This window comes from Ochotona curzoniae, unplaced genomic scaffold, assembly GCF_017591425.1.
Source record: "Ochotona curzoniae isolate NIBS_2020 unplaced genomic scaffold, NIBS_Ocur_1.0 scaffold_1852, whole genome shotgun sequence".
Classification (NCBI taxonomy): Eukaryota; Metazoa; Chordata; class Mammalia; order Lagomorpha; family Ochotonidae; genus Ochotona; species Ochotona curzoniae.
The window spans coordinates 38,408,385-38,480,473 of record NW_024467087.1 but is presented as its reverse complement, the minus strand read 5'-3'; the positions used below and the strand labels follow the sequence as shown (position 1 = coordinate 38,480,473).

General features: G+C 36.3%; 1 pseudogene; it reads left to right on the top strand.

Moving 5' to 3' along the window:
* Window positions 1-43,079: 43,079 nt before the first annotated feature.
* On the top strand, window positions 43,080-43,194 carry LOC121169620 (annotated as a pseudogene).
* The last annotated feature ends 28,895 nt before the right edge of the window (window positions 43,195-72,089 follow it).

The following is a 72,089-nucleotide window of genomic DNA, read 5'->3' as shown; positions in this document are numbered from 1 at the left end:
CCAAACATTACAAAGGTGCCATAGCACCAGCGCTGCACCTTCATCATTTTTGACTAAGATTTAAAAATTAAGATAAACATATAAGACTTTTAGGAAAAAAAATGAGACAGAAAAAAATTGTGATCTGGGCTTAGGTAAATAATTTTAAATATTGCAAAGAAAGCATTTCCATAAATGTAAAACTGCATATCATCAATATGAAAAATTTAATAATTTTGTCCTGTCAAAGACATTGTTAATAGACACAAAGTTAACTATTAGGAGGAATATTTTGGCAATCATTTATGTAATAAAGTACTTGTGTTCCAAAAATTACAAAGAATTTGTGAAAATTAACTGTAAAGAAAGAGTGCATTTTTCAAGTGGGAAAAAGATACTGAATGAAACTTCACCAAAGATGAGATATACCATATGGATTGCTAATAGGTATATAAAAGAGATAGTCAGAATTACTGACTGCTGGGGCCAGCGTTCTGGTGTATGTAGCACAACTCTCCTGAAAATGCAGAATGAACACTAGTAATTAAGCATTTAGCTAATATAGAAACATTTCAAATGATGACACTTTTTCAAAAAGCATACTGAGGAACAGGGTTATATAGTTCACCAAAACAGAGATTCTGAGATGTTTACTGAGATAGAAACAAAACCAATAAATGTGTAGAAGGCATTAATGCATGACTTTTGGCATTTTCTTAACTATTGGACAGACCTTTCTAAACTGACAAGTAGCTGCACACAATGTCTGCTCTAGTAAAAGTAGTAAATTGCAAAGGGAAAGACAGACATATTATCTAGAATACCCAAATACACCTTGAATTGTTTGTTAATCAATTTGATAGAATATGCTGCCTTTACCTTTGCTACTTTATTTCCACATTTTGGATTTTTTTTCTAATAATGCTTTACAACTGTAAAGAAAATAATGATAATTATCAGGCAATTACAAATGTGGTGTTTTATAAATTTTCATCAATTAGCTCTTGAGTAAAATAGAAATAAATGACTTTGATATGTTTGAGGAAATATTAGAGCCATGTGGTGGCAATGTAACTAGCTTCTTGTTTTCTCTTGCTTTAAAAAAAACAAAACAAAACAAAATAAAAAAAACTTCAACCCCAAAATTGGGACTTGGCAGAAAATAATGAATGTTAGATGCAAGCATAAACTGTAAGATACCTTACAAATTTCTTTTTCCTTCTCTTTCATTCTCATGAACAAAATGAAAAGTGAATATTGTTGAAAAACAGATATCTAAATCCAGACTACTCTAAATACTTGAGTAAATTTCAAATACTTTTCTCTTGCAAAGTATATATTTTATTGCTTGTCAAGTTGGACCAAACCTTTTTAACACTTTTAACAACATTTGATCTATTGAGGATTTATTCAATTCCATTGTTCCTTGAACTACTTGTAAATTTTTCCATTTTAAAAAAATATGATAGTTACATAGGCTATGGAATTTCCACGATCCCCTTCCCAAATTCCCTTCCCCACCCACTGATTTCCCCTATATTATTGAAATAGTATACTTCTTCATAAACAGTATTAAGTCCATCATTACAGGGATAGACAATGGAAGAGAGTCCAGCATCCTACTGTAAAAATCAATTTTATAGCTTGATTAGTAGTCCATCTTTGATCTGGAAGTAGAAATGCATGCTGCCTTGTATTCTCATATCTGGATATGATAGTCTCCATTACACTGTTACTATACATGCCTCTAAATGAAAGAGCACAAAACAGAATCAACAACTGGAAAAAAATGAAAATTTACAATGACATGAAGTTAAATAACATGCTACTGAATGACTACTGTGTTGCTGAAGAAATGAAAAAGAAAATCAAGAACCTTTTGAAGAAAAGGATGCCACTGTATGACCTACAAATCACTGAAGAATATAGAAAAAAACCTGTTTTTGAAGAAATGAAAATAAAAACAAAGACATCAAAATCCATGAGATATACCTTCTGCGGATCTTTGCTGGTGAGATATGTCTCCTGTTGGCAACAGATAGAGGCATTGTATCTTTTCATCCAATCTACTAATCTACGATGTTTGATTGATGGGCTGAGCCATTTACACTCAGGGGTAATATGGATAGGTGGTAATTTATTCATGCACTGTCTGTTTTGGAATCTGCTGGTTTCTCTTTGCTCCTGGTGAAATCAAACAACTCAATAGAACAAGCAGTTCTTTGCCTGGGTTGCCCTCCTGAACTCCTGGTGAACTCCCCTTTCCACCTGGCTGCTGCTAACACTCTGGCCACTGGTGGAAGTCGATTTGCCATTTGCTGACTGCTGCGGGGCTATCTGGTCTCAGCAACATCACACCGCTGCCTCTGTTGTTTTCTCATGTCCATCAATCTCCAGGTGCTCCTCTTCTGTTGCCATGTCCTCTCCTATTTCTTGGAATGTGCCTTCTCTGCTTCACCCTGGCTAATGATTCTCCATCTCTTTAAACATGTCCTTACTCTATGCCTCCATCTTGATTCTGTTTAACTGTTTTTTTTTTTTTTTTGTAGTATGAAGAATGTATCTATATATAGGACTTTAACTTTGATATTTATAAAATTTGACAAATGTATTTGCCTTTGGGACAAAATAAGCTATAAATAAGTTGTATTCATTTGTTCAAGTTTATGACCTTTTCATTCAGATTTTTCTATCCTCTTTTTTTTTTTTTTTACTTTTTTTCTTTCCTTTTAAAATGTTTTACAAGTGTTCACTCTCTATCAGTGCTATTAACATTTTCAACTACTGAATTGACCTTTGGTTTTATAAACATCAGTAAATCAACCATTAAAAATGCTATGGAAATTTGTAGCTGCAATCCATCACAAAACTTACAGAGACAATCTGCCAAGTAACACATTATTAATCACAATCAAAAACATAGTTGTTCAATGGCTCTGGCTACTAATGGGAGAAAAAGACTTAAAACAAAACTTTTGTAGCATAAAGGTGAAATATTTCAAAGTTCTAGACTTATGACGGTAGGAACAATTGTGGTTATCTTGAGACTGAGGTAAACGTAAAGCAATTTCATATTTGGAAAATGATAAAAATCATTATCATATCAAATGGGTTTTTTGGAGGTTTTTGTTCTTGTTTTTAGTAACTACATGTTCACTTATCTGGGAGATCCAGATGGAGATTCTGGCTCTTACATTCTGCCTAGCCCCCACCAGGCTGCTTGTGCATGGGGAGTGAAGCATGGGATAGAGGTTCTTTATTTGTCTTTTGTAATTCCCCCAATCCTCCTCCATTCAAATTAACTAATAAATAAAAAAAAATACCAAGAAAAAAGAAAAATGAACTGAATATTTATTTGTCAGCATGCATCTCCTATTATGTCATGTTTTTTGGTGACTATAAATTAACATAAAATACACAAGGACTGGAACAGCTATTCCCAGAAATCCTATTAATATGATTCACTTTGAAACAGCTGTTTTTTGTTCAGGTTTTGTTTTTGACATTTCAGACCTCTTCAATCAATGATATAAGTATAATTTATGTGTGTGTGTGTGTTTGATTGAACTTTACTAGTACATTTAAAGAAGTGAGAGGGTGTGACTTGCAATAAGAAAATTCAAATAAGGAAACTGATCCAGAACTAACCCAAGATAAGCACATTTAAGCAGTTTTTATTACTAACAAAAGGATATTCAAAAATTGTGGAAAATAGGGCCTTTGAAAATTGTTCATGTCCTTTTCCCATTTATCAACTGGTGACTTAATTTGTTGCCATTGAGTTTTTAACATCTTTTTTCAAAATTATTTTTATCATTATCATTTCTTGATACAGCCCCATAGGCCCTGGGATATCTGTTATCCCGTTCATGATTCCCTCCCCCTTCACTGAGTTCCCCTATATCATTACCGTAGCATAATTCCCCATAAACAGTCGTATGTCCATTATTGTGGGCCTGGACAATGGCCAAGAGACCAGCATCCTATTGTCAAGATATAGTAAACAGTTTCATTGGGAGTCTATCTTTGCCTGGAAGTGGAGATGCACACTACATTGTATCCTCACATCTGGATAGGATAGTCTCCATTACGCAGTTACTTTACATCCCATTAAATGAAAAGCCTCAGCAGAAAGTCAATAACAGGAAGAAAAGTAGAAATTTACAATGCCATGAAGTTAAATGACATTCTGCTACATATGATAGTCTCTATTACACAGTTACCATACATCTCCTTAAATGAAAAGCTACAAAACAAAATCAACAACAGGAAGAAAAAAAAAGAAATTAATAACACTGTAAAGTTAAATAACTTTAACTTTACTTTTACTGAATGACTAATGTGTCACTGAAGAGATGAAAAAGAAAATCAAGAACCATCTTGAAAATGATGTTACTGTTTGATCTAAATCATTGAAGAATTTAATAAGAAAATGTTTTGAAGAGATTAAATTAAAAAAATCAAACTCCATGAGATTCTGCTGATCTTTGTTGGTGAAATATGTCTTATGTAGGCAACAAACAGATAGGTTTTACTTTTTTAATCCAGTCTGCTAATGTATGACATTGGATTGATGAGTTTAAGCCAGTTAGATTCAGGGTTAATGTGAATGGGTGGTTATTTCGTTTTGTCACTTTAGTAATGGGTTATTAATTTATTCTCATGTTACTATTTTACTGGGATGTTCTTCGCATTTGCCTTTGGTTTTGGTGGACACTATTCCTTTTCTCTATAAAGAGAACATCTTTAAGTATCATTGTAGGGCAAGTTTGGAAGATGTATAGTCTTTTAACTTTTCTTTACTGCAGAATAATTTTATTTCATTTTCAAAGACAAATGAAAGTTTTGCTGGGTATGTTATGCTGGGCTGGAAAATTTTTGCTTTTAGAATCTGGAATATGTTGCTCCATTCTCTTTTGGCCTATAGAGTTTCCTGTGAGCGGTCTCTGATGAGCTTAACTGGTATTCCTTTTGTGTCAGTTGATTTTTTTTTTAATGTGCGCATTTGAGGATCTTTTCCTTATGTTCGATTGATGAGAACTTGATTATCATGTGTTGTGGTGAAGATCACTTTTGGTCAAGCCTGTTGGGAATTCTGTGACCTTTCTGGATGTTGTTTTCCAATTCTTTCTGTAGATTAACAGCTTCTCTTTCTGCACTTTCTGGAACTCCAATAACTCTTATATTTAGCTGTTTAGTAATGTCTTTCAATATTTGAATGCTTTTTTTTTTTGGCATGATCCTGCTTTTTGCTTGTTTGCCCCTGGTGACAGGAAATATCTTACAGTTCTGAGATTCTTTCTTCTGCCTTCTTCATTCTATTTTGGAAACTCTACACTGTACTTCTAATTTGCTTCACTGTATTCTTCATTTCTGATATATCAGTTTTCATTTGATTCATTTCCAGTGTGACATTCCTTAAATTCCTTCAGCTCCTGTATTATGTGCTTCTTGTTGATAAAAAGCCTTATAATAAGTGTTTTGAATTCTGTATCCTTGATTTTCTCAGTGTCTTCCTCAGTGAGCTCTGAGGTTGGTAAAGGGTTTTGCTTCTTTCAGGGGAGTCTTCAGTAATATTCATTGTGCCCCTGTCTCTTCATTTGCTTTTGGTCATTGCGCTTCTGGTTATCAGATTTCCTTTCTTGGGGCAGGTTTCTAAGCTGTGTCACCCTCAGGTCTACAGTTCATTTTTATTCATTACAGTTGTTGCTGGGTCTCCCCCACAGATTCTTTTAGTACCCCATTGCTGGAGGGGATGAGCCTGCTGCCCGCTAGCCTCCAGGCCTGCGAGAGACAAACAGATGGATAGTGGTTGGTTCTGTCTACGCAGTTCCGATTTATTGGGGAAATTTAATTCCTTATTGAAGGGTAAGGAATAATCTCAGGCCAGGAATTTCAGGAATTCCAGGAGGGGAGAAACCAGGAGCCAATTACTACGAGAATGACTATGGAAGCCATCTCCCATAGGCCAGGGGTAGGTGAGAGAGATGGCCCAGGTCAATCAGTATTTCCCTGGAACTAAGTGACTCCTGCCCTGGTTCACACCCAGGGCTCTGTCCTTGGCCAGCATCTTGCCCACCAGTGATCTGGACTATTAGTCGCCATCTTATTGACTTAGTGGCCTCTTTGTCCCTTAGCCCTACAAGTTGTTACACGGCTCTTTGTTTACAGTCACTTGTGCTGCTCCCTCCAGCGAGTTCCAGGTCTGGGTTCTTATGTCACATTTCTACCGTGCTCTATGCAGCCCCAGCTCCTGGCTCACCACTCTCCACCTCCTGTGAGACCATGCTGAGGTTGCACCGTTGTCTCTACAACCTTTCTCTCAATTCTGGTTGGAGCAGGTCCCAGGATTAGGGAGACAACAGGTGTCCTATATAGCTAGGTTGTTGTTGGTGGTGATCTTGCAGGAACCTGTTGGCTGTTAGGTCTGAGGGTCACATGGACCTATTTTGGCCCGTTAGATGCCATAGTCAGTATTACTTTCCTGTGGGACCAGTGCAATGCATTGAGCTCATGGAGTTCTCCCTGAGCTCAGTGCATGTGCAGCTCACTGTTGTCCCTGCAGTGTTAAATTCTTTGCCACATTGTATATAATGGCACCTGATGTGACACTAATAGTGTTCTTAGTCTGCTGACTGTCAGGTCTGAGGGCTACCCAGACCTGTCTTGGATGGAACCTGTGGGATGCCATATTGTTGCAGTTCGCTGAGGCAGAAATGAGCTCACTCCCAGCTCCGTGGATGCACAGTACGATCCATAACCCTTGCCTCCTTAAACAAAATGATGCCTGTGGCTCTAGGAGGTGGACTGGTCTGTTAAATCCACCCTGTTTCTTCACTACCTGTCTGGGACCTGCTGCTCTGTCTCTGCTCCTGGTCAAATCGAACAGACCAGCAGGACAAGAAGTTCTTTGTCTGGGTTCACCTCCTGAGGTCTCTGTAAACGTTCCTTCCCCACTGGATACAGGTGTAGTTCCAGCTGCTAGTGGAGTTCAGCTCACCTTTCACGGAATGCTGCTGGGGTATCAGTCACTGCAACACCACACCATTGTATCTGCTGCTTTCCTGTGTCTTCAGTCTCCAGGTACCCTTCTGTTGTTGTTCTGTTCTCTCCTGTGTCCTGGAATGTGCCCTATTTGCTTCACACTGGTTAGTATTTCTCAGTCTGTTTAAAAGTGTCCTTACCTTCTTCCGCAATCTTGATTCTCTTGAGTTTTTTAACTCCTTTACAGATCCTAGACATTTTTTTTATCAGTTACATAATTCTCAAATAATTTTCCCATTGTTTAGTTGCTTCTTAATGGCTCTTTGCAGTTCAGAAGCTTCTTAGCTTGATGTAATTGCTTCCACTTGTTTATTTTTGTTTTAATTACCTGTGCTTCCAGGTTCTTATTCAAGAAATCTTTGCCTACACTTATGTCTTGCACTTTCTCTAATAGTGATGCTATCAGGTTGTAGATTTAGATCTTTTATTAATTTGAGTTGACTTCTGTATAGGTATAAGGTAGAAGCCTACTTCTACATAGAAATAGTAACACCCTAGCCCCTGTCCCCTGCCCCAACCATTCACCTCTGCCATCTTTTGGCCTATGCAATTATATACGAAGGGAACATGTTTATTAATTTACACTTATGAATTTGGAATATTTTCCACTATGACCAACTGCGTTAAGATCGTATATAGTTACCATTTCTAGTATCTAGATAAAATACATGAGTATAAATAGTAAAGAAAATTTTGACTAAAATGCATAATTTTATAAGTGTTAGTAAACTAGGCATTAAATGAAATGTCAGGCTTGATATCAGTTGCTGATGCTGTCTTGACTCCTGGTGTCAATTATCTTTCTGATTTTTGCACATTAAAGCAAACCAAATCTTTATTGCTTAATGTCTCTATATATCTTCTTTTCCATGCTTTCTGTTTCTACCCATCCCTTCCTACTTCACAGATCAGCTAAAAGCTATAAGTAGTATGTAGATGCTTTAATAATAAATACCATGTCCATCATATGTCAGCTGTTGAACTAGATTTTTCATTCATCATCTCATTTCACATGCACAACACATTTTAAGATATCACTATTCTAATATTATAGACAATGTGTTTCGGCACAGAGCTGCTCAGTATGTAGAATTTCAAATTTGGAATGTCAGTATAAAGAATCAGTGCATATTCTAACATACTGTGCTTCTTTCTTTTTTAGTACTTAGCTTTCAAAATTCCATAGGGAGATTTCATCAGAAATGAGAAAATGTGAAATGTTTTTCTTTATATAGCACAATATCCTTTTGTTCAATGAGTTATTGTAACTACTATGTCCATCGCTGAACTGGACATACTAGTTCAAAATGAGTATAGATAAACACTGAGAAGGCCAAGACAAAATAAGGTGAGGTAAATGGTGAGAAATTGCTGCTCTGAAGTGTAGTCTCATTTGTATTTTACATAAAGGTAACAGAGAAAATTGTTTTTAGAAATGTCCATTAGCAAATATGAATGAAAGAAAAACATTGAGTTTACTTTGAAAAAATTCGAGTGTTCAAAGCAGGCCCACAGGGGAAAAAATATTGAACGTCCTAATAGATGATACTTTGTTATTTATGTATGCTTCATTATGGATTTTAATGTACAAGAAAGAGAGATCTTCCACCTACCACCTGCTGTTTACTTCCTAAATGGCTGTAGCAGCCAGGACAGGAGCTGGGAATTCCACCTGATTCTGATTCTCCCAGGTTGGTGCAGGGACCTAAGCAGCTAGACTATCTTCTGGTGCCTTGTCATGTCTTGGAAGGAAAATAGATCAGAAGCCTGTTGGCTGAGTCTCCAATTGATGCACAGCAAGCAAAGGCAAGGCTTATTAGCTATGCCGGAAGGGCAACCCATTAACTTTTTTGAGGAATTTATTAAAAGATTATTAGGGTCACAAAATGCATTCTAATTACAACACAATTCTCATACATTCTAATGTTAATGTGATATTAACACTTAAGCAAAAGAGAAGAGCAGTTTACAGATGCCATTCTTAAGATATAAAGATACAACCCTTTCTTCTTCCCACCTTCCCTCCTCACCACTTTCTCTTTCCTTCTTTCTTTTTCCCTTTCTTTCCCCTTTCTTTATCTTTCATTTGAATTTTTAAGATAGTATAATTTTAGTTTATATTTAAATATAGGTTTAATGTTCTACTAAATAAACACCCCAAGATAAAATTAAAATTAATATAGCTCAGTGGAGATACATGTAAGACTTATAAAAAATAATCAAACAAAAAAAACCTTTCAGTTACATGCACTAAATATTAAACACAGATCATTAAACAATAGCAGTATAGCACTTATTATTTGAAGCTTATTTAAAAGGCTACATCACAAATACACATGGGGCATGTTCAGAGGAAGGTGGGAGAGAGGAAAGTGTTGTTTCTTTCATTCTGTGTCAATGTGAAGAAATATCCCTCTGCATTGACAGTCTTCTTATGATGTTGGGAAGGGGAGTGGTTTTAGGATAACGCCTCAGATCTCTGTTAAGGGGAGGCGTCTCTTGGGGATAGATCATTTTACTGATAAATAAGTGGGTGGGACTTGCCAAGAACAGAGAGTGTGACTTTCCACTCTTGAACCTAAGCCGTCTATTGGCTGTTTTTATCCTAGCAGTGTAATTCATTCCTAGGTATAAGGTAACCTAGGCAGCTATCTACTAGAGCTGTATATGTGCATTATTCTAAGCCATTGGTTTGTTAAAGGCAAAAAAGAAAGTTTGATAAAACTATATTTGCATCAGTACTAAAGCACAAAGGCATTTATTTCTATGTTTTGATTTGTTTTATTTCTGTTTTTAAATTTTATTTCATTTTAAAATTTAGCTCCCATATATAAGTAAGAGCCTGCAATCTTTGTCTTTCTGGGTCTGGCTTATTTCATTAAATACGTTGTCCTCCAATTTCATCTATTTTGATTCAAATGGTGGAATTTCATTATTTTTCATAGCTGCTGAATAATATTCCTTTGTTATATTTAACATATTTCCTTGTCTACTCATCTAACCATAGAAAGCTGCTCACATGTTTTGGCTATTGTGAACAGTGCTGCATTAGACACGGTGTTGCTGGTATCTCTTTGATACCACATGTCTATGTCTTTTGGGCATATACCCGATTGTGAGATTGCTGGATCTTATGAAATGTCAAACTTGCAGATTTTAAAGAAATCTTTGTAATGTTTACCAAAGTGACCACACTGATTTAAATTCCCAGCATCAGTTTACAAGTATTCCCTCTTTTCCACATCCTTCCCAACATTTATTACCCTCTGTCTTTTTGAAAAATAGGCATCCTTACCAGGAAGGGGTGGGATCTCAAGTGGTTTTGTCTGATTAGTAGTATTGAGCATTTTTTCATACATTTGTTGGCCTGTTCTGTCCCTTATTTTGATTACTGTCTATTGAGGTTCTCAACTGTATAGATTGTTTTCTGGTTAGTGCATTTTTTGTGTGTTTCAGATGTATTTGCGGTATTAATTCTTTGTAAGATAGTTTAAATAATTTTCCTGTTTGTTAGACATTTCTTCACACTGCTTAATGTCTCCTTTGCTGTGCAGAAGTTTCTGCATTTGGCATAATGCCATTTGTCCATGTTTGCTTTTGTTAGCTGTGCTTTGGGGGTCTTAACCAGGAATGCATCACCTACCGCAATGTCCTTATTCTTATTCCCTGCAACTTCATAGTCACAGGTTTTAAATTGAGGTATTTTGTCAATTTTGAGTTGACTCTTATGTATGGTAAAACATATGGATCTAATTTCATTTTTCATATATTTACATTCAGCATTTACAGCAGAATTTATTAAAGAGATTGTTTTTACTCCAGTGTATGGTTTTGAAACTTTTGCAATCATGAAACAAAAACAAATCGCTTGGCTGCATGTATATGGATTAATTTCTGGCTATCTATTCCATTGGATCCTTTTGTTGAGTTTTATGTAGGTACTATGAGAAGATTTGTCTTTTTCTTAATTTTGAAGAGAATTTAGAGAAAATATCATGCACACCTCTTATCTGTCTGATGAACTGAAAAGGAAGAGAAAATTGCTTGTGTAAGCAATTAATTTTTTAGTCCAGTGTTGTAATATGATATAATATGATATAATATAATATAATATAATATAATATAATATAATATAATATAATATAATACTACTTACTGTCTTTAATGCCAGTATCCCAAATGGGGATTGGTTGGTGTCCCAATTTCTCTGCTTCTGATCCAGTTCCTTGTCAATGAACTTGGAAAAACACTAGAAGTCCCAACTTGGGACTTTGTTATCCTTGTGGGAGACCTGCAGACCTGGCAACTGGTATCAGCCTGACTTATGGCCATCTGTGAATTAAGCCAGAGGAGGGATAATCTCTGTTTCTCTCCCCTGCAACTAGGACTTTTAAAATGAATATGTATTTTAAAAAATAATTGATACTCTTAAAAAAGCACATCAAAGGCATTTAATAGTGTTTCATTACTTAGAAATAAAATACAGATTATTAATTCTATAATTTCCAAACTTTTTCCCGATTTGAAGAAAGCAAATGTACCTTTGCGATGATCTTTATCACTAATGCCCTAGGTTGTAACTACATGAATGCATACAGAATTTTCTTAAATCTCTTAGCTTGTGTATTTACTATTTTATAACTATCACTGATTATAAAACTGTTACTTGCACATTCAAATTTTATATTGAATCCCACTTTCTTCATTCAATTTGGAAAGATATTTTCTTTATTCTATTAATATTCATGATAATTTTTAGTCTTTTAGAAAATGGATCCCAATGTAACTTGAATTTGCATTCTGCCATTTTTAATTGTAACCTTCTTCATCACAGATTCTGATCCTTGAATACCCATGCATTCTTTAGAACACTGATACAGAACATTACATTTAATAGCTGAAAATAGTGTGTGCTGAATGAATTAATACATAAATGAAATAACCATTAGAATTGTTTTTCTTGTGCTAAAGTATGTGCTAAAGCATCCACATACTTTGTGCATCTGGTTGATTGACATTAATTAATAAATCATATTCATGATTAACAAAATTTCCTTACATTTCATCTGGATGCTCTAGCATCGGTAAAATCACTGAAGTCTTTCAAAACCAAACTATGATTTTGGTATAGGTTAAAGTATCTTTGTTGTAATTAAAGAATGAGTCTAAATCAAGCAAATGGAATAGACCCTATTTTAAGGCACATCTATTCAATAAAAATAGCATGTGTTAGTTTTTTTGCAGATTATTAGTCAAGTCTAAGTAGCAAATATATTCATCTGTGTGTGCATGTGTGAATATACTCTTCCTATCTATTGAAACTTTTGGCACTCATTGCTGTGAAGCCCTATGCACATTTTGTGATGTTTTCTTTTTATTGCAATGCTCAGATGGATTATGCATCAGCCATCAACAATCTGTTTATGAAAGAGGGAACACTGTGGGAATTGTCAGTAAGATCGTCTTCATATCAGTGCATACTAATGAACATTTGCTGTTCAATAAAACTGCTAGGGTCTGCAAAAGCAGATACTTGATAATATATTTATTTTTGCTTTTAAAAAGGATTTGTATTTACTGGAAATGGTGAAGTGAGTAGATACTCATATTTTATATACTCTAAGTAAATATTTGGAGAGAAGAAAGCACATAAAAGAAAAAGAAAGAATGCACACCAAAACATACCCTAATAAAACATAAAATGTTACAGCACATTTGAAAAGTAAAATGTTAACAACTTTTTATGTTACGGATCATAAAGTTCTTCAGTAACTATTCAAAACTGTATTTTTCTTTATGACTACTTAAAGCTCACACGTAGATACATTTAAAACTACATGCTTCTGCTCTTAGAATTTGTCCGTAAGAAAATTCACAAGCTGTGATTGCATTGCTGAACCTACAGCACATGTTTATCATAGATTCCTACTTAGGCCTACATTGGTAAGGGACATTTCAAAGCTACAGTGCTTAAAATCTGTACTATAAGGAAAAAAAACAGGAGGTTTTCAATTTACGCATCTGAGCTACTTTGGGTAAAATTCACTCATTCCCTCTCAAATCTGTTTCCTGAGTGTTGACTTTTTGTCCATGTCAGAGTTAATCTGCAGCAAGATCTGTGGGAGAATGTAATTTGTATTTGTTTTGAGTGGCTGAATGGCAATTAAATACTGACAGACTATATACCAAGTAGGATGAAACAGTGACTAAAGTCCTTATCTCTGGTCACTTTGAAGATAAAAGGCTACAGGTGTCACTCAGATTTCCTACCATAATTATTATGTAGTATAAAACAAATAAAATCAACTCAAAATGGATCAAATACCCCAATTTAGGGCCAGAGACAATGAATTTGCTGGAAGAAAATTAAACAGAGAACTCAATCTTCTTGTTGTGTTCCTCTGTGAAATGTCCTTATCAATAACTGAACCAAGATTAATAGAATTCCATTTGGGCTCAAATACAATTTAATACACATTTTAAAATTTCAGTTGCAAGCTTAAAAGAATGACTATTTCTTGGTGAGTACTTAACATAATGGTAAAAACATCTACATTCAGGGCCTGGTACGGTGGCCTAGCAGCTAAAGTCCTCGCCTTGTATGCGCCAGGATCCCAAGTGGGCACCAGTTCTAATCATGGCAGCCCTACTTCCCACCCATCTTCCTGCTTGTGGTCTGGGAGAGCAGTTGAGGATAGCCTAAAGCCTTGGGACCCTGCATCCACATGGGAGATACGGAAGAGATTCCAGTAGTCCAGTACTCCCATGTGGATGTAGGATCCCAAGGCTTTGGGCCATCCTTGACTGTTTTCTCAGGTCACAAACAGGAAGTTGGATGGAAAGTGGGGCCGTTGGGCCACTGGATTAGAACCAGCTCCCATATGGGATCCTGGTGCATGCAAGGTTAGGACTCATCCACTAGGCTGTCACAGAGGGCCCAACACTTCACTATTTTAAAATAATTGTTTAGAGTTTATTTTTTTTTCTGTGTCTATGTAATATTCTTCTAGTTACATCCAAGAGGAAGGCTAATTCAGGAAACATGAGACATGAATTTGGATGTTCTTTTTCATTCTTGTCTCTGGGAAAAGTGGGGAGAGAAGGGGAAAGGGCCACTCACAGTATCCCAACTGCATCAGTACTCCAGAATGAGGGACAGCCACCCAATGTCTTTCCAGGGTCCCTGATGTGGAGCATGTTCCAAGGGTACTCTCAAATGATTCAATAGTTCTGAAACGCTGTTGATTTTGTTGTTCAAAAGTTGAGGAAGTCCTTCCAAGTTCCGTTTTCCGACATAGTCTACCTCACAGTCTCAATTCACCCAGATACTCACTGTAAAAGCTTGACTGGGGAGAGTTGTGTAGTTTCTTCTGCCCTCCATGGTACTACATGTCTTCTGCAGGCCTCAATGAACTGGTTGTCATATCCCTCATGTGCATCTGGGAACGCCGGACACTGCCGCGTCTTCAGCAACCAAGGAGGTCCATTTTGACATATGCACTCCATTGTCAGATGATATATTCTGTGATTTTTAGCATATTGGAGCTCTGAGTTCAGTGATCCAATATTGGGAGTCACCAAAGAAACCTTACCAGAGATGACCCCAAATCTGACTCCTATAAGTCCCAGCTAGTGAGGAATCTGGCTTTGTGTGTCACCACATGAGCTTATACGTATAGGTGGTTGCATTTTCTGAGTCAGATCACAAGCACCATTTCTTATGCAAACCAATGGATGCTGTGTCCCAGTGTGACCCTGCCCACCATACACTTAGCCCTCATGCAGACCATCAGGGACTGTGACCTAGTCAGAGACCCCTAAAATCCTCCATTAGGCCCACACCCAGCCCTGGTTTGTATGCATGCCAGTGTGCATAGCAGACAGGTCCAGGTCATTCTGCATTCTATTCAGCTCTTGTACACATCAATGTGTGTTGGAGGCTAGCTCAGCCAAACTGATGCAGCTATCCAGCCCACATCCATGCCGGAGGGTACTACCACCCGTCAGTCAGTTTAACAGAGGAATACCTACAGTTTCCCAGTAAGCCCACTCCCAGCCTTGGGTCTTGCATTTTCCAGGTGGTTCTATGGTCTAGCCTAACAGGTCTTGCCCAATTCCAAGCACCTGCTGGCTGATACTGTGGCAAAGTAAGACCAGCTTACACTTATTCTAGCTCATGCATGTAGCAGTGGATATGGTCACATAGCCCAGCCTCACTCTCCTCCAAATCTGCCAGCCTGATCTGCCCCCAGTTGCATCTTTCACACTCACCAGCAGGAGCAGTGGCCCAGAAGGGAAGCTTCTGTAGCTCCCCCTACTGGGCTTGCCTTCCCCCAAATCCCCCGCCCAAACAAGCCAGAGTCTTACCTGTGCTGATGTATGCTGTGGCCCAGACTGACATGGTTTGCCTTACCTTGGCATTCACTGGAGAGTGCTGGAACCTGACCCAGCATGGTCTGCCCTAGTTCCAGCTTATGCTGGCAGGTGCTGCAGCCTAGCCCAGTCTAGCCAGCACCCAGTCCTAGTCCTAATGTGAAATGCCTGGTTTCCTATCATTCAACTTGACCTGTCACAACCCTATCCTGGTTTTTAAACACAGCAGAGTGTTATTATGAACTGGGCCAGCTTTTCCCATCCCCAGAACTGATCCTTATGTATGCCAGCAGGTACCGTAACCTGGCTTGGTCTGGATTGCTTCCAGCCTTGGTGCTTGTGCTCATTTGAAGGGACTGTGTGCTGACAGAGGAGATTGTCCAGCTCCTCTATCAAGTCACCTTTCAATGACAGATCTCACACACACACCTGTGGGTGCTTGGCAAAACCTAACTCGATCTACCTCCTGTCCTGGCTTGTAAAATAGCCTTACGTCAACAGCCCACCCTCATCCTGGCTCTTCATGCTAGGTCATACAGCCAAGCAATGCCTGGTGGACTCCTAGAACCAACTTTCACATGGTTCGGCAGGTGTTGGGACCTAGCACAGCCAATCCTATCCCCACTCTGGCTATTTTGAGCACCGGGAAGTGGTGGAAATGAATCCAGTCTGGCACTCCACAGACCCAGTCCACAGCCATGCTGAAGGACACTGCAGCTATGTCTAGCTTAGTTTGCTGCACCCATTATGGCTTTTGTGCTCACCAGTGTGAGCTACAACCCAGTTGGGGTGCCCTCCTAGCTCCCCAACAAGGCCTGCTCCCAACCACAGATCTTGCTTATGCCAGTGATTGCTCCAACCCAGCCACACTGTCAAGGAGTGCTCTCATCAGAGCCCGCACAATGCTGTGAATTCAGACTTTCAGGTCAAAATGAACTCCAGTATTTCATTACAGTGACAAAAGTTGACCAATACAGACAATTGACAACGAAAGCAGGATCATTATTATAACTGTACTTAAAAATGAGGAGGCAGATTTAGAACTGGTTACATGCCAGGAATTGGACAAGCTTGGAGGAGCAGTCTGGGAAAAGCCTAGAATGCTGTAAATGGAGTGTTATGAGGCATTCAGATAAGGGCTCGGAAAAATGATGAAACTAGGAAAGAGGTGAAATGTCTCAGAGATTGGTTAAGTGGTCATGACCAGAATGCTGATAGAAATGTAGACGGTAAAAGCCATGCTGGCAAGGTGTCACTAAGTGTTACTCTTGTTAACACTGAAGCAAAGAACTCATCCATATCGTGCCTATGCCTTAAGATGCTGTGGCAGGCTGAACTTAAAAGCCATACATTAGGGACTGATGTTGTGGCATAGCAGGTAAAATTGCTGTCTGCAGGGCAGACATTTCATATAGATGCTAGTTGTGTTCAGGCTGCTACACTTCTGATCCAGCTCTCTGTTAATGCCCTGGGAAAGTAGGGGAAGATGGCCGAAATGCTCAAGCCCCTGTACCTATACGGGAGACCCAGAAGAAGTTCCTTGCTCCTGGCTTCAGGTAGCCCCACTCCTAGATGTTGTAGCCATCTTGGGAGTAAGCCAGCAGATAGAAACTCTCCTTCTTTCTCTCCCTTTCTCATTGTAACTCCACCTCTCAGATAAATATACAAACCTTTATTAAAAATTGATTCATTAATTTACCTGATGAAGAAATCATCTCAACAACAAATTATTTAGGCTGCCCTTTTGGTTACTTTTAACTGCGTACAGATGCATTCAGGAACAATAACGTTACATGAAATATATAACTAAGAGAATCAGAAAGGAAAAGAAAAAGGAAATCTGTAGCTTAGCTAGGAAAATAGAAACAGGAGGAGGAGAGAAACTGCTTTCTAAGGATTAGCGCAGATAAGAGATACACGTGGTAATTGGAAAGAAAATGGGGAAAGCATCTTCAGATCATCTCAGATTTTTGAGGCCACCCCTTGCAGCAGAAAGACAAAATAGTTTCCTGGAATCCTGACCCACAATGAACTGACTTGCTTCCCAGGCCTTGGGCCACATTACAACTTTGGTTTTTTAGCAAAGTGCTGTGTAGTTGCTGAAGCCTTGATTCAAGCAAGTTCAGGCACAACTCAGGCTTGTTCATATGAAGCTGATTTTTCTAGACAATCAGAGTCATGGAGTCTTAGTAATGTCTGCTGAGATTTCCCAGGAAAACCTGGGAGGTCAGGCAGCAGTTTGGCAATGAGTCACTGTACACAGAGGCCAATGGGGCAAAGCCTGCTGGAACTATGGGTGTGAAACTGAATGGAAACCTGAAAGGATAGTTTGACCAATAATATACCGCATGCAGCTGAGAAAGCTGCTTATGTCAACTTTCCTCCCCAGAGATTTGTCATTTGGTTTGAGGTAGTTCAATCCAGGGTCTTCTGGGGGTATGACTTATTGTAGTGCCCCCCAAATGCCAGACAGGAAGCGTTAGGATTTACTGTCTGCCATGATGGGCTTTATTTTCATTTTGGGCTAATTTCTACCTTTCTCTTCCTCCTTTTTGCAAAGCAAATATGTATCCTATACATGTTCCATCATTTCGTCTGGAAGTTTATGAATTGTTTTGAATTCACAGGTTCACAGAGTTTGCTTAGAGTCTCAGGTAAGACTTTGGAATTTGAAATAATCTTTGGCTGAGTTAGGGTTCAGAGCATTGAAAACGATATCTATCTGAGAACCATATGAACTTTAGCGAACAAGTCACAGCATGCTCTGGTTTGAATATGGTTCAGCTCCTGAATCATGTGGCAGTTTGTTTTCCAAAGTCATGAGCTGATGGTTTTGGAAGGCTGGAGACTAAATCTGACTGTGGTATTTAGAAGTAGGATCTTTGGAAAATAACTAGATTTAGATAAGCTCAGTGGAATAGAGCTGCCATGATTGAATAGCGGTGATTTTGTAAGAAGAGAACCAGAACCCAGCACCACAGCAATATACAAACATACTTCCTGCCATTTATTCTATGATGTCTTCTGCTACCTTAGACATTATTAGCAAGAAAACCATCTATCAGAAACTGTCACAGCCAAAGGGAGTTGTCATCAGACCATTCATACGAGCTTCTAGCCTCCAATATTACAGGTTAAATACAATCCATTTTCTTTATTAAGCAACTGTGTTATTTACAGTGGTGAAAAGTCGATTAACACAGATATATTTCATCTTTAGGTGTGCAGTTTGTAAATACTTCCTTCCACTACATAGCTTGTATTTTCAAAGAATCTTTATTTAATGATTTATTCATTCTTATTGGAAAATCAAATTTACAAAGAGGAGAATGATAGTGGAAGTTTTTCTATCTGCTGATTCACTTGCCAAGTATTGAAAATGGCCAGAGCTAAGCCAATCCAAAACCAGGAGCCAGAAGCTTCTTTTGGGCCTCCTATGTGGGTGCAAGGCCCCAAGGCTGTCCTCTACTGCCTTATTAGGCCACAAGCAGGGAGCTGGAAGGGAGGTGGAATGGCAGAGATATGGTGCCCATATGGGATCCCAGTGCATACAAGGTGAGCACTTCAGGCACTAGGCTATCAAGTGCTGGGCCTCATAGCATTTCTTTCTTTCTTTCTCCTCTTTTCTTTCTCTCTATTTTTTTAACAAAATGTTTAATTTGTATGTTTAAAGGACACACACGCACATCTATCTGCTGATCTACTCCCCAAATGGCCACAATGGCCAGGCTGAGGCTAGGATAAAACCAAGAGCTCAGAATTCCATCCAAATCTCCTTCATGGCTGGTAGGGGCCCAAATACTTGGACTATTTTCCACTTTACAGGTGCAGTAGCAACAGGATGGATCAAGAGTGGAGAAAGTGAGATTTCAGCAGGCACTCTGGTGTGGGATGCTGATAATGTTGAGTGGCAGCTTAACTTTCTGTACCAAGATTCCAGCTCCATATATGTTGTCTTACTGAGCTGATTGTTTTCCTTGTTGTGCAAAAATGTTTTACTCTTATGCAATCTATTTTCGCTTTTATTACCTGAACTTTTGCGGATGATCTCTGAGAAATATTTGTCAAGATCAATGTCATAATGGTTTCCTCTTGTTTTCTTTAAGGAAATTTGTAGTTAAAGATTTGAGTGTTTAGTCAGTTTGTAGATGATTTGTGTTATATAACAAATGGGTTCAATTTATTTTTAACAAGAATGTATCCAGGTTTCCCAGAGTCATTTATTGAAGAGGCAATCCTTCCTGCATCGTGTAATCTTTATACTCTCATGAGTCATTTTATTGTGTGGGTATAGCTTTATTTGCCTAATTTTTAAAGATTTATTTGATTTTATTGGAAATGCAAATTTACAAAGAGGAGAAAGACAAAAATATTTTATTTATTGGTTCAGTTCCCAAATAGCCACACCAACCAGAGATGAGCTGATCTGAATCCAGGAGCAAGGAAATTCTTTACAGTCTCCACATCGGAGCAGAGTTCCGAGTCTTTCAACCATTCTTTACTGCTTTTCCAGGCTACAAGCAGGCAGCTAGATGTGAAGTCGAGTAGTTGGGACATGAGCTGGTGCCAATATGGGATACTGGCACTGATATGGGGAGGATTAGGCAACTGTCAAGTTGCCTAATATATTTTTGGTGCTTTGATGTTTGGCGCATTACTCAAATACTGATAACTGTCATTGTTTCATGACCAATTGATCCTTATTTTTTTTTTTAAAGATTTATTTTATTTTTTTATTGGAAAAGGGATATATAGAGAGAGGAGGAGAGACAGAGAGGAAGATCTTTTGTTCATTGATTCTTCTCCAAGTCGCAGCAAAGGCCAGAGCTGAGGTGGTCCGAAGCCAGGGGCCAAGAACTTCTTCCGGGTCTCCTGCTTGAGTGCAGGGTCGCCAGTCTTTGAGCCATCCTCTACTACTTTCCCAGGTCACAAGCAGGGGATTGAATGGTTTGTGGAGCAGCCGGGATATGAACTAGCACTCACATAGTATCCTGGTGCATGCAAGGCGAGGACGTCAGCCTCGAGGCTACCGCGCTGTGCTCAACTTTACCTCAATTGTACCTCAATATGATGTGCTTCTTTACCTTTTGTAATAGTTTTTGATTTAGTCATTTTTTTGAATAGGTATGATCCCTTCCGATCTCTTTTGATTATTATATCAGGGGGTATCTTTTTCTATACTGTCCTTTCCAGTCTGCGTGGATGACTTTTAGACAGCATACAGTGAATCTTGCTTTATCTTCTACTCAATCCCTCTACAATTTTGGTTGCTGTTGTGTAATTTAATTCAGTTGCTTTTAAGCTAATTACTGTTTTTTTTTTTTAATTTTGATTGTCATTTTGTTAATTCTTTTCTGTCTTGGAGCTTTTTAGTCCCTCTATTATTTCATGCTGTCTTCTTTTATATTGAAATTTTTGTTAGTGGTATGCAATGATTCCTTTTTTATGTTTGTGTACCTTGCGTTCTTATTCCCTGTGGCTACTATAGGGCTTCTTTTTAAGAACATACACATTTATGAATCTATTTAAAGCTTATGAAATTTTAACTTCAATCTCACAAAATACAATTGCCTTCTCTTTTCTTATATTATTGATGCCATGATCTACATCCTGAATTTATTTTTTTGCATATGTCTTTTATTCTTTATGCTAGAATTTAAACTGTTTTACCAACAAACATTACAGTATTCTTTATGTACTTATTTTTATCAGTGAGCTTCATGTTTTAATTGGCTTTTGTGTGGCTACTTAGCATATTTTTCTTTCAACTTGAAGGAATGCCTTTTTCATTTCTTGTAATGCAGGTTTCCACTGATAAGTAACTCCCTCAGCATTAGTTTATGTAAGAGCCCCTTTTTCTCTCCATTTTTTAATGAAGAATTTTTCCAAATATAATATGCTTGGTCAGATTTCTCGTTGTTTACTTTGTATGTGAAAATCCACTAATGGGGGCCCGGCATGATAGCATAGTGGCTAAATTCCTCGCCTTGCATGCCAGGATCCCATATGAGTGCCGGTTCTAATCCCAGCATTCCTGCTTCCCATCCAGCTCCCTGCTTTTGGCCTAGGAAAGCAGTCGAGGACAGCCTAAAGCCTTGGGACACTGCATCCATGTTGGAGACCTGGAACAGGCTCCTGGATCCTGGCTTCAAATTAGTGCGGTACCGGCCATTGTGCATGCTTGGGGGGGGGTGTGAATCATCGGACAGAAGATCTTCCTCTCTGTATATCTGCCTTTCCAAAAAAAAAAAAAAGAAAAGAAATAAATCTTTTTTAAAAATCCACTAATGGTGTCTTGGGGAATTCCTTACATATGACAGTAATTTCCCTCCCACCCCTTTCAAAACTACTTCTTTGTCTTTGATGTTTGACGATTTGGTTATTTTGTGGTGTAGACTTCTTTTTATTTAGGCTTTTTAGAGTCCTTTGGATTTCTTGAATTCACATGTTAAGTTTTTGATAAGTACTATGCAAAACTATATCTGACCATTTCCCCTTCTTTTTTCATTCTTAGATTATGTAATAGATGTATTGTTGTGCAAATGATGTCTCATAAGTTTTCTTTTTGCATTTTTTTGTTCTTTTTGTTTTTCTAATGGATAATTTCAAGTCATTGTTTGCATGTCCACTGATTTGACTTAAGTCTATTGTTGAATTCTGATGGTGGATTTTTCTGCGTTTTTCAAGACACTTTTTCCCTGTAGTTTCTGTTTTGGCTATTGTTTTCATTTTACATATGTATTATTACAGTGAATTTGTTGAATGTGTTTGTTTGCTACTTTGAAGTTCTGTAATTCATGTAATTTGTTTCATTAAGATTTTTTTTTTTTTTGTTTCTGGATTCCTTGAGCTTTTGATTGAGTCATGTTTCCCCATTTCATTTGTACTATGATGTACGTTTAAACAATCACCTCTCTAACTTTACAGATGGTTTTATACTTGGATGTGTTTCTGCCATCATTGGTTAGCTTGGTTAATATTTGCATAGCTTTTTTTTTCTATGAATACTTTTTCTTTAGACTGGTGTATATAAATTCCTATTTGGAAGTGTTTGCTGATCTCTTATTTTAAGGAAGCTATAATCTCCTGCTCTCTCTGCTGTCTATCTTCAGTACTTCAGATTCTCTGAATCTATCACAAGCTGTCCATTTCTCTTGTCACTTATGCCCAGACTTACAGAATAATTTAGATTTTCAAATGGTACAGGTAAGGGAACACAGAATCCAGGGTCTTTGAAAGTCCTATGAACATCTGGATTGCAGATCCCATGTTCCAAGATCCCTTCCATACTTCCAATCACGTTGATCTCTGTCTCCTATACCACAATTTATCTAAGCAGTAGTAAGCTGCCCATCTCTCTTTTGATTTGTGCAAACACAAGGTATGTAGGTCATGCTAGATTATGTTATCATTCTGAGACAGATGAGAGACATACTGGTCTCACATGCAGTCCCCAAAAGCTGAAATATTGAACTCACACTCAAATTCTTTCCTTCCTCATGGAGAATCACATAGTTTTCTCTCACTCATTTCATAAAAGAGAGGTGACTATGAAAAATTAACATGTTTTTATGAACTACTGGCCTTATTCTCAGTGGCTTCCAATCTCAGCTCTCTTGCATGCGCACGGGTGCTCTCACTCTTACTTTCTTTTTTGTCAGTGCTTACACAGAGACAACAGAGAAATGGTTATCTTGGATATCTGGATAGCTCCCCACAGAATCTGCAGGTAGAATACAAGTCTCAATCTTCTCCCTCTACATGGAGAACTTAAGGGCTGATATTTTCTCTCAGTTACATTGTGCTGGAGCAATAATGGTAAGCAATTGCCACAGATTTTCCTAACAAATTAAATGCGTGTAGATATGTACATATTTTGGGTGGGGGAGCATTTTAACTAGCTCTTAGAGTCCTCATTAGGAAAATTCCCACTTATAGTTGGATCTGTTTGTCCATGATGGAAAAAATGGTTCGGAACTTCCTACGTTGTCATATCAGTGACATGACTCCAGTCAAATGCTTTTAAGACTCAAGCATAGTACCATATATTTCAGTAAGTTATACATATATATATATATATTTTTTTTTTACTGTTTAATACTGTTCTATCATATGGATGTATCACATGTGATTGTTCCACTTGTTCTATTTGAATTTAAATTCTGCATTTAAATAGTATATATTTTAGATTATTTGATCAAAATATAGGATCACCTGATAGAATTAGAAATTCTTTATGTGGTTCATGACTTGGAGGTAAGAATCAGGTTCTGGAATTTGAAGGGAAAGCATCATTTTATTTTCTGCTACAACACGCCAAAGAAATATTTGGAGTCTCCAGGTAGCTCATTAAAATAGTATGAGTTATACTATCTTCATTCCAGTCTCTGGATAAATCTCGGTATTAGAGTAATTCAAACTATTACTTTCAAGAGCAAGCACTGGAATGCTTCTCTATTGATTGTTATGATTTTTGGACATGTAATATATTTAATCTCAAGTGTGGATCTGTACAAATTAATATAAAAGTTAAGAATATACTGAAAGTTTGTAGTGAAAACCAAACAACAAATAAAGTACTCGAACAGGCACAAAAACAATTTATCGTAAAATTCTTCCTTATATCCCTTGTCTCATATGCACACAATGCCCAAGCATTGGCATCTGGCAAGTCTTGTGGCCCTTATTTTATTATAATTGTTTTCACACTCAGTTTAATAAGGCGAAAGACAAAATTTGCTGGATTTTTGTAAAGATAATACAAGTAGCATTTAGTTTTTTCTAAATGAAAATAACCTCAAGAATATTTTGTTCTGTTGTTTTCAGACAAAAACATATTATCTCAAGGGTGTAAAAAATTTTCAAATCTAAAAATAAAAAATCAGTACTTGCATAGGGAAAAGAAAAAATGCATGAGTAAAAACGTTTTCCTTCTTGAAAAGTGTTTTAAATACAGAATACACTTATTTTGTTTGCTGGAAAACACATTGAAATGCAAAAGCCTATGCTAAATTTTAACTGCAAGGCAAATGTTAAGATGATTTTGTCACTACGTCTTTCACAATTACCAACCAAACAAGTGAATTGTGCTAGGGGCAATGCATCTATTATATTTTATTCATAATATCTCATATCTATCTATATATATATTACCAAAAATGATCATTGAGAACTGTCAATTCATTTGATTTAATTAGGTCATTTAAGTGCAAAATGAGCATCCATTATCAATATCCGGTTCAACCCAGTAATACTTAGTTTATGAATCTCTGTGTTATGCAAACAAAATCAATCAGCTGAGTTTAAGTTTGCAACAAGATTATAATGCTAGAAAACAAAACTTTACTTTTAGCAGCTTCGGTTGACAGGAAGACGAACTCGAAGTCACAAGGTTACAGTGGCAGTTTCCAAAAAAAAAAAAAAAAATCTTCAGGCAGAAAGATGACAGAAAATGTCAACACTAAGCACCGCTTCTGTGGTTGCAGACATGCAAGCGGGGCTGAGAAACGGGGAAGAGTTGAGTGAACATTCAATTTCATGGAAGGCGATGTGACATTAGCAAAAGACAAACAAAACTCATTCCACATAAAGGAGACTTTCCAAGAGATGGTGTTCTCTCTTTCCAGTTTATATATTGTTTCAAAGCCAGACATATACGCAATCATTTCTTAAAATAGCATAATACCCACAAGTGTTAGCTCCTTTATTTCATCTGTCAAACTTCAGGAAGAGTACAGTGTATTTTCTTGCTAGTAAGAGGTGAATAGAGAAAGAAAATAAAACCGTGTAAAATGAAATAAACTTTATGGGACTATGTTCTCATTTTAATTATAATAATATTCAGTTATTTGGTGAACATGCCAAAAACCAAACAACAAACAAACAGAAAACCTTCTGTGCCAACTAGATTTCTCGAAGGCGAAGCTTTCAATATTCTACCTATAGAAAAGTACAAAATGTCCCTTGACTTACTGTGGGATTAAGTCCCAATGAATTTATCATATATTAAAATATCTCAAGTCAAAAAGGAATTTAATATATGTCTTCTATTGGCCATCATGACTTAGTACCACAGTATACTAGTACTAGTATACCAGTTGCCTATCCTTAGAATAGCGTTGTTGAAAGAGTCAAGGCTCATTGTTATTTTCATGAGAGAGTATCCTATGGCATATGATTGGTTTTAAAAAACAAGAAAACCTCAAATTTCAAAATTCAGTTTTAACTTTGCTTTCACCCCATTATAAAGTCAGGGGACAGGATTATGGTGTAGTAGGCTAAGCTTCTACAGGTAGTGCAGGCATGCCACATGTGTATCATTTTGTGTGCCAGTTGCTTCACTTCTGCTGCAGCTTCCTCCTTATGCTCTGGAAAAGCAGCAGAAGATGGCTATGGTTCTTAGAATATTGGATACACGCACGAGACCCAGAAGAAACCCCTGGCCTCCAGGCTTTGGATCAGCTCAGCTCCAGCCACAGTGGCCACTTGGGGAATGGACCACTGCATGGAAAATCTCATTGACTCTCCCTCTCCCTGTGTGAAACTGTTTTTCACATTAAAAAAAAAATTAAAAACAAATTGTAGGGCCTGGAAAAGAGTGACTTAGCGACTAAAGTCCCCACTTTGAATGCGCCAGGATCCCATATAGGGACCGGTTTTCATCCTGGCAGCTCCACATCCCATCCAACTCCCTGATTGTGGCTTGGGAAAGCAGTCAAGGACAGCTCAAAGCCTTGGGAGCCTGCACCCACGTGAGAGACCAGGAAGAGCTCCTGGTTCCTGGCTTTGGCTTGGCGCAGCTATGGCCATTGTGGTCACTTGGGGAGTGAATCATTGGATGGAAGATCTTCCTTTCTGTCTTTCCTCCTCTCTGCATATCTGACTTTGCAATAAAAATAAACAAATCTTTACAAAAAAATCATAAATCAAAGTGTAGTAAGTTAGGGACCATTTGCTTTTTTGCTCTATGCAAGTTATATATACTTTTATATCAAATACATAGTATATTTTATAAGTAGTTTCATAGTAGCATTATCAAATTCTTGGTGGGGGGGGTGAAATCTGACAACAAATTTTTACCAGGTTATGGAATGATTTTTTTTAGTTGTTTATTACCATTTGGTTAACTCTCATACTACCCATGGGAAAATTAACATTCACAGAATTAAGACATGACTAATTTACTGTGTAAGTTTCTACTTTAAAACATGTTTTGGCAACAATTTCTTCCTCCTCCTCCTACTCTTCTTCTTCCTCTTTTCTTCTTCTTTTTCTTCTTTTTCAAAGATGTATTTATTTTTATTGGAATTTCAGATAGACTGAGAGGAAGATCTTCTGTCAGATGATTCATTCCCCAAGTGAGCTAAAACGGCCGATGCTATGCCAATCCGAAGCCAGGATCCAGGAACTTCTTCAGGGCATCCCACATGGATGCAGAGTCCCAAGGCTTTAGGCTGTCCTTGACTGCTTTCCCTGGCCACAAGCAGGGAGCTGGATGGGAAGTGGAGCTGCCAGGATTAGAACCAGCACCCATATGGGATCCTGGCACATTCAAAGTGAGGACATAAGCTGCTAGACCACGCCGCCGGGCCCCCAAGTTATATTTGAATAAACAGTGAATATTTGTTAGTGTATGTATCTTATGATGGATAAATATGGCCTTACCTGGAAAAATGATCAACTATATGTATTAATAATATAAGCAAGAAGAAGGAGAAATGTCTGAGGAACTGCCTCTCAATTGTACAGGAAATAAAATCAGCTAATTTCCGACGCTTTCAAGGCAAGGATTTTAGCCGCTAGGCCACCAAGCAGGGCCCAGTTTTGGCAACTTCTCGTGAAATCCTAAAAAGGACACTGTGTTAGGACAAAGGTAGATAAGCCTTGGTTTTGATTGCTATCCTAGATATGATTTAAGGTTTCCATATTAATCGATTTATAATTTCCATTTTACTTTTGAAACACTTTCAAACTTCTCTGGTTTTCAGAATTGTCCTTTTACAAACTTTTTGAAAGGTTTTGCTCTTTGCCCCAAGTTACTTTGAAGAAATTTATTCTAAAAAATCTGTGTTGAAAAATGAATCTGCAATTCATTAAGCATAGCTATTGAATGATGATACTATGTGTTAGTGTGATTAATTATTTAAAGACATAGTTACAAGTAGCTATATTTTATTTTTGTAGACACAGACTGATTTATAACCATGTTGGCTCTGAGCAAATAAATTATTTCAGTAAATACCTTTTTTTTGGTGCAGGGTGAAGGTGTTTACTATAGCAGTTATGATGCTGTGTTAAATGCTCAAGTTCCACATCCCAATGCCTACATTGTATTCCATGTGTCAGTTCCTGATTCCAGTTTTCTACTAGTGCAAACCTGGGGAGGCAGTAGTGACGGCTCAGGTAATTGCAGCTGAAATGAGTTCTTGGATCTTGATATCAACTTGGCCAAATTTTGAAAATGAACTAAGAAATATGAGCTTGCTTTCTTTCTTTCTTTCTTTCTTTCTTTCTTTCTTTCTTTCTCTGTCCTTGTCTGTCTCTAACTTTCTTTAAAAAATTCCATTAAGAGATGAAATATTCCAAAACATATAGTTTTAAGTTAAAATGAAAGAAAAAAACCAATGATAGCAAATATTTCCTAAATACCTAATAAAAGACACATGCATTTTAGCTTTTACTTGCAAGCTGCAGGAAAGGAAAGAAAAAAAAGCTCTTCTCACTGATTTGCTTATGTGGTAGGTAAAGGTGCACATAAGTTGTTCAAGTAATAATACAGGATGGAATGTAACAAATATTTTAATAGGTATATATTTCCTAGTAAAGTAATCACATATAGAATAGTGAGAGGTCAAGAAAAGCTGTAAGTGGAGATTTCACTTTAAGTTGGACTTAAAGTATAGGTAGAGGACATTGCTTAACTATCTTAATTCTTTCAGGAATATCTTTTAATTATAAGAAATGTACAAAAGCTTTGGAATAAAGTTAATTCATTTGTTTTTATTACTACAAGGTGTATGAATACTGTTAGTGCAAGTCATTGTGGAACAACGGGGAATTAAATGACAATTCATTTAATTCAGTTGTCTCAGTGTATTGTGTCTGATTTTCTTCATATTTGAATCTCCCCGCACCCCTACCCCTGCCCCCCCGGGAAGTGGGTTCTGAGGTTTACATCGTAACAGTTTTCCACCTCCTGTGGAAAGGAAGGATGAAACTCTAAATAATCCCAGGATAAACAGCAGGATTAGATCATGTGTCCGTATTAGACCAAATCACTGTGGCCACAGGGATGTAATGCTCTGATTACCCACATCTGAGTCACCAGCTAGAGCCTGGGGATAAAGACAGAAGTAGAAACATCATCAATCAAACCACATAGAGAATCAGTTACCAGAAGAAGGAGAAATTGGATACTTAGTTGGCAAATAAAAGGCCCTGTGGTGAGCAAGTTGCCTAACATAATTGCACTTCAATTTTCTCTTCTAAACAAAGGAAATAACATAACTAATTTCATAAGCTTATTGTTCACATGCAATTTGATGTGTAGGAAGTTTGGTATTTATGACATTGTGGTAATACTAGTTGCTTTCTCCTTCTGTAGTCCCTTGGCATTGGAGGATTGTGCTTTGGCACTGCAGTCTTGTGGGCAAAAATGCACACAGAAACAACCACACACATCTAAACATAATCATACACACACACGCACACACATACACACACGCACACACACAATTTTCCCAGATTCACCAAGATGGAATGATACTCTGTAGAAATAGTTCTACAATAATATATGGCTCAGAACTTTTATCTGAAGCAATTTTTTTTCAGCCATTACCTTTATATTTAATCAAATTGAGGTGAAATTGATAGTCTGACTCTGAGAAATCCTGGTTTTAGAAAATGCTATTGGTTTAATACCAAAAACCTTACAAAACCTATAGTGATTCTCATGTTACTCTTAAAAATGAAATTGATTCCATAAAAATAGTTTCATCTGGTATTATTAAGGACTATACTGTTTTAACCTATAATATGGAGCCTAAGGCAAGGCATATTAAATCTGAGAATCTCTGTATACGGGTTGCTAAGAGGAGTAGAATGGGTACTGAATCATCATTTGCGATGTTATAATAAGAACTGAATAGATACTGTATAGAGAAGAACTATCTATTCCAGTTTCTCACTGGTATCTTTTGAGATTATACCAATGCATTTCTACATTTAATGTATTGGAGCATGTAGTTAAGAGACTTACAAAGGAAAGTGACCTTACAAATTGCATTGAGACAATGGAAACTCATTTATATACTATTAGGATTTGAGTAGAAATCCTCTGCAAAACTATATATATATATATCTCAGGCAAAGATGCTTTCCAAGTATGGTCATGAGCAATACTAAAACCAATGATCTTTGGTGACCTACTTCTTATATTCTATAGCTTTTGATTGTCCATATGCATAGCACTTGTCTCATTCGTGAATCCCCAGCAATGCCAACTAAACAGGCAACCAAGTACAAGGGAAAATTATTGTAATGTAAAATTTGTTCTGTCAAACATAAGAAAGAAATAGGGAAAACATAAGACAAAGTATATAAAGAAGCAATAAGAATCAAAATATGGTAAGAATAAATCGTAGATATGGGTATGCATCACTCATCATGATAAATACAAATGAATTAGTGCTATAAGTTAAAATACAGGTACTTCTTGATTGCTAATAAGCAGCAACATAATGATTATAAGTACAAGATTTAAAATCACATGGATGATGATAACAAAATATTTAAAAGCCAGGCAAATCTCAAGGAAAAGTAAGCCAGAAGACTACTATTAATATTAAACAAAACGGCCCACAATACTGCAATGCCAAAGCAGAATCTTGCAATGCCAAGGGACTACCAAAGAAGAAACAAACTAGCATCACTGCATTTTTAAAAAATATTTATTTTATTTTATTATTACGAAATCAGATATACAGAGAGGAGGAGAGACAGAGAGAAAGATCTTCTGTCAGATGATTCATTCCCCAAGTGAGCACAATGGCTGGTGCTGCACCGATCCGAAGCCAGGAGCCAGGAGCCTCCTCCAGGTCTCCCATGCTGGTGCTGGGTCCCAAGGCTTTGGGCCATCCTGGACTGCTTTCCCAGGCCACAAGCAGGGAGGTGGATGGGAGGCAGGGCTGCTGGGATTAGAACCAGCACCCATATGGGATCCTGGCACATTCAAGGAGAGGACTTAAAGCCGCTAGGCCACGGTGCAAGGCCCGCATTACCACATTTTAACACACACAAAAATAAAAGATTAAGAGAAATACTTCTAGCTGTTAATTATGAGACACTTATAAGAATTCATGAATTTACATAAATAATCACCAATCGACCAATCAAATATGCACATGCAAAGGAGAGGAGAGGCAGTGTACAGTGAGATTTCACGTCTAAGGACAGATGAAGGAACTGGGAAAATCATCATTAGACAACCATTAGCAAAACGGTGAAGAAGATAAACGCCATTTAACGATATTAAACTTAGTGGAAACTGTTGATGAACAAAGTATCCATTTTTTTTTTGTTTGTTTCAAGGAAAAATGATAATTGTGCCAAGGAGAAATTGGAAAATACTTTGATTTAACCAAATTAGCACTGTAATTATGTCACCAATGAGAAGCAAATGGATGCTGTGTGCATCTAGATACGATCTTTGGCGGGAACACAATACCATCTATAGAAATTTTTGATTGTCAATTCATAAACAATATAAAAATTTTGAAACATCAGATAAACCCAAGTGAGGTCTGTTCTGCTGAAACAAATGAAAAAAAAATGCAATCTGGAAAATCTAGAGAATCAGGGTGGAGGAGTTGGAGAGGACCGAAAATATAGACAAAACAGATAAATGAAGAACCATATAGATATGACAAGTAAATGTCTGGCCATAGACTTGTTTCTTCATGGGTCCACTGACTAAATTTGACACACATGTCAGACTGTATTAGTGTAGTAACGTTAAGTGTCATGAGTAAACACGCCCAACTGAATTGTGATGTTTTATGTATTTCCATATGTAGAAATACTTATCCAAGACAAAAAAAAAAACCCAAAAAATTAACAATGGTAATACCTGTTGTATTTGGGGTGGGATTCATGAGTGCATTATACACTACTTCAAATTTTTGTATGATAATTGCAATTTTGAGATGACTTCCTAAAGAAAATTGAGCATTCCAGAAAGTTGTAGTGAAAGATGTTACATGCATAAAAGACACAGTGCAAAAAAAAAATACAAAATATAGAAATCTAACTATAGCTTAGGATTTTGAAATATAAAATCATGAGAGTTTTAGGTCTATGCCATACTTCAGCTTGAATCATCAAGAGGGAAAAAACATAGTCTCACCTTTTCACATGTTTGGGTGAAGGACTTTGCCAGACATGCACTCCTAGCACTGTTTTCTTCCTTCCACCAAAAAAAGAATGAAACACATTTGAAATAATAAACATCATGCTTAGTCTCTCTTGTTCTCATTCATGTGATCCATGTTTAGTTTCCTTGTTAAAGATTTATTTATTAATTTGAAAGACAGAGTGACAAACAAGAAGGCAGAGAGAGATAGGAAAAGAGGTTCTTTGGTTGAGGGGAGAGAAAGTGAAAGAGTTCTTCCAACAGCATATTTAGTAGCCAAATGGACCCAGAAGCAAGGTCTCACCCAAGCTTCAGCCAGGAGCAAGAAACTCCCTCTGGGTTTCCCACATGGATGGCAAGCACCCAAACACTTGGACCATATTCCATTTCCTTCCTGGATGCACCAACACGGGGTTAAGAAGTAACTTAACTCAGTTGAACTTGCTGCACTACAATGCTGAGCCCCATCCTTTCTAACAGGCACATGTGTTCTAACAGGCTCTGAGACAAATAATTAGGACTTGCCCCTGTAGTTGTGGTAGGTGGTTGTCAAGCTGTTGCTGTGACTGGGTGGCTAAGTCTGTGTAAAGCAGTGATGAAATATTATAAAGACCACTGGCCAGAAGGTATAAAGCCTCATTCTGAGTTTTATCAATAATAATCATCACTGAAGCATTTTATCTTCATATAATTATCTTTGTCCCTTTCTAATTGATTCTAAACTCAGATAAGACGGGGATTTATTTTCTTATTTATGTTTTGAAATATCAAATCTGTATTATATGAAACAAAAACTATAAAAAATTGGATTGATGTGGAATCATATTCCAAACTATCAACTTTAAGGCAGCAACTGTCAGGTAGACAAAGAAAAATTAAATGAATAGAATTTGAGTGAAATAGCCATGAGACATTTTATTTAACTGAAAAATTCATCTTCTCTTAAAAAAAATTGGACATTTGTAGAAACTGCACATACACTAACATGATGAATTTGAAGGAATATAGACCTGTCTTCTCCCCAGCCCATGATAGCTAACACATTTTAGACAAAATCAATTACTTACACCTACCCTAAATTTTTAGGATATGGAGGAAATTAAAAGAGGTATTGGGAGAATTACAGATTTTGTAAAGCAAATTTATAGGAATTGAAGAATCTGGAGACAGTAACAACAAATATTCATTGGTGGCAGGCTTAGGAACATCAATGCGAATGCCCAAGTGCTTTAAGTTTCTTAGTTTCCCTCTGTTTTTAGGCAATGTCCTCTTCTTATTTTATCCATTTCATGATATCTTAGTAAAAACAAATTGTTTTTTCTTCTTGCCCAAGTAATAAATCTATAAATCCTCTTGTAGGGCCCACTTCCCTTCCATGTCCCTGCTTATGGCCTGGGAAAGCAGTAGAAGATGACCCAAAGCCTTGGGACCCTACACCTATTAGGGGGAGACTCAGAGCAGGCTCCTGGCTACAAATCAGTTCAGGTCAGGCCATTACCATTCCAGTGGATGGAAGTACCTCTTTGCCTCTCCTTTTTTATGTAAAACTGACTTTCCAATTAAAAAAATAAATCTGTAAAAAAATCACACATGAATATGAATAGATATATTTAAAATAAATGTTCACAATGCAATAATGGCATATTAGAATAATAATACAAAATATGTGGTAAGGATATTTTAGTGTAAGCAAATGAAGGAAACTTAATGCACTGATAACACATTAGGAAAGAAAAATATACAAACATCTTAATGCATGCTATTAAAGAAAAAATTTTAAATCCCACTCATTACAAAATACTACTATCCTAAATTACTTCACACATTTTTAACTTAAAAAATATAAATGAAAATACCAGACCTAACACTATGTAAATCGACAAAACCCACAAAAACATAAACATCCAGAAAAATTTGTTGATTACTTTTAGTCATGAACAAAATAAACTAGAAATTATAGAAAGTCCAGAGAAAAGCAGTAATAAGGACACCTCTCACATCCTAATGAATCTTTATTTAGATGAAACATTATAACATTAAGGGCTATTTTTGATAAGGGAGCAGTATTGAAAATACATGAATTAAGAACTCAACTCAAGAAATTCAGTGATTGAGCAATAATATAAACTGAGGGAAGCTAGAATTTATCTTATAGAATTGTTATAAAAACCATGTCTATGCGATTGTGTTTTTTTACACTTGATCTTATCCCATAGACCAAGAAGGGATGCAACTGTGTTATTTTAAGGAGTATCTGACACATACATGTACAAGGTAATGTGTTATTATTAGTAACACTAACAGAGCAGAAATACAAAATTAAGAACATGGCTAAAAATGATAATTTTAAAAATAGAAAAATATAGAATTAAGGAATACATAAAGAAGCGTTTTCTTCAAAAATAGTAATAAAATAGATGGACCATTCCAACAAAATAAAAAGAGAAAATAGCAAATCAATGCAAATGGGGCTGGGACAATTAACATTGCTTTAGAGAAACGTGAAATAGTTAATATAACATTGCTCAGCTTGGTGAAAATAAAAATAAATATCTACATAAAATAGATGATTTTATAATAAAGCAGTGTTGCTAATGCCAGCATCACCATATACCCCGAGTTGAGCAGAGGGACTAGGGTTACAAAGAAGACAACACGCAATGGGTCATTCTTATAAAGAGAATGCCATTTATTTGAACTTGGCCTGCCTTTTTATAGTCTGCCTAGTTCCTCCCCGTATTTTCCCAATGCTCAAGCAACTCCTAAGATCCCCCAGGCCCATCTTGATAAAGGGGAAGCAGGGAAGCGGGAACTTGCATTTAATCCAGGGGCTAAATGTATCAGGGCAAGATTGTGCATCCTGTTACCCTTGAGAAACAAGCTAAGCTGTGGAGTTAACCCTTGGAAGACCTGGCCCTGCAAAGCAGAAATTTCCACAAACTAATTTCAGGTGAAAAAAAAATTGCCGTTGAAAAAGTCTAGTTATGCCAGTCCTCTGAAAACAAAGTTCAGTTGCAAAGAGCTTTGGAAGACATTTTCCTTACTCAAGAAATGATTCATTCTGGAAGTAAAAGGGTCTACAAAAAATTCATGGAGGAGAGCAGTGTTAATGGCACAGCATACCACCAGTGACAGTAGCATCCTGTATGGGCACTGGTTCAAATTGCAGTTCTTCCACTTCTGATCCTGCACCCTGATAATGAACCTGGAAAAGGCAAAAGGAGGAAGCCCAAGTGCTTGGGTCCTAGTCATCCATGAGACCTGCATGGAGTTCCAAGCTGAAGCTTGGCTCTGCTCCAGCCATTTTGACCACCTGGGGAGTGGAGAAGCAGATAGCTATGCCTGAGTATAAAAAGAAATCTCTGAAGTATTGTTGTAAAGTCAACACAACATCAATATGAAATCATATAAAGGCAACCCTTAATCACAAACTAAAATTTCATATGGCTTATGTAAATAAATACCAGCATCGCAACTGAGTGTCATTCATTAGAAAACAAGATGCCTAGGACCTGAAGTCTTCGCCTTGCACACACCAGGATCCCATACGGTCACTGATTCTAATCCTGGCATCCCTGTTCTCCATCCAGCTTGCTGCTCCCTACTTGTGGCCTGGGAAAGCAGTCGAGAGGATGAACCAAAGCCTTGGGACCTGCACTTGTGTAGGAGACTCGGAAGAAGCTCCAGGCTCCTGGCTTTGGATTGGTGCAGCTCTGGTTGTTGCAGCTGTCTGGGGAGTGAATCATGGGATGAAAGATCTTCCTCTCTGCCTCTCCTCCTCTATCTATATATCTGACTTTCCAATAAAAATAAATCTTTTTTAAAAAGAAAAAAAGAAAACAAGATGCCAAGATAATTTGAATTCTCTCTAGGAATCTGATAAGGCTTAATATTAGTAAATGTTAATGTAATTTACCACAGTAATAGGTATGGAAAACACTGTATAGTTTGACTCTATTTTATTGCTCTCATTTGCATAGAAACACAAAATGTGTCTACGGATATAAAATAAATACTTAGTTTAAGAAAAAGTTAAAGATGAAGGAAGAAGTCATCTTTTTATAATAAAAAGAACTGTTTGAAAAACGTACTTCTGCCATTTTCAAAGTTTGCTCATCTTTCTATCTTTGTTAGTGACTCTTCGTATTTTACATTTACCAGCCACTTGTTGGGAAACGTGATCTATCCAACTGGAGAAATAAATACAAAACCACACTGAAAATATTAGCCCAAATCTTCTTGTAGTTGTTTGAAAGTCCATTACAGGAAATTGAGTTCTTCAGTTTATATTCTGTTTAACTATGTCTTACAAAATGCAAATACTTGAGGGAAATATAATATGCTAAATCAATTCAAAACATAATGTCAACAATGAAAGGGTGTTAAATGAGCATTGGGAGTAGAATTTAGTATTTAAGGGATAGGAGTTCACAGTGAAAAGAAAGATTTAAATCTTGTCTGTAAAATTAACTAGCTGTTTGGTCTCTTTAAGGCAAATGGAAAGTACAAAGATGCTTATTACAATAGATTGCTGATGTATTAATGAAACTATGTAAGTACTAAGAGTAACAGTTTGCGTGCAATAGGATTTTTGTGGATATGCCATAGATGCAAAGTATTATTTGCAATGAAACAACCAAGAAATATTTATTGAACTCACATTGTATGAAATAGGCATCATCCGGTATACTCAAATATAATGTCTCTGTCTCTGTTTTCTTATAAACTTAGGGAGATAGCAGATTTATTTCTCCCCTAAGTGTAATTTCAAAGCATGCAAAAATGCTGAATATTGACAGCAGGAGAGATATGCAAGATGGAAAAAAAGGGTACAGTTAAGAGGAACAGGGATTCCAAAAGTGCGCTACAATCTTTCCTCATGTGGGAAATAAAAATTTACCTCATAAAATATAGGCAGGTGTTAAAGAGGAATGGAAACATGTGGAGTCTTTCTTCTGTTTTTTATTTTAATTGGAAAGTCAAATATACAGAGAGGAGGAGAAAGAGAGGAAGTTCTTCCTCCCCCAAGTTCACTCCCCCAAGCAGCCGCAGTGGCTGGAGCTAAGCCAGTCAGAAGCCAGGAACCCAGAACTTCTTCCAGGTCTCCCAAGTGGATCTAGGGGCCCAAGGCTTTGGGCAGGCCTCCACTACCTTCCTAGTCCACAAGTAGGGGAAGCGAGGCCACCGTGATATGAACTGGTGCCCATAAGGGATCCTGCACAGTGCAAGGCGAAGACTTTAGCCACTAGGCTACAGAGCCGGTTTGGAAAAGCTTATGTTTGTCATAATGATACTCTAAATCTGTTAGCATTCAGAAATATAATATTCAGCTCCTCTGCTCTTGGTATTCAAAACCTCCCTTATAGAAAATTGATCATTTTAACTGAGAAAATATCATAATAATTATATTTTAAATTTAAGTAATAAAATTATAAATGTCCAACTTTACACCATGTCCTTTGTTGCAGTTTCATCTTTTCAATAGTAACGAAAAATAAATCAGGTTCATTTCAACAATATGAGTAAGAGCATGTTTTCCAATAGTTTTGCTCCTATTTATGGCTCTTACAGTTTGATATTAAGTTATTCTGCACCTTCAAGAGATGGAAGAATCTTTATGATCCATTATTTTCTAGTGAGCCTGCATATTTAGGGCCTGATGCACAACAAAATGATGGGGAAGAGATTAACTTTAACTTAAAATCTGGTGCAGAATGTTGAGGATAATTATTTTCCGATACAGCATAGCAAGGGTGAAATTATTCATATGTCTTCTGTCCCTGTTGTTATTGCCTCAGGGCCTGGTATGGGCTCATGCCTGAACTGAGAGGGACCTGGGACAGACAAGGGCAAGGGACATTAGAAAGTTTCATACTCATACTAATGTTCAGCATTGTTTGTTTGTTTGTCTGCATATTTACTTAATTTATTTGAAAAGTAAAGAATTGGACAAACATTATAAATGCCCACCAAAACTCAACTTAGCCATCGGTGAAGCTAGGAGCCTCGATCACCACCTCAGTCTCCCAGGTAGGTAGCAGGGAGGAAAGTGCCTGAGCTGTTTGTTACCTGTTGTCTCTCAGGGTACATGTTCAGGAAGTAGGAAGCTGGAATCAGTCTGGGGCTCAAATTTAGAAGCTCTGATGTGGGATGCCATGTTCCAATTAACATCTCTACTGTTATTCCAAATGCCCACCAATTTTCTCTTTCATAAAGAACACTTCAGGAGAAACAATATGATGGAACACGGCGGCAAGGATAGGTTTATGAAGATGAATCATGAGCCAGGGTGAAACATAGAGGTTGTGATCGCTAGAAATAAGAGAGCACAGGCCAATGGTAAAGGGACACCTGTAAAGTCGTGCAGAAGCAGCAGAGACAGTCGAGCAGTGTTGCAGTGACCAGATATCCCAGAGGAGGTTGGCCGTTTGAGCTCCACCAGTGGCTAGATGGGAAGGGGAATTTATCAGAAGGTGAGCCCAGGCATGGAACTGTTCATCCTGTTGATTTGATTGACACAACCACAAGCAGAGTGGCAAAGCCTGAGCAGGCAGGTGCAGGAACAAGGTGGAATTCATGGCTCAGACCAGCACCAGTGCCACACTGGATGCCATACTGTGTACTGAGGAAAAGGCTGGGGTGGGAGGGAGCTGGAGGAACAACAGTGAGCTGCATTGGCATTAAGCCAGAAGTGAGCTCATTTCTGGCTTGACACATTGCACTGATCCCACAGGGGAAAAAGTATTGACATGGTATCCTACAGGTTCCACCTGAGATAGGTTCAAGCGGCCTTCAGACCTAATGACTAGCATACTCAGACCCCCACCAGTACCATATCAGGCACCATTTTGTGTACTGAGTGAAAGACTGTGGGGAAGAAGGAACAACATCAAGCTGTGCAGGTGCTGAGCTAGGAGAGAATATATTTCCAACTTAATACATTGCATTGGTCTTACAGGGAAAATAGTGCGGACTTGGCATCCTATGAGTTCCACCCAAAATAGGTTTAGGTGACACTCATACCTAATAGCCAGCAGGTTCCAGCAACACTAGCACCATTGACAACCCAGCGATTTAGAACAGATGGTGTCTCCGTAATCTCAGAAACTGTTCAAACCAGGAGTGGGAGAAAGGCTGTGAAGATAAAGATGTGGACACAGCATCCGATTGCAGGCAGTGCAAAGAGGTCATTCAGGAGCTGGGGCTGTGCAGACCATGGTGGAAGCCAAGCACAAGAGCCCAGGACTAAAACTCAGTGCAGGCACTGGTATAATTGACTGTATTTAAAGAACCAGGTACCAAAGGCAATCAGTGAAATCCACTTGTAGACCAGTGGTTAATACAGCTTAGACACCGGCCTAGTGGAGAGGAATCTGCTAACCAGAACAGCAATGAACATGAGCAAAAGAATAGACAGAAGCACAATGAATACTAAATATGTGTCCCCCATAACAGAGCAAAAGCCTTTGTCAGCCTTAGAGTAAACACTGGAAGACATCAAGAAAACAGATGATAAAGCATTTAAAAAACTCTGTGATAAAGCTTTTTAAAAACAACAAGAAACACATATAGGTGTCCAAGGAATTTAAGAAACATGTTATACAAGAAATGGCAGCAATAATTGAAATGATAGCCAATACATTAGAAATGAAGAACACAATGAAGCAAATTAAAAATTCAGTGGTGGAAAGCCTCAATAATAGAATGAGTAAGACAAAAGAAGGAATCTAAAAATTAGAAGACATTTTCTTCAACAATGGTGGTAAATAAAAAATCTGGAAACAGGGCTTAGTCAAGTTAAAAAAGGTAGTCAAGAATTAAGCGACACCATTAAAAGGCCAAATGTAAGAGTAATGGGAGTTCGAGACGGCACAGAAAGAGAAGCCGGGTTTAAAAATATATTCAATGAAATAATCAAGGAAAACTTTCCTAATTTTGAGAAAGAATTAGAAAACAAAATACAGGAGGGCAGAACTCCCAATAGGGCTGACCAAAAGTGATCTTTGCAGTGACAGTGATAATCAAGCTCTCTTCCATTGAACACAAGAAAAAGATCATTGAATATGCATGTGAATAAATCAATTAACATATAGAGGAACCCCAATCAGACTCACAATTGACCTCTCAGAGGGAACTCTATAGGCCAGAAGTGACATATTCCAGATTCTGAAAGTAAAAATAATTGTCATCCCCGAATAATGTACGCAGCAAAATCTCCCTTTGTCTTTGAAAATTAAATTGTTTTGCAGTTAAAAAAAAAGGTTCGAAGAATTCTCCTCTTCCAGACTTGCCTTACAAATGAAACTTAAAACTTAAAGGTGTTATATTGAGGTAGGAAAATGAATAACACCTACCATAACCACAGGGAAATGTGGAGAATGTTCCAAGAAAGCAAAAGAAGACTAAATCAAACAATGAACAACTCATTGCTAAAATGAGAGGATCAAATTACAACTATTCATGTTAAACCTGAGTACAAATGGCTTAAACTCATCAGTGAAGTATTGTAGATTAGCAGGCTGGATTAGGAAACAAAACCCACCTCTCTGCTACCTACAGGAGACATATCTTCCAAACGAAAGTATGCAGAAAGTGAAAGTAAAAGGATGGAAAAAGTTATCCCGTGCTAGTGGAAAAGAAAAATAAGCTGGTGTAGTCATTCTTAGATAGTATAGACTTTGATGTGGAAAATATTAAAAGAGATGAAAAAAGGCACCACATAATGATCAAAGAATTCATTTAGCAAGAAATCACCTTACTAGTTTCTTAGGATTTCTTTTTCATCTCTAATTTTACATGGTTTTACTTTCTTGCTTTTTTTTTTTTTTTTTTTTGCTCGTCTGGTTAAAACTTTGTTTTTGCATCTTCTTAAAAATGGCACTTTCTTGTTGCAATTTGTAGCTTTTTAGTTGCAATTCCATTTATTTATTTATGCTGTGATTTTATCATTTCTTGCTTTCTGTTCATCTTTTAAAGCACCTGATATTAGTAATGTCCCACTCAATATTATTTTTGCTATGTTCCATGCAGTTTTGTATTTTTTTATTTTCATTTCTTCCAAAAGAGGCATTTTTCTTATTTTTTTCCAGAGGCACATAGATCATATAGTAGCATCATTTAGCTTTTAAAAAATAATTAATTTTATTATTCCATGATGCAGGTCCATAGTCTCAGGGTTTTTCTTGCCCCTCCACAAATCTCTAATTTTCTCCATGTCATTACAATAGTATAGTCCTTCAAAATCAGGCACAAGTTCCACATTCTGCTGTTTAAGTGCATCCTGACATTCTAGGTATGGACAATGGCAGAGAATCCAGCATCCTATTGTCAAGGTACATTCAATACTTTCATTTGGAGTCCATCTTTGATTTGGAAGTAGAGGTGCACACTGCATTGTATCCTCACATCTGTGTATGATAGTCTCCACTATTACAGGAACTATACATCCCCTCAAAAGCCATAAGATAAAATCCACAAGAGTTAAAACCAGATAATTTACAATAACGTGAAGTTAAATAACATGTAATAACATCATTTTGTTCAAGAAGGCTTTTTATTTTCTTTTTCATTTCTTCAGTGAAACATTAGCAGCATGTTATTAAAATTCATCTTGCTGCAAAACTTCTCTTTTTCTTCCCGTTGTTGGTTTTGTTTTATGGCTTTTCATTTAAGGGGGTGTATAGTAACTGTATAATATAGACTAGCATATTGAGATGCGAAGATACAATGCAGTGTGCATCTCTACTTCCAAATAAAAGATGAACTCATAATGAAACTGTTAAATATATCTTGCCAATAGGATGTTGGATTCTCTGCCATTGTCCATACTTACAATATCAGAATACACTTAAATAGCCAAATGATGCACTTACGCCTGTTTTTGAAGGACTACATAATTGCAATAATAAAAGGAGAAATCAGTGTCTGGTAGAGGACTTGGGGAGGGGAAAGGGGAAATCCCAGAGCCTATGAAGTTGTATCATAAAATAATTTTTTTTAAGATTTATTTATTTATTTGAAAGTCAGATATACAGAGAGGAAGATCTTTCATCCGATGATTCACTCCGCAAGTGAGCCGCAATGGCCGATGCTATGCCGATCCCAAACCAGGAGCCAGGAACTTCTTCCAGGTCTCCCACGCGGGTGCAGGGTCCCAAGGCTTTGGGCTGTCCTCAACTGCTTTCCCAGGCCACAGGCAGGGAGCTGGATGGGAAGTGGGGCTGCCGGGATTAGAACCGGCGCCCATATGGGGTCCCTGCGCGTTCAAGGTGAGGAGTTTAGCTGCTAGGCCACGCCGCCGGGCCCCATAAAATAATTTTTAAAAGAATAAGGAAAGAAGTCTTCTCTTGTCCATATTACTGAATGCAAACTCTGTTTGAAAGACAATGAAACTGTTCTGTTGCATTGATAACTAAGAGAGCAACTTACAACATTCAGTAAACTATCCTTTATATATTTTATCCAATTTTAGCCTTTTGATGGCCATACAAGGTAAGCGCTAATTTTTTTCCTCCATTTTGCAGATGGAGATACTGAGACTTTAAGGAAATAAGTAATGGATCCACTATGGCAAAGCTAGGAAATGAAAAGATGTAATTATAAGCACATCTTTCCATAGAGCCAGTGGTTTTAACCTTATTTCATGCTGCCTCCCGGTTATTCCATTTGACCTTACACTACAGTAGTACTTGTTCTAACAGGGTTATAACATTGGAGCAAAGAATTTGTTCAATCCTGTGTGCATTATGATTCTAGCAGGGCATTCTAAATATTTCCAGGCCTGTATTATAGCCTGGCTTTTTAGATAAATGTCCTATTCCTGCAACTACAGTGGAAATCCCTGAAAAGTTTCTTTTATAAATGTAGGTGAATAAATACTCTGAATGATTAAACGCATAATAACCTTGCATAGTGTGCAAGTCTCAGCAAGAGAGGAGCAGCATGGTGCTATATTACCCGGTCTTCATAGCACCCCCACAAAACTGGGATAATAATAGTAATAGTAATGGTAATAATAATAATCATAATGATAAACTTTCCCCATCATGTGAAGTTTTATTTCAGCTTAAACACAAAAACGAAGTTGATTTTATTGTGGACCACATTTTTACAAAGAGAAAAAGTAAGATGAAAAATGAAAGAAAACAAAAAATGCTGAAAAGCATTAATTTACAGATTACATGGAGTAAAACTGAAAGCAATTTAGTTTATTTGAAATTTGTTACCAATGTGTCACACACTTACATCTGTGCTCTTTCTTTTGAAAATAGATTCCAGCTTTGTGCAGTGGCAGTATCGTAGCCCATAAGGTTTATTTAAGGCGTGATTATTTCTAATTGAAAACTTTCCCCAATACCTTGCCATGACATCTTGAAAATAGATTCCATTCTTACAGTATTTTTAGGTTTAGGGCAAATATGAACAGAATATACAGAGATTACCTATATACTTGCTGTCCTTACTTACATACAGCTTTCCACATTATGAAATTTTCTTTAAAAAAAAAAAAAGGATACAGTTTACATTCAATGAGCCAACACTGACCTACCATAGTCACCAGATACTGATCCAGGTCTTCATGATTTTAAAGCTAGTCTCTTTTTAGCACTTATGTCTGGGTATATAAACTTTGTTTATCCATATATTTGCTATAGAATGTTCCATACTTTGGTGATCGTATAAAGTCGTAATATAAATGCACTTTCAGATTTTTGTGTATATGAAACGTTTTTGATTCATGAGTAACTATCTATCAGCACAATTACCAGACGTTAGAGTGTGAGTATAAGCTTTGTAATGAACTACCTAATTGCCTCGCTAAGCGTCTGTACTACTTTACATTCCCACCAACAAGAACAAGAGTTGGTTCACGTCCTTTACAGTGTTTGGAGCTGTCAGCGCTCCAGATTTTGGCCATCCTAATAGGTATTTCATGATATCTCTTTATGTTCCTAATTTGCAATTTCCAAATACAACATGAAGTAAAATATCTTGTGTGCTTTTCTAACTTTTTTTTTTTTGACATGTCTGTTCAAATTTTTGACTCATTTTTAAAACAAGTTTGTTTTTTTTTTCTTTTTGTGGATTTTTTTTTTTTGGTGTGTATCTTGGACAGGAACTCTTATATAGTTCTTTTCTTTTTCAAGTATTTTCGGCCAGTCTCTTTTTTGTCCTCTCACTTTTTTGGCAGTGCTTTTTGCAGAGTACAACTTTTTAATTTTAATGAAGTCACTTTATCAATTATTTCTCTCACAGACCTTGTCTTTGATGTTGAATGTAAAAAACCATCTCCATACCAGAGGTCACCTAGATATTCCCCTGTGTTGTTCTCCTGGAGTTATACATTTTTGCATTTTATATTTAAATGTATGATCCACTTTGAATTAATTCTTTTGAAAGGTGCAGGAATTGTGTCTAAATTCATTTTTCTTTTGCATGTGGATGTCCAGTTATTTCAGCATCATTCACTGAAGACTTTCCCAGCCCCCATTGTTTTATCTTGGCTCATTTGTCAAACATCAGTTGACCAGATTTAACTGAATCTATTTTTGCACTCTGTTCTTTTCCATTGAATTATTTGTCTATTCTTTTGTGAATTTCTAAATTACTAAAGATATTCCTTTTTAATATTGTATTGGCTTTTCTGGGTCTTTTATTTCTTCATATGAACTTGAGAATCAGTTTGTCAAGGATTTTGACTGGCATTGAATTATTAAATGGATCAACTTGGAAAGAACTTAAATCTTAACAATATTGAGTTTTGTGTTCTCTGAGCATGAAGCATATCTATACTTATTTAGTTTTTCATTTATTTGATTTTTTTAAAGCCTTCCTCCTGAAGTTCATGTATAAGGCTTGTTGGATTTAAACTGAAGTATTTCATTTTGAGGTGTGCTAATGCACATGGTGTTGTATTTTCAATGTCAAATTCCACTCATTTATTTGTGGAATATTGGAAAGTGATTGACTTTCAAATAATTGATCTTATTTCCTGCAATCTTGCTTCAATTTTAATAGTTGTGCATTTTCTGTGAGTTCTTTTATACTTTCTAAAATAATAGCCATACCATCTATGAATATAGATGATTTGTTTATTTCTTCCAAATATGTACAACATTCTTTATTTGATTGCATTAATTAGGACATTGTTTTTAATGCTGAAGCAGAGAGGTGAGGAGAGCATTCATGCATGGTTCATAATCATAGCATTTTAGTTTCTCAATATTAAATATAATCATAGCTGTAACTTTTAAATAAATATAATTTTTTCCAAATGAACAAGTTTTCCATTATTCCTCGTTTACAAGGAGGTTTCATCGCAAAATGGTGTTATATTTGGGTAAATGCTTTTGATGCATTTGTTATGATTTTTTGATTTTTCTTTATAAATCGGGTGGGCTAAAGTTAATGATCAATTTTAAATTGGTAGTTAATTTTTTAAGGTTAAAACAACATTATATATCTGGAAAAAATCAGACTTTGTCTTTTAATATATTTTTTAGATTTCGTTTGTTAATATTTTTTTAATAAATATGCATCCATCGTCATTAGAAATATTGCGTTATAAATTACTTTTCTTGTAAACTTGTTGTCTGTCTGCAGTATTCGAGTGAGATTGACCTCATAAAAATAAATTGGGAAGTATTTCATCTGCTTTTAACGTTGAAAGATATTTTTAGACAACTAGTGGAACATACTTTTAAATGCTTGACCTAATTCATCAGTGGATACATTTAGGCCTGATAAGTTCTCTTTTTAGAAGGTTATTGATCAATGATTCAATTTAGGTATAGGCCTATTCAAATTGTGTTTCTCTGTTGAGAGTCACAACTGTGTGTTTCCAGGAATTCATTCATTTCATGTCAGTAATCATGACATTGGGATCAATGTTGTGACAAAGCATATTCAGCCACTGTCTGCAACTTCAGCATCTCATATAGACACTAATTTGTATTCTGCCTGGTCCATTTCTGATCCAGCTTCCTGCTAATGTGTCTGGGAAAGCAGAGATAGTTGTCCTGAATGCTCGGGCTCTGTACCTTTGTGGGAGACCCTGATAGAGTTCCAGGCACCTAACTTCAGCCTGGCAAAGCCTCAGAATTTATGGCCATTTGGCAGTCAACATTTGCAAGACAGCTCTTTTTCCATATTTCTGTCATTATAATATACAAATAAAAATTTTAAAAATTGTGGACACAGGATCATCCATAATATTCCTTTTTTATTATTTTAATGACCACAAATTCTATATCACATTTTCTTTTCTAATATTAGTTATTTGTGTTTTTTCACATTTGGAATAATTATCCTGCTTAGAAGAATGGAGTATTTTATTGCTTTGTTCAAAGAACTAGCTTTTAGCTTCATTGATTTTCCCTATGGATTCCATATCTTCAATTAAATTGATTTTATTCTATTTTTTTCTGCAAATTTTAAATTTAATTTGTTCTTTGTTCTAGCTTCTTAAGAAAGATATATACATTATAGATTTTGGAGTTTTAATTTATTTGTTAGATATGCATCCAGTGCAGCAAAGTTTTCCATAAACACTACTTTCATTCTGTCCCAAGTACTTGGAGTTACATTTTCATATTCATTTATTTTAGAATATTTTAAGATTTCTTTTGATATTCCTTCTTTGCTATCCTTCAAATATTTGGATTTCCCAACTGTCTTTTTGTTATTAATTTTCAGTTTAATTCAACTTTTGTCCACAAGGAAAAAAGATATGGTTTCCATTCTTTCACATTCGTTGATAAGAATTTCACAACCCACAGCATGATTTGTCCTGGTGAATATTCCATATGAGCTTCAAGAGAATGTATATTTTGCTGTTGTTTCATGAACTATTCAATAGATGTTAATTAAATCCAGTTTTCTGACATTGCTATTCACTCTAATGATGTCTTTATTGATTTTCTCCTTACTGGATCTGTTCATTATGAGAGAGGGATGCTGAAATTCCCAACTAAAATACTGCATTCATGCATTTTTCTTGAAATCTTACCAGTTTTTGACTCAAGTGTTTTGATGTTTTGTGCTAAAGATAGCCTTTCCTTCTTGAGTACTAACTTCCGCATCATTACACAATGCCCGCCCTTTATCTAAGATGAATTTCATTGCTCCGAAGTTTGGCTTGTCTGAAATATATAAGCTGGTTCCTTTAAATTAGTGTCAATGTGGCATATATTTATTCATTTCTTTGGTTTTAATCCTTATATAATTTTACATGTAAAATTGATATTTTGAAGACATCATATGATTGGGTATTATTTATGCTCATATTTGACCGGGTTCCTTACAAATTTGGATTAATACTTTCCATAATCATTATATTTTCTTTGTGCTACTCTTGCTCTGTGTTCCTATTTTCATCCTCAATTTTTCCTGATATTTATATTTTTTGAAGATTTACTCTTTTTTTTTGAAAGTCAGAATTACAGAGAGAAGCAGAGATAAATGGAAAGAGAAACTGAGAGGTAGAAAGAAATCCTTTCATCTGTTGGTTTACTCCCCAACTGACTGCGGTTCAAACTGAGCAAATCAGAAGTCAGGAGCCAGGAACCTCCTGGGTAGATGAACTTTTTAAATGTGTAATGAAACCAATTTCATGAAAAAAAAATGCAGGTATGTACACCCACGTCCCAAGATTACACAGGACATGGTGACTGAAACAGCCAGTTGTGACAATACAGGGCCTACCTGCATAACTTCAGGACTGCATTTGTTACCTCTCCTGCAACCTTTAACATACAGAGAACAAGCAGTTGAAGGCTCTAGGCCTCAGTGCTATGCTGACAAAACCCAGAATTGATCAGATCTTTATGCTGCATGTGCCCTGGCCAGTGCTTTCACAAAGGACTTCTGGACCTGGTTTTGGGCCAACTGAATTTCTTTGGTCTCAATTAAACAATGTTATATTGCTGTAAGCATCATCCGTGCTTTCTAGTTACACTATGGACAGTGAGCTCGCAACAGCAACAGGCAGAACATAGCAAAATAAACTTTGATCCTATCCCTGGGGCTTGACTTTTCTTGGTGAGCTATGGGCTGTAGACTCTGAGTCTGATTTACCATTGTGATATTGGTGGACAAAAGACAAGAAGCCTAAACCTACACAGGCCCAGAAAGGTGTTTACAAGGCCAGGCTATCCATTTTTAGACATGCTGGTAGTTCATACTGGCCTACATATCAACTGTGAATTTAGTATAGATTTGAGATGTCTATGATGAAACAGCAGAAATATACAGAGACTCAAAGAAAATAAATGGCTGAGAATTTCTACAATAGCCACAAATTCAGAAAACTTTAGTTTCCATTTTCAGCTGATAACATATAGTAACAAGCCTTAAGAACTTCCAGGGAAACCATGAACTAATCTAAAGGTCAAAATAAGATGAAAGAAGCAAATCATCTAGGAATTGAGATTTCCAAATGTCTAGATTAAGATTTCAGAATAACTACTTTAAGGAAACCCAATGAAATTGGAAGAGAATGCAGAAATAAGATTTAATATTCTAGCAAAGGTGTTTGATACAGATGAAAGTAGTGAAACCAAGTGAAGCAGAAATATTTCAACTAAAGAGTAACCTAAGTATAATTAAACGTGTGACAGATGGAATCAATAGAAGAATAGATCACACAGTTTTCCTGAGGATAAGCTATCAGAAAATGCATGGTTTGAGGAGGAAAACAAGAAAAAAGTTTACTGGAACATTGGGACAGCGATAAAAGAATAAATGTCCATATTGTCAAAGTTCCAGAATTATTTATGCATACCAAGAAAGTAGGATGCATATTAAGAGAGATAATTACATAATATGTCTTGGACCTATATAAAAAAGCTCAGAGGAGAGGAGAGGAGAGGAGAGGAGAGGAGAGGAGAGGAGAGGAGAGGAGAGGAGAGGAGAGGAGAGGAGAGGAGAGGAGAGGAGAGGAAAGGAGTCAAAATTCCAATGGCATGATTCCACAGAACAAGAAAAAAAAATACTAGAATTTATTTGGAACTATTAAGGATCTTGAAAAGGCAAAATGACATATAACAAACAAAAAATTAAGAGATACTGTAACATCTTACTTTACAATATATTGCAAAATTGTAATAATTAAGCAACATGCTCTTAGCATAAAAACAGATCTATCAATAAGTGAAGCAGAATATCAACCTTAGAAGTAAACAGGTATTTCTATTTCCTAGTGATATTTGACAAAGATGATAAGAACATCTTTGGATTTTGTATTGACAAATTGTTAAGCTAAGAAATCATTTCCTCAGCCTTATTATATTTCCTAATGAGCCTATCAAAAACATTCTTCAGTTTTTGCTCTTTTTTATTTGAAAGTCAAATTTTACAGAGACATGAGGAAGAGGAGGAGGAGAAGAGAGAGAGAGAGAGAAAGGATAAAGAGGAGGAGAGACAGAGAAAGAGAAAGGAGAGAGCTTCCAACCACTGATTCACTACCCAATGGCCTCCCTCAACAGCTAGAGCTACTCAGATCTAAACCATGAGTCAGGGGTTTCTGCTGGGTCTATCATGTGGGAACAAGCGCCCAAGAACACGGGCCATCTTCCACTGCTTTTCCAGACTGTTAGTAGGGACCTGGATGGGAACTTTGGCAGCTGAGACATGAACTAGTGCCACCATGCCAGCCACTATTCTTCACTTCTAATGTTATTATTGATTTCTGACATTTCTTCTTGATTCTTAGTATTAAGTTTTTCTCTTTACACTGCCCATCTGTTCTGGCATGTTTACAATATTCACTGGAGTCTTTATCATATTAATCATTGTCTTACACTTCTGGCATGAAGTAACATCAGTTACATATTTAAATTCAGTTCCAATGACTGATCTGTCTTTTCAGATTGTGCGTTTGTGTTTAGGATGCCTTTTAGTCGTTTTTGATCAGTGCGCATGATGTACATGGTAGAAGGAGCTGCTATGAATAAGGTCTTAGAAATGTGAGTATAAGATATAGGGAGAGGGAAAGCATGCTATGGTCCTACAGTTGGGGCTGAGTCTTTATATTTTCATAGTATATGTGTAGACATTTTCATTCTCCCTCTCCCCTTCCAGAATCATGGGATACATTTTTCTTTATATTTACTATATGAATCTTCTCAAACTCCTGGGATAAAGCTCCCCCAGGTGTCAGGGGTGTTACTACGGCTGAGTGACACTGGTGTTTTTATGGCTTTAGCCATGTGTATACTTAGCCATTGATAATCCATCAACTACAGTTGGATTTTTCTTCTTTTTTAAAAGGCTTATTTTTATTTGAGAGAGAGATTTTCCATCAGCTGATTTACTGCCAAAATGGCTATAATGGCTGGAGCTGAGCTGATCCAAAGCCAAGAAACAGAATGCTGAAGCTTCTTCCACATCTCCCACATGGGTAAAGGAATCCAAGGACTTGAGCCATCCTCTGCTTCCTTCCCAGGCCACATGCAAGGAGCTGGATCAGAAGTGGAGAAGTTGGGCTGTGAATCAGCACCCACATGGGATACAATTACCACAGGTGGAGGCTTAGTCTAGTACTCCACCACATCAAGACCCAGTTTGATTTTCTTATCCTGGGACTGATCCACCTGGGCATTTTGGGTTTCTGTTCTGATAATGTTGTGATTTTCTGTATTTGCCTTTAGATCTTATCCATTTTGGTTGGTGTTGTTTTGTCTTGTGAGGGCATTCTTTGAAAATTGCTTGAAATATGTTGATTTTTTTTTCAATTTGTTTATGCTTGCTCACCTATTGTTGCCATAGAACAATAACTTCCAAGTTTCTAACATGTTGGAGAAGAAATTAGAAGCTGCCATAAGTTTCCACTTTCAAACCTCATGACAATGATATGACTTAGTTGTCAATTTTATCATCTTCATGTAGGTTAAAGACTAAGGCACAGAGAAATAAATGAGTTCCCCAAGTTTATAGTTACTACTCATAGAAATTGGACTTCAAACAAAGTCTTGGCTTCGATGCCTGTATTCCAAAATTTCTCTCCTCTACTATGTTATTATCATTAGCTTGGAAACAGTGCCTCAAAAAGCTATAGTTTAATGTTTATTCTGACACCCTAGCCTTCTTTAAGGCCACATTCAGGCTTATCTCCTAGAAGTCTCTTACTAGATTCTCCAACATTTTGAAATTTGGTTGATGTGATAGGCTCAATAATCCTCGTTCACCAATTCTAATCCCAGACAACTATAAATATATTTCGCTAAATGGCACATTGGCATTATGATTGCAGTGGAGTTAAGATCATTAATCAATTGCCCATAAAATAGAGAGAATATTCACATATTTTCTCATATACCAATGTAATTGCTATAGTCCTGACATGCAGAAAAGAGGATTAGTTAGAGAAAGAGGTGACTGTGAAAGAAAAACACATGGTTACCATGTTTCTGATTTTAAATGATGAAGGTAAGTGCTATAAAGCAAGGATTGTAGGTCAACTCAAGAAGCTGGAAAAGACAAAGCAATAGATTCTCCAGGAAGGGATGAAGCAACCAACAACTTGACTTTAGCCTGTGGAGGTGCGGGGGTGTGCTGTGTTGAATTTCTGATCTCCGTAATTACAGCATAATAAATTTTGGTTTCTTTAAGTCTCTAAATTTATGATAATTTCCTAAAGCAGCAATAAGAATCCAATACACTTAATCTTTGCAAACTCTTGCTGTAGCACTGATGATCTTAACTACATAGTCATCAAGTCTTTGACGGCATATTCTTGCACTGACACCCAGATTTTAAGGTGATTTTCTCCAAAATTAGAGTGTACAAGCTTAGAGATCAGGGAACATACTATATTTTTGATAGCTACTAAATTGAGCACAATGCGTTGCAAAAAAGGCACCCAACAACATTGTGATGGTGAATTCTTACAAAAAAGCAAAGGATGTTATAATTTTTCTAAACAAATACTTTGCCCCTCTCGATTGCTAGATCGAGAGAAAGTTCATTAAATCAGATTCTTTTCCATTATTTGTGTATCTAGAGAAGTTAGGAGCCCTTTTTAAAATTTATGATTTCAGATAAATGTGTGATATTTTCAGCTTCCCATTCTCAGAACTCTACTGGAGATCAGTTATTTTCAAAATCAACATAATATGAAAAATGTCAGCTTTCTCTCTAGTTATTAAAGCACAAGCTATGCTTTTGAATGTTTTGCCAAACTTCAGCTGAAAATTGGCTCACTTAAAATATGTGCAATTTTTCTGGTTGCCAGGTAATTATTTTTTTTTCCAATGTTGAATGCTATCTTTGGGGGACATTTTGAATTAAGAGAGAGAAACTTGTTTAAATAAAATAATCACTAAGCATAACCTGTAATTACTTATCAGGATTTTATTTAAGTTTCTTTTATAATGCTGATTTCCTGTGCAAATCAATCTGGAGTTGCTACGATGTTAACTATCTCATAATAACTTCAGTGAAAGTCTGCAGGGACCTAGTTATGATGCAGTTACAAAGAGAAATTAGAAGAGAAGATGCATAAGGACACAACTTCAAAAGGGTTCCATTATGATGCCAATTTGTGTCACAAACAATACGATGGCAGAACTGTTACAGTGAAATCATTGCGGAACCTGAATTAAAGGATGTGATTATAAAAAGATGCCAATATGTATTGCAGCACATATGTTGGAGTTACAGCAAGTTATGAAAAATCCAGTAATAGCTTATATATTAATATGTGAACCACAGAAGTGCTAAGGACAGGCTCACTGTAATGGCGTTAGTAAGCATCAGTGGAGAGTGGTGTGAGCTGATCAACATTGATATCAAGCTCAATTAGTCACTCACATGGTTGTTGACAAAAGTTTTATGTGGCATATCTGTTCAACTAGACAATATATGATGGACAGTATTATTCTCCTCGTGGTTAAATAAGAAAAAATAATTTCAGCATAGACTTCATTCAAACATATTGGCTTCTTGTAAGTTTTTTTCTACTTCCAAGGTGTAGTTAAGTTACAAATTAATAAAGAAAAAATAATTGTAATTTATGTTTTTTAAAAGTACACTGACATAGAAGAAAGGGATAATATGGATGTTCACAATCTCCATATACTTACTAAAAAAAAAAAAAATCCATGAGCTTCCTGGCATTGTGTACACTATTTTGCTTAGGAATACATTTGGAGGTATGGCAGTGGTGATAGTAAATGTTCCTGTATTTTGATAGGAGTCTCAAGAGTTTCTGATCCAGAAAATTTTGATGTAATAATATGTGTGATTTCCTTTGTTTAAGAATGCAAACAATAAAACTCCTGGAGGTCTAGAGAAGTGTCATTATTAATTATGTGTATATCTAAAAAGAAGGAGGAATTACAATGACTAAAGAAAATGTTAAAATAAGAGCGGATTAAAGTAACAGCATGCCATGTTTTATTTATGAATGCTTTGTCAAAATCTTTATGAAAATATGGAATATGAATTATCTTAAAATATTCTTTGATTTGCTGTAGGAATTCAAGATAGGAGTCAGATCACTTTTGGCCAAAGACCCAGGTGGAATACTAGGAAAATCAGGTCAGAATGATGAATACTCAAAGGCCTAGTAGGCAATAAAAATCACTATATACTTCTTCTTTATTATTTCTTCATTTGTATTTAAAGATTTATTAATCTTTTTTTTAAAGATTTATTTTTTATTTTTTTTTATTGGAAAGGCGGATATACAGAGAGGAGGAGAGACAGAGAGAAAGATCTTCCGTCCAATGATTCACTCCCCAAGTGAGCACAACGGTTGATGCTATGCCGATCCGAAGCCAGGAACCTCTTCTGGGTCTCCCACAGGGGTGCAGGGTCCCAAAGTTTTGGGCCGTCCTCGACTGCTTTCCCAGGCCACAGGCAGGGAGCTGGAAGGGAAGCGGGGCTGCCGGGATTAGAACCGGCGCCTATATGGGATCCCGGGCATGCAAGGCGAGGACTTCACCACTTGCGCCACCGCGCCGGGCCCAAGATTTATTAATCTATTTGAGAGAGTTACACATAGAGATAAAAAGGGAAAGAGAGAAAGTCTTTATCTTGTGGTTGTAAGTTTTAACAATTCAGGTGGTCACAATCACACAATCACTGAAGCTGAGCTAGTCCAAAGCCATGAGTCTGGAGCATCTTCCAGGTCCCCCATGCTGATGGAAGGACTAAATAGGTTGAACCATCCTCTGTTTCTTTCCAAAACACATTAGCAGGGAGCTGGATGGACGTGGAGTAGCAAAGTCTTCAATTGATGGTCATACAGGATGCCATCATCACAAGTGTTGGTATAACATGCTAAGCCACAATTCTGGCCCCTGAAATCAAGTACATTTTTAATTTATTTTCATTTTATCCGTTATTATTATTATTATCGTTTTCTATAGGCCCTGGGATTTCTCTTGCCTCCTCCCCAAAATCCCTCCTTCCGCTGAGTTTTCCCATATTAGTAGAATAGTATTGTTCTTCATAAACAGTCATAAGTCCATCATTCTGGGGATGAAAATGGCAGAGTCTAGCATCGTATTGTCAAGATATAGTAAACAATTTCATTAGGAGTCTCTCTTTGATCTGGAAGTAGAGATGCATACTGCATTGTGTCCTAACATCTCGATATAATAGTTTCCATTAAAATGTTACTATACATCCCCTTAAATGAAAAATCACAAAACAAAATCAACAACAGGAAGAAGAGAAATTTACAATGCCATGAAGTTAAATAATGTGCTACTAGATATGATGGTCTCCATTACACAGTTACTATACATTCCCTTACATGAAAAGCCACAAAACAAAATCAACAACAGGAAGAAAAAAAGAAATTAACAATGCAATGCATTTAAATAAGATGCTACTGATAGACCAATGTGTCACTGAAGAAATGAAAAAGAAAATCAAGAACCTTTTTGAAGAAAATGATACTACTGTATTGTTTAAAATCAAGAATTTATAAATAATATGGACTGGATTATTAGACATCCATGTAAATGGTTGATAGCCAAAACATTCATAAGAGCTGAAGAGGGAGAATGAGGCCAATGATCAAATGACTAACCCAAGAAAAATCAAGATAGAATGTGTCAGGATAGGAAAATGCAAGTTGAAACATTGACTGTAAAAGAGTAACTGCTATTAGGGAACTTTGAGTACTTGCTCCGCATACTTGATCACTGAACTGGTTCCATCAATTCTTATACACAGCTTTTGCACTCAATGTAGACATGAGGAAATTGAATTTACAAATCAAAATTTCATAGATTAGAAAATTGCATAGATTAGCTTAATCAGCAGAAATTTCTCACAGTTCAATAGTCTAAGAGCACCAAGATCAAGGTGTTGGTCTGACTTGGCTCCTGTGGAAGACTCCCTCCTTAGCTTGCCAGTTACCTTATGATTGTTTCCTTGTATAGATATTCTTTGTTTTATAAGAAAGGGTGAAGATATTTCTCTTCCACTTCTTATAAAGCCACTAATTTCATCATAAATTTTCCTTGCTACGTATACATGGGGCAGATATTTCTCTTCCACTTCTTATAAAGCCACTAATTTCATCACTAGGTTCCATGCTCATGACCTTACCGAAACCTAAAAACCTCTCAAATGTTAATTTGAGAATGACACACAAATTCAGAGGTCCTGAGATATTTCACTTTCTGTTTTGACATATTATATTGCATCTAAATGATGCTTGCTTCTAATAAAGGTCTTGTTTTTTTGATTTTTATTCTTGTGCTGTTTGACCATCTATTATGTTTGACATACTTTAAAAAAAACTTTATTAATATAAAGAAAACAGCTTTATGAATTCTATATGTTCAGTTCAAGAAAATAATCATACGTTCCTTGCTCCCCTGCTCCAGCCCACACATCCTGCTGCGATACCTCTTTATCCTCACTTCAACAGTATTCATACAGACATAATTTTAGTTCACTTTATATTCACAGGTGTAATGTGCCAGCAATAATATTATTCAGCACTTTTTATATACTCTATATTAGCTACCTTGTATTGGAATATATTTCAGAATATATACATACAGCATTTACTTTTTTTTATGACTGAGAAGAATCCCTAGCATATATGTATCTTCCTTATCTATTTGATGGACATCTCGGTTGATTCCATGTTAGTTTTGAATTTCACTGCCACAAACATGAGTGTATAAATAACTCTCTCATATGCTAGATTTCATTTCATTTAGGTAAATTTCCAAGATTGGGATTGCTAGTTCATATGGTAGATCTATTTTTAAATATCTGAGGAATCTCCATATTAACTGCTGAAATGATTATACCTGTTCCCATAAACAATGGATTAGCATATAATTTTCCTCACATCATGCATTTATAATTATTATTACTATTACTATTACTATTACTAACTTCAGATGATAAAAGCTCTAAGGTAAAATCTTAGATGAGGTAAAATCTGATCATGGTTTTTAATTTGAATTTACCTCAAGAATAGTTAGCCTTAGCATGTTTTTGTGTCTCTGTTGGAGATTTATATTTCTTTCTTTGAACATTTCCAGTTTGTGTCCTTTGCCCATTTCTTGACTGAATTGTTTGTTTTACTGTTGCTGAGTTTCTTGAGCTTTTTATACATCCTGGATATTAATGCTCTATAATTAGCAAAATTTGAAAATAGTTTAACCTATTTTGTTGATGGTTTCCTATGCAGTACAGCAGCTTCTTAGCTTAATGCAATCCTATTTCTCAATTTCTGCTTTTAATTACTTGTGCTTTTATTGTCTTTTCTAAGAAGTCTGTCTATGCCTATGTCTTACAGAGTCTGATTATTTCCTCTGATATTTTGATGGTCTCAATTCATAATCTTAGATTCTTAATCTATTGTTGAGTTCATTTTTGTATAAGGTATATGGTATTGTTCTTGTTTTCTACTTCCAAACACAGATACAATTTTCCTAGTACAATCTGCTGAGAAAACCTTTGTCCTTGATTTGATTTTAGTTCCCTAATCAAAAGCAGGTTATTTGTACATGTGTGAGTTAATTTCTGAAATTTCTATTCTGTTCTACTGTCCTGCATCTCTACATGCCACTACTAAGTTATTTTCATTATAACTCACCTGCAGTACATCTTGAAGCCTGTTAGTGTGATGTCACCAAACTTTTTTTAAGACTGTTTGAGCTCTTTGGGCCCGGGGCAGTGGAGCAAGTGGTTAAGGTCCTTGCCTTGCATGCCTGGGACCCCCGGTTCTATCCCGGAAGCCCTGCTTCCCTTCCAGCTCCCTACCTGTGGCCCGGGAAAGCATGCTAAGGACGGCCCAAAGCTTTGGGACCCTGTACCAGTGTGGGAGACCTGGAAGAGGCTCCTGGCTTTGGACCGGCATAGCATCGGCCGTTGCGCTCACTTGGGGAGTGAATCATCGGACGGAAGATCTTCCTCTCTGTCTTTCCTCCTCTCTGTATATCCGCCTTTCCAATAAAAAAAAAAAAATAGTAATAAAAATAAATCTTTTAAAAAAAAGACTGTTTTAGCTCTTCAAAATCTCTTGTGTTTCCAAAGAATTTTAGAAATACTTTTTCTAGACCTGAGAAAACTATTGTAGGCATTTTGCTTGGCATTCAATCTATAAATTGCTTTTAGGCATGGATATTTTGATTATATCAACTCTACTAACCTACAAACATGGAATAATTTGTCATTTTTTGATGTTTTCTTATATTTTTTTCCTTGGAGTTTTATAGTTTTCATTGTAGACATCGCTCACATGCTTGGTTAAATTTCTTCCGAGGAATTTATTTATTTATTTTTCTTTTGCTACTATTTAGTACCAGACTGCTCTCATAAGTTATTCCACAGCCATGGAATGGTTTGTGCATACAAAAGTTATTGAATTTGCATCCACAACTTTATAAAAATCTCTTATGAGTTACAATAATCTCTTAGTAGTTTCTCTTGATTCCCTTATATAGAGAATCATGTCATCTGCAAAGAACAACTCAACTTTCTTCTTTCCATTTTATAATTCTCTGATTTCTTCTTCTTGCTTAATGGCTTTGGATAAAATTTCCAAAACTATATTGAATGGCAGTGGTTGTAGTGGACATTTTTTTCTGATTCTGGATTCTATTGGAAATGTTTCCAGCGTTTCCTGATTAAAATGATGCTGGCCATGGGTGTGCCAAATAAAATAACTTTACCATTTTGTGGAATGTTCTTTCTATGCCCAATTTGCTTAACATTTTCATCATGAAAGAATATTACATCTTATCAAATTATTTCTTGTGTATATCGAGATAATTATGTGATTTTTGTTCTTAAGTGTGTGAATGTGATATACTGCATTTATTGATTTGCATGTGTGACCAACCTTCAATTATAATGCCATCTAGGTAACGAAGACACCCTGTGGAGTGAGGATGACACTGACTAGGATGCAAATTTTGCTATACGTCAGGAATCAATTGATGGTCTTGTCTTTCCCATAACTGAAATCTACAGTATTTCATATAATACTTTAACTCTAATAATTTGCTAGTAATTGTACTGCTGAATTTCTCCATAATTTTGGGTCTCATTACTCTACAGATCTTACTCATAATGGAGAAATGCTTCCACCTAGAGAGGCAGCAATGTTTCCATTAAGGTAGAACTGGAGCTTGCCTTCTTCTTCCTTTGTGCTTCTGATCTCAGTGGATCTGCAGTCAAAAGATTAATATGGCAGGCAGAGATATAAGTGTGATAAAACAAAAGGAACATGCCATGTAATGGACATAGGAAACTGCAAACACTTGCTGTGTTCACCTGACCAGTTACAGAAAGGAGAACTTCAATAATTATGAGTATTTCCAATTTTGATATGAGTGTATTTGTGTACATATTAATTTAACTTTTGTTACTCTCGCATTCCTCTACTGTGTATCTGAAGCTGCAGTAATGATCATTAACTTTAGATCTCAATATTTAAGTACAGGGCATCAACGTCACAGGGTGGGGGGTGCCATGGGTTGAATTGACCCACTCCACAAATTTATATGCTGAAGTCCAAATTCCTAGTAGCTCAGAACATGGTTATATTTGAAGACAGAATCTTTAAACAGGTTATTAAATTAACAGAAACCCTTTAGAGTAGACTTTAATCCAACATGATTGATGTCACTGTCAATAAGAGGAAGCTGGGGTAAAAGAAAGATAGCAGGAGTACACATACATACAGGGAAGGCCATATGAGGACACAATAAGAAGGCAGATATCTGAAAGCCAAGGAGAAAGACCTCAGAAGAAACCAAATCTGTCAACACCTTGATCTTGGATTTCTAGTCTTCAGAACTGTGAAAATACATTTCTGTTGTTTAAGCCATGCCATCTGGTACTTTGTTATGGCAACTCTTGCAAATAAGTATAAGAAATACGATTGAGTTAAATGAGAAATGACCATTGCTAAACATTGGATAAGCATCCTCTTCTGGTTACGGTGTTTAGGTGGTACAAAGGAAAGCTGAATAATATTGTAAGACAAATATGATTAAGAGAGTTGTTTCTCAATGTCAAATTGACAGGACTCAGACTTTGTTCCATTCCAAGAAGGAACCATACTTTTTGAAATTCTTTCCTCCTTTTTGCTTCCAAGTTAATATTAATCTCTGTGAAAAATCTTGTAAGGCATGAAGGTAGACATAAGACAGCAACATTATGCTCTACAGGCTGATAATAGGTGTTTGTGACTGGAAACCATTGCAGTTCATACCTGTTGTGACTGATCTACTGACTTGTTCACCCAGAGCTGCAGTCAGGCGTGTGGGTTTTCCAGCTCCTAGCAAATCTCCTTCAGTGTCTTTGTGTCTTGAGATATGAATGACATCATGGCAAGAGATTCTGTCCAACCTCTCTGACTCTCACAGCCAGTTCAGCACCATCTGCTTAGCTTATCATCCTCTCTGTTCATGTTGATTCCCTCCAGCAAATCCATGGAGAGAAATGGAAGATAAATATTTTACACATAAAGTATACATTTCCCCCTAAATTTCAATTACTTAAGTCCTATCTTCCTTCGTAGCTTTGTGATAGCTTTAGACAGGTGTTCAAATTTTTTTCATTTTTCTTTTGCTTTGTTCACATTTCTGGTTGTTGTCTTTCTGCTGTTCTTTCGAGATGTTCTACACAGCATTTCTCCTATCAAACATTTCATGTCAACTACCCTTCCAAGTGTTCTGGTAGCTTCATTATTGATTTGTCAGTCATGTTTTACATGTAGCTGTTTGACCCTTCTCTCACTCTGCTGTTATTATCCATTATAATTTTCATGTCCTCTACTGGAATGTGAGTTTCTTAAAGGCAAAAACTGAGTCTGATTCAAATTGCATCCTTGATGTTATGTATAAAGTCTGGCACATAGTGCGAGCTCAATGTTCAGTGTCTTTTATACTTATATTTGATATGCATTATTTTTAAAAATGTTAGTGTTTGAGAGAGCCAGAAGCTAAAACTATTCATTTTCATTTGTCTATTGAGAATTTTGATTCCATGATAGTTTATAAAGTTTTATAATGAATCAATGTAACATTTACTCTAAGAGAATAAATCATAAGAATGCTAGAATAAAATAATAATTCTTATGTTGAATTATTCTTTTAATGAAATTACTAAAAGAAAGCAATCAACTTTGAGAATTATTGAGAATAAAATAATCATAGGGATGAGCTCATCATTCCTTTTATGAGGGTTTTTTTTTTGTTCCAATTCTATCTTCTGACTGTTTGCTTCCCCAGAGAGCCAGATGGAGTAATCTATTCATGTTAACTGTGAGAATGAACAATTCAGTCAATCATTTGGAATCTTTGTCTAACAAACACAAGGCATCTGGATATTTAGAAACATCTAAATGATTGACTACATTTTTCACTTTGCATCCAGATGTTTTGGTGTTATATAGACACAGTCTATTGCTCACAAAAATGGAGTCTTGGTATAAATATTAACACAAGATCTTTTCTTAAGAGTTATGAATTACATTATACTCATTTCCTAATGATTGAATTTCAATTTATGTGTGTGCATAGCATTAGCCAAACATTTAGCAAACAAAAATCATAAAGTGCACACTATGCACAAAAATAAGAACTTTCTGAGTATATATAGTTAAGACAGAAAATGTTGCTTCTTGAGAATTTTTTCATAAAGCAGAGTATATATTTGCAAGGTTATATCCCTGTCACAAATACATGGCCACATTTGGCAAGCTTCCCAAATAGATGATAATACATTAGTAATACAACATTTACAACACAGAAGATATCATCCAGTGGATGCAACATGGCTACAACTTCAAACAGAAAATATCTGCAGAGACCATGCATGAGCTTTTGACAAAAAAAAAAGATAGTACATTCTGGAAAAAATGATATTCTCAGTTTTCAATTTATCAAATGGAAATAAGAAAATCTCATTCAAGAAAAAACCTTTGAGGTATTTACAAAGCCAGAGACTTGCACACAACAGTATGCTCTTTGTGCTTAATAAATGCAAATTTATAAGAGCAACAACCTTTCCAATTTATTTTTTAGTTCTTGGAACCAATCATATAACTTGTGATAAATCTCATTTCAAATTTCGTAACCTTTTCTGGGATTGACTTATTGCTAAAGTACTTACAGTAAGGCTGACCAAATCTGTCATACAGGCAGTGGTAATAGCTATATATAATGAAGTCCACTCATTCAAGTGTCTAGGTATATAAATTCACCCTTAATCATATGAAAAATGATCTCATAATTTGCACTGTGTGCAGTGCATCGTTTTAGATTAATTTCATAATTTTATATTGTTTAAAGGTCCTTTGTTCCCTGTGACTATGTATCTACCTAGTAAAAATCTGTAACATATGACTTTGTTCTATAAACCACTAATTTATAATCATTTTACATATGTCAGTTCCAATAATTATGGTGTTGAGCAATCTGCATCTGTTGACAGTTGTTTGGCAGAAGCAGCCACATTTTATTATTATTATTATTATTTACATGATAATTTCAGCTGTTTGTATTTTCACAGCATTCACAAAATACCCTCATGATTTGCTTACATATCGTGTAATAGGAAATGGCTACTCTTACTTGATCTGTTCTGATATCAGAGATTTTAAGGATTTTGTTTTTTAACAACTTTATTTTTTAAATTAGAATGTATTTCTCTTCTCACTTAATGGGAAGTACTAAATTTTCCTATGGCTGAAGTCATATAAAACACTATGATGTTGCATTACCTTCAGGTATCATCCTTTAAATTATATTTTGCTGGAGTTTCTGCACTAGGAATTTCACGGAAGATCCTCAGCTAAGTTGGGTTTTGAGATAAAAATGAGAATCAGAAAAAGACAAGCACAGAAAGCGTAATTTTTTCCAAAAGTTTATATCCTACTGTTGAAATAATTCATGCATTTTAATGTTCGTCATTACCTAAAGCACATTTTCATGTGTCAGGTTATTACTGATTATTATTTATATAACACAGTTTACTGAATTCAAGCAGAAGTGGAGGGCATTATAGGATGAATGCATAATTATATTTTGGTTTGACTAGATGATGAATTATTTTACATGTATAGTTGTCATACACAGTAGGGAAAATGAGATGTGAGTTAGTGCTCCAGGGGCATAAATTTCCCCTAAGCCTTCCAAATTTAGATTACAAATTAGAAATGTAAGTAGGTTGGGCGTGGTTGCCTTCTTTTAGGGAAAGGTGAATCCTAACATTTGCAATTCCAGAGGAAGTCATAAAATTTTAGAATTATTCTCAAAACAATCAAGGGACAAACCACAATAATAAACCCTACCATTTGATATCAAGTAACAAAATAACAGATGCTTCAATATATTTTTTATTTTTATTCTCAAATGGTTCTGCTGTAATTCTGGAAATACTCTCTAGGTTACATTATTCTGAGGATTCTACTATCAGAATTTCTTTCTTTCTTTCTTTTTTAAAGATTTATTTATTTTTATTGCAAGGTCAGATATACAGAGAAAAGGAGAGATGGAAAGGAAGATCTTTCGTCTGTTAATTCACTCCTCAAGGGGCCGTAATGGAGAGAGCTGAGAGAATCCGAACCCAGGAGCCAGGAGCCTCATCCAAGCCTTCCACGCCAGAGCAGGGTCCCAAAGTTTTGGGCTGTCCTTGACTGCTTTCCCAGGCGGCAAGCAGGAAACTGGAGGGGCAGTGGGGCTGCTGGTATTATAACCGGTGCTTATATTGGATCCTGGCATGTTCAAAGCGAGGACTTTAGCCTTTAGGCTACCATGCTGGACCCAAGATTTATTTCTTAAACACACACAGATCCATCTGTTACTTTTAGGCTCACTAAGACAGTGTACTCTAGCCTGAGCGTGTCAAATTATGGTCGATTCTTTCTAACTCCTACTTCTTACAACAAGATCTAAAGCTGACATATTATGCTGCCACAGTAGTATGCACAACACCATGCAGCCCACAGACATCTTGGTTACACTAGTCTTTAGTAAAGTACTTCATGATCTTTATGCTTAAATGATGCTAGACAGCTCAGGTTTCACTATCATCACAGGAGGCATCTTCTTCCTATTCTTTCCATGACCTTGGATGATAAAAGGATATAAAGGGGAGTCTAATAACCTTCTGCATCTAAAAGGAAATGACATCTTTAAAAAATGATCTCATCTCTTTCTGTAGAAAATAGAGTCATTATCCTCCCTTCTTCCTCCCTTTTAACTCCAGCCATTTTCTGCCCTGCAATATGTGAGGCCACCCATGACGTGTAAAATTTAGTGAAGGTAAATTCAGCTCAGTCGAGGAATGACCACAGAAAATCAAAGCAAAGCAAAGAAGCCGAACAAGTGCACTGACTGTGGGTGCGTCAAAGCTAAAGCAGCCAGGAGGAAGGACATCAACCAGAGCACATTTCCACACAAGTGACAGGGAGGAGTGAAAACTGCCAGGAGGCAGAGCAAAGAGGAGGAAGTGAGGCGAATTGGACTTTCAAGCAACATTCCACCCAGGGAAATGTGGCTATTAAAGCAAACCCTTGGATAAACAAAAGAGATGGAAATTTACTTCTGAATTAATCTGATTTAATTTAAATTGAGTGCAGGCATGGTCATGAGGATAGGGCTCTTGTCTAGCAATCAGGCGCCTCTGTTACTAGCTCTAGTGAATTGCTTTATTACATAGTCCTTCAGAAAGACTATGCTAACCGTATTCTTAAGGACACTTTTGGCATGCGAGATAATGCTCATAAAATATCTGAAGCTCTAAATTTCAATATTTTATCCAATGGTTCATAAGTGTCTATTTAAAAAGTAGTTATGAATTGTTACAAAGCATGTGATACATTTAGGGGCAGTGGGGAGACAGAAATGAGTAAGTCAGAACTCATTATTCTTGTCACTAATGGTTGAGTACCAGGTATACTCACAACTGAAAAATAACTGTTATTTAGTCAATAAGGGACACATGCAAATAGAAGGGACAAAAAGTTTCCTGGTGGACAATGCAAAGAAGCAATCATTTTTCAAAGAGAGAAAACTGGGAAGATTTTGCAGAGAAAAGATACTGTATATGAACTTTGAAAGTTTTCTATGATATCCACCCCCCCACCACTAAAAAAGATACAAGAATATCCATTCAGGAATAGAAGCTATAGGCAGAAAAATAGTGTGTAATTTGAGGAATGTCAAGTACTCTTTTTGATTTGTAACTGGTAGTTGGGGCAAAATTAGAAAATGGAAGTTAGGATCAGACATGAAGAACTTGCATACTATTCCAAAGAATTTGAATTGTATTTGTTATGAGGAACTCTCATAAGATCTTCTGGTGTTCAGTAAAGTGGCTAAGTAGAACTTTATATAACTCTAAACAGATTGGAGTGTAGACACCTTGGGCTTCAGGTGTCTAAGACACTAATATAAGTCCAAGCGTAAACTATTAGAAATTTGAACAGAGTGCTGTTAGTGGGATGATTTAGGGCCAGAATCTTAAGAAATTTGGACTGATTCAATTATGGTTTAAGTGTGACTGAGTATTTTAAGGAGGGCTCCTAACCTATGACTAAAGGAGATTTGGAAAGTGTAAATAAGGAATGGAGAAAAGCTGATGATAATGATAACAACTGCTGGATATATGGAATTTCATATCAGAACATTTGTCTAGGTGAAAATATTTAAATGATCAGTCAACATTTGAAAATATGCAGGCTGGCACTGAAGAGCGAATGTGTTTCTAAAGATGCAGATTATGAAAAATCACTTGAAAACAGATAATATTTGAAGTCATACATCTGAATCTAATCATTATAGTGGAAGCTATTGAAAGAGGGTTGAAGAAAACCACAGACCCTTAAGTAATACTTACAAAGTGGGAGACAGAAAAAGAAAAAGAAATTAAATCTTCTCAGGAGAAAGACAAATGTATGTAACTACAGGTATATCCAGAATGCATAGGAATGTTGCAAGCCAAGAGAGTAATTTCAACAGAGAGGTCAGTGTGATAAATTGTACTACGTGCTAGGGAGAGGCCAAGCTGAGTGAAGGAAAGGAAAACCAGACACTAGCAGTTAGGAGGCCATTAGTGACTTTCAGAAAACAGTTTTCATAGAGGAGTGGAGAGAAGCTGCTTGGCTGCACATGGATTGGAAGGTGGATAGTCACAGGTAGAAGTGACTGCAGATTATATTTTCGAGATGGTTGGTGGGGGAAAAAGACTAGATATACGCCGTCCATTTCAGTAAATAACAGTTCACAGGATACATTTTTGTTCGTTTAGAATTTCTGTTAGTTTTCAATTGGATCTCCCCTAGACCAGAATATTATTACTGGGTATATGGAAATCTAAGGAAGGGCACAAAACATTGAAATGGACAGGGAGACATTTAGAGAATTCAATCAGAGTGATTTTTCCTCAATGAAGTTAATGAATATGATTATCTTATTAAGTACGGTGGTAGGATTGGGACCCATACACTTAAGGAAAATTGGAAAGATTTAGAAAAACTGCTGTAGAGATTACAGCATAATATCAAGAAAAACTAAATGGAAGACTTGCTGAGTAATAGCTGGAAACACAGTGACAAATCTAATTAGAACATTTCTTGGCTCTTTTCAGTAATTCTAAGCAGCTAATATAAGAGTATGGGGAAAACAAGCGTTGGGAATGTGCTCAAAGTTTGTGATTAGGTTTGTGGCAAATATGCAAAAGGCCAATGTGGCTACAAATTCAAATATACCATAAAAATATTATTCAAGATCTTGAGTATTTAAGTGCTTATAGAATAGATAAAAGAACAAGTAAAACCAAAACTGAGGTGTTATCTGAGGAAATAGAAAAAAAGTTAAAGGACATTTCATCATGATCTTTGTGAAGTGCTAACAAATATATGCAAGTGAATTATAAAGACATTTTCATTTCAAAAGACAAATTGTAGAGATCAGTACTTAGAAAGCAAAGAATTCTAAACTATGCCTGGTAATGAGATTTTTCTGATTTTCTGAATGACTAATTTGTCATGGAGTTAATATGTATTAGCATTATTGTTGCCCACTAAGAACAGGATTGTTGAGACTTATCTCCAAATGTTTAAGGTATACACAGTGACATGATAAATCATACTAAGAAAAATAATGAGCTTGAAACAGAACTATAGGATTTATGGAAGGCTCACAAATTACCAAACCCTGTGCTTGCTTTTACATGTAACAGTTTTTACTCTATTTATTGCTCCTTAGAGTTCTACAAGATTGTCACATTGTGATCTCATTTCACTCCCCTCCTTTTTCTTTAAGCACTTAGACAACTTGACCAAAGCCCTATCACTGTTGGATAGAGGGTGAATAGCTAAAGGAATTTTGAGCAAAAAATAAACCTGCAGGCATCATATTGCATAATTTTGGAGTATATTTCCAATCTATGGTAATACAAGCAGTATAACCGTGACATTAATACAGGTTTCTAGACTAATGGAACAGACTAAAGAGCTAAGAAATATATCCATGAGTGTATAGGTGGAGAATATACAATGGGGAAAGGATAATGTATTCAATAACTGGTATTAGAGAAACCGAACACTCATTTCTGAAAGATTGAAATTTGGCCCTTATGGCATACACAGGAATCAACTCAGCTGAGATAAAGACTTAAAAATGTAATTTCCGAAACCATGAAACTCTAAGAGGAAAATAAAGAGGAAAGTTTCTTAACATCTGCCTCAGCAAGGAGTTTTGAATTTCAACATTGAAAACATAGGCAAAAATTTTTGTTAATAGCTCAAAAATATGATGATCATGTTCAAACTGTGCAAGGACCTGAACAGACACTTCTTCACAGAAGACATACAAATGATCAACGAGTATGTGGAAAAAGGGCAGCATGACCAACCACGGGGTAATTGCAACTCAAAGCCACAAGGAGTTATCACCTCACACATGAGAGAATCACACACACACACACACACACACACACACACACACACCCCAAAGAAAAACTCAAGAGAGATAAAGAAACTTGGAACTTTTTGGAAGTAATACTATGTTTATTAACTGTTTTCAGTGACACATATAACTATATTTGAGCTCATCAAATTATCTGTAGCCTGTTTTTGCAAAAGAAATAAAACCTTAATGAAGCCAGAAAAAGACAAATAGAAATTAAAAAGAAATAAAAAGAATAAATAAATAAATAAATAAATACATAAATAAAGTTATGTAACGACCAAAGTTCCAAACAAATGTACAATGAGATTTTAGGCCAGATTTGAATTGACATTATACTGTAGTTATGGGGTTACATTTCCTCAGAGCATTCACATTGTAAGACCACTATCATGTCTGTCTTCAATATACTTGATTCATATAGTAACTCAAGAACCCATGGTTAGCATATCATTGATCTTAGCAAATAATTGATTTTCCAAAGAATCACCTTGCCTTTTGAAAACAGATTTCAAAAGCACCGTAAGGGCATGCTCATCTTCCTTCTTTATCTCATCATATTTGAATTTATCCCACATCCCGAGATGTGAGGTTACTGAAGGGGCTTCCAGACACAAAATTCTCTAAACGAAGCAGCTCAGTGCCTCAACATATTAACATGGCAGGAAAAGAAATAATTACTGAGTTTTCAACCAGTCTTTCACTGATAAGACAGTTCAAACTGGTTTATCATATAAAACATTAATAAATACATAACTATTTGTCTTTGCCAAATAATCAATGGAGGTTTAACTTCAAAGAAATACAATAATTTTCAGACAGTGTTGATGAACTCGAATTCAAGTCAGATGTTTTTTTAAAGACTTATCTATTTTTTAAAGATTTATTTTATTTTTATTACAAAGTCAGATATACAGAGAGGAGGAGAGACAAAGAGGAAGATCTTCCGTCCAATGATTCACTCTCCAAGTGAGCGCAATGGCTAGAGCTGAGCCAATCTGAAGCCAGGAGCCAGGAGCTCTTCCGGGTCTCCCACACGGGTTCAGGGTCCCAAGGCTTTGGGCTGTCCTCAACTGCTTTCCCAAGCCACATGCAGGGAGCTGGATGGGAAGCAAGGCTGCCAGGATTAGAACCGGCGGCCATATGGCATCCCCACACGTGCATGGCGAGGACTTAAACCAAACCACTACGCTATTGTGCCAGGCACTCAAGTCAGATTTTAATACAATTGATATGAAAAATTATATACACTCCATTCCAGTCTTTTTTTTTTTTTCAGAATAAAATGTTGTAATCCACTCTTAATTGTGATCTTCTGCAGCAACATCTTTAACTCAATTAACTGGTCTCTTCAGTCAAATATTCAGTCATTAGAGTTAAACTACTGGTTTAATGATGTTTTCTTTCCCTAGTTTACTGACTCTTTATTTGATTGAAGTCACTAAATCAATTGGTATTTCAGCTTTGAGTAGGCATAACTGTAATAACTGGTTAGGTAGAGAAAGCAAAGTACACTCATACTTCTGTAAAAAGATTACATAATCAGAAGCCACACAAATGCTAAAACGAGTCCCTTAAATATATTATTGTATGAAAAACTTTTGTTTTGCTTCAGTCTGCTTGAATTCATTAGACCCTTTACCTTTTATAAGTTTACAATTTCAGCTATATTTTTGGCAGCCAGCAGAGATGAAATATTTTATGAACATTTACAGTCATAAATTATGGACATTAAGCACGTGTAATGATGCCAAATTACAGAAAGTCAAAGAATAGCACGAGTTGCAATTTCATCTGCAGTTTCTGCACCAATAGTAAAAAGTAAAGTTATTAGATAAGTTATTTGCACACATGAAAGATTTATCTTAAACTTAGGAATGAACCAATGTATTTATTGATTTCAATGACTGTTCCGTTCATTAAATGCCTCTTAATGGTCTGTGTTTCTGGTTGCAAAGTCATCATGTACCATTAAGCATTATGTAAAATGTCAGTATTCTATGATTCCATAACATTAAAAATGTTAAAAACAAGGACAAAGAGAAAGACAAATTAAATTTAAAAGAAAAAAAGAAATGCTCTAATAAATTTGAACTTCTAAATTTAATTAACTTAAAGCAAATGACATGGTGAAAATTCAGGTTTGTGTCCCCCTTCAGTGGGCAGATAATCTATAAGGAAACATAATGATTCCTTACAGATTTGGCCAATCTTAAAAGCTTTTATTTTTCAAAGACTTTTTTTTTTCCAATACAGGGGTATTCAAATACTAATATAAGCCATTCATAATAACAACTACTTGTGTTGTACTTTCTCTAACTGCTAGATCTTTAGCTTCTTTATAACTCTCGGATTTTCATGTGTTATCCAAGTCAACATTTCCCAGAAAGAAGCCTAAATTTTTGAGCATTTCAGGGAGGAATTTGAAGTTCTTTTCATTTTTTAGTGCTGTTTTTCTTTCACTCTTCTTGATGTCCTTTCTCTGCTAGAACTGCACTGTGGAATAAAGTCACCACTAGTCATATGTGGCTTTTTAAATTAAAATTAATGAAATTTAAATAAAATTAAGAATTCAGTTTCTCAATTGCACTAGGCACTATCATTACAAAAGTTCTTGATAAAACTGACATAGGATTTTATCCTGCATGAATATGTACAATTCCTCAGAACTCATATTTTTTCACCAAGTTAGAAATAATGTGTTAACATGTTAGTTTAACCAAAACACATTGACATGATCACAAAACAGAAACTGGGATTCCAAGTGGTCTTTCTTTTTAAAGATTTATTTATTATTATTATTTTTTTTATTGGAAAGGCGGATATACAGAGAGGAGAGACAGAGAGGAAGATCTTCCGCCTGATGATTCACTCCCCAAGTGAGCACAACGGCCGATGCTATGCCGATCCGAAGCCAGGAGCCTCTTCTGGGTCTCCCACGCGGGTGCAGGTTCCCAAAGCTTTGGGCTGTCCTCGACTGCTTTCCCGGGCCACAGGCAGGGAGCTAGAAGGGAAGCGGGGCTGCCGGGATAGAACCGGAGGTCCCGGACGTGCAAGGCGAGGACCTTAACCACTTGTGCCACTGCGCCAGGCCCCCAAGTGGCCTTTCTAAAGCAAAGAAATTTAGGATGGGAATGGTGGTTCAAGAAAAGTAGGAGAGGGAACTATTTTAGGAAAGAGATCTGTTCTAGTATCATTCAAATCATGTCATTAACAAAGGTAGCCTTGCAGTCATTAATACATGGAGATATTTGTTTATTAATTCATTTGTTTATTTTGTTTTTTCTATACATTTTATTTATAGTTCGGCTATGCTTTTCTGTATGATGGAGATACTGTGATGGTTCAAACAGGTACACTTTTATCCACAATTAGCTCAAGTATATTAAGGGGTAGCAACAGTCAGGTAGGCAATTTCTGCACTAAGTGCTATGACAGAGACCATAACAAGAGCTCAATAGAAAATGCAGCCAGTATGGACATGGAGAAACAGGGTATCTGTCATTATCACTGTTGGTGTTTGAGATTTAAATATAACTTGAGATTTGAAGAGTGTACAAATGTTAGTGATAGGAATGAGTGGATAAACAGTATTTCAGGCAGAAAATTTCCAATGGCTGCTGGAAAGCATCACTCTATATATTAGTTTGTGGTTACATTGTGCTGGGAAAGCACTGGGACAACATGGGGAGAAGGCATCAAAGCTCATTTTATTCTATTCTTTTTGATAGTAAGATGAATTGTCACATTCCATTTATTTTCACAGGTGGAAATATTACTTATGTCTAGCTGACTTTATAGGCATATATTTATAATTTATTTCTAATGTCTGCATTAATGTCTATGATAGCTGCTATATTCTTGATCTGAAACCTGTTTCTCAAACAAAAAATCTAGGATAGACAGATAGCAACAAGGAAAGCCCAGAATCAGACAGGAAATGGTCAGCATGGATTCACTTATATCTTACTAGGTGGGACACAAAGATTAGTTACTCCTCACTAGGGCATTGAAGATTTCTCTGCACACCCCTCCTTAAAACTGTTCTGCCCCTCAACTGTTGACATATGTCTTGTTAGAGTTATAAGCCAGTCTAGACTTCCCGAAAAAAAGCCAGGTTCAGCAAAATTATACTTCAACGCTATAAAAAGCTAAATACTATAATGAAAATAGACATGAGACAGCTGAATAGTAATTTATAGCCATTTTAAGGTGTATAGAACCCAGTTGTATATAAACTAAAATTGAAATGTCAATGAAGAAGTCACAGGATGTGGTTAAAAATTTGGATCTTTTTTTTTTAAACATATTGGTTACACAATACTATGTCAACTAATTCCATAACATTATAAATTGTTGCTGATGTTATGTTGGGGCTTTTAATTGTTGGGGATGATACTCTGCTTGCTCTACCTTCAGACCAGAGATGGTCTCTCCAACAAGCCGTTGAACTTATATGGACAATAAGATGCTGGACTCTATGCTTAGTGTATGCTTGCAATGAAAGAATCTCAACTAAACTTGAACTGTAGCAATGCAGCAAGGTAGAGGAATCCACCATAGCAGGAGGGTTTGAGCAGGGGTGGGGGGAGTCCCAGCACCTATAAAACTGTGTGACATAATACAATGTGATTAATAATAATAATAATAAAGAAAAAAACCTGTTTCTAAGATTTAACTTGATCAAATTTTGGATTCTTACAAAGTTGGAAAATACTTTGAGATAACCTATCACTAGATTTTTTCTATGTACTGAAATGTCATTATTTCTCCTTGTCCCCTGGCTTGATCAAATTTTTTTTTAAAGATTTATTTTATTTTTATTGGAAAGGCGGATATACACAGAGGAGGAGAGACAGAGAGGAAGATTTTCCGTCCAATGA